This window comes from Atractosteus spatula, chromosome 14, assembly GCF_055471065.1.
Source record: "Atractosteus spatula isolate fAtrSpa1 chromosome 14, fAtrSpa1.hap1, whole genome shotgun sequence".
NCBI classification, from domain to species: Eukaryota; Metazoa; Chordata; class Actinopteri; order Semionotiformes; family Lepisosteidae; genus Atractosteus; species Atractosteus spatula.
The window spans coordinates 21,619,164-21,691,252 of NC_142719.1; positions in this window are offsets into that span (position 1 = coordinate 21,619,164).

Genomic DNA, 72,089 nt, shown 5'->3' on the forward strand with positions numbered 1-72,089 from the left:
GATTCCAAGGGCTGAGAAAACGCGTTTATTTCGGGCTGAAAAACACGTTTTGAAAAGTGGCCTGTTTCTGCCCTATAAGTTACATGGGGGTGACCAAAGTTGCCAAAACGTGTTTATTTCAGCTGAAAAACACGTTTTGACAACTTCTGCACACTGGGGTTAAGGGCTGACAAACTGGGCTCTTCTGAGCCAGGCACTTACACTGCGATTCCAAGGGCTGAGAAAACGCGTTTATTTCGGGCTGAAAAACACGTTTTGAAAAGTGGCTTGTTTCTGCCCTATAAGTTACATGGGAGTGACCAAAGTTGCCAAAACGTGTTTATTTGTGCTGAAAAACACGTTTTGACAACTTCTGCACACTGGGGTTAAGGGCTGACAAACTGGGCTCTTCTGAGCCAGGCAGTTACACTGTGATTCCAAGGGCTGAGAAAACGCGTTTATTTCGGGCTGAAAAACACGTTTTGAAAAGTGGCTTGTTTCTGCCCTATAAGTTACATGGGAGTGACCAAAGTTGCCAAAACGTGTTTATTTGTGCTGAAAAACACGTTTTGACAACTTCTGCACACTGGGGTTAAGGGCTGACAAACTGGGCTCTTCTGAGCCAGGCAGTTACACTGTGATTCCAAGGGCTGAGAAAACGCGTTTATTTCGGGCTGAAAAACACGTTTTGAAAAGTGGCTTGTTTCTGCCCTATAAGTTACATGGGAGTGACCAAAGTTGCCAAAACGTGTTTATTTGTGCTGAAAAACACGTTTTGACAACTTCTGCACACTGGGGTTAAGGGCTGACAAACTGGGCTCTTCTGAGCCAGGCAGTTACACTGTGATTCCAAGGGCTGAGAAAACGCGTTTATTTCGGGCTGAAAAACACGTTTTGAAAAGTGGCTTGTTTCTGCTCTATAACTTACATGGGAGTGACCAAAGTTGCCAAAACGTGTTTATTTGTGCTGAAAAACACGTTTTGACAACTTCTGCACACTGGGGTTAAGGGCTGACAAACTGGGCTCTTCTGAGCCAGGCAGTTACACTGTGATTCCAAGGGCTGAGAAAACGCGTTTATTTCGGGCTGAAAAACACGTTTTGAAAAGTGGCTTGTTTCTGCCCTATACGTTACATGGGGGTGACCAAAGTTGCCAAAACGTGTTTATTTGTGCTGAAAAACACGTTTTGACAACTTCTGCACACTGGGGTTAACGGCTGACAAACTGGGCTCTTCTGAGCCAGGCAGTTACACTGTGATTCCAAGGGCTGAGAAAACGCGTTTATTTCGGGCTGAAAAACACGTTTTGAAAAGTGGCTTGTTTCTGCTCTATAACTTACATGGGAGTGACCAAAGTTGCCAAAACGTGTTTATTTGTGCTGAAAAACACGTTTTGACAACTTCTGCATACTGGGGTTAAGGGCTGACAAACTGGGCTCTTCTGAGCCAGGCAGTTACACTGTGATTCCAAGGGCTGAGAAAACGCGTTTATTTCGGGCTGAAAAACACGTTTTGAAAAGTGGCTTGTTTCTGCCCTATAAGTTACATGGGAGTGACCAAAGTTGCCAAAACGTGTTTATTTGTGCTGAAAAACACGTTTTGACAACTTCTGCACACTGGGGTTAAGGGCTGACAAACTGGGCTCTTCTGAGCCAGGCAGTTACACTGTGATTCCAAGGGCTGAGAAAACGCGTTTATTTCGGGCTGAAAAACACGTTTTGAAAAGTGGCTTGTTTCTGCCCTATAAGTTACATGGGAGTGACCAAAGTTGCCAAAACGTGTTTATTTGTGCTGAAAAACACGTTTTGACAACTTCTGCACACTGGGGTTAAGGGCTGACAAACTGGGCTCTTCTGAGCCAGGCAGTTACACTGTGATTCCAAGGGCTGAGAAAACGCGTTTATTTCGGGCTGAAAAACACGTTTTGAAAAGTGGCTTGTTTCTGCCCTATAAGTTACATGGGAGTGACCAAAGTTGCCAAAACGTGTTTATTTGTGCTGAAAAACACGTTTTGACAACTTCTGCACACTGGGGTTAAGGGCTGACAAACTGGGCTCTTCTGAGCCAGGCAGTTACACTGTGATTCCAAGGGCTGAGAAAACGCGTTTATTTCGGGCTGAAAAACACGTTTTGAAAAGTGGCTTGTTTCTGCCCTATAAGTTACATGGGAGTGACCAAAGTTGCCAAAACGTGTTTATTTGTGCTGAAAAACACGTTTTGACAACTTCTGCACACTGGGGATAAGGGCTGACAAACTGGGCTCTTCTGAGCCAGGCACTTACACTGCGATTCCAAGGTCTGAGAAAACGCGTTTATTTCGGGCTGAAAAACACGTTTTGAAAAGTGGCCTGTTTCTGCCCTATAAGTTACATGGGAGTGACCAAAGTTGCCAAAACGTGTTTATTTGTGCTGAAAAACACGTTTTGACAACTTCTGCACACTGGGGTTAAGGGCTGACAAACTGGGCTCTTCTGAGCCAGGCAGTTACACTGTGATTCCAAGGGCTGAGAAAACGCGTTTATTTCTGGCTGAAAAACACGTTTTGAAAAGTGGCCTGTTTCTGCCCTATAAGTTACATGGGAGTGACCAAAGTTGCCAAAACGTGTTTATTTGTGCTGAAAAACACGTTCTGACAACTTCTGCACACTGGGGTTAAGGGCTGACAAACTGGGCTCTTCTGAGCCAGGCAGTTACACTGTGATTCCAAGGGCTGAGAAAACGCGTTTATTTCGGGCTGAAAAACACGTTTTGAAAAGTGGCCTGTTTCTGCCCTATAAGTTACATGGGAGTGACCAAAGTTGCCAAAACGTGTTTATTTGTGCTGAAAAACACGTTTTGACAACTTCTGCACACTGGGGTTAAGGGCTGACAAACTGGGCTCTTCTGAGCCAGGCAGTTACACTGTGATTCCAAGGGCTGAGAAAACGCGTTTATTTCGGGCTGAAAAACACGTTTTGAAAAGTGGCCTGTTTCTGCCCTATAAGTTACATGGGAGTGACCAAAGTTGCCAAAACGTGTTTATTTGTGCTGAAAAACACGTTTTGACAACTTCTGCACACTGGGGTTAAGGGCTGACAAACAGGGCTCTTCTGAGCCAGGCAGTTACACTCTGATTCCAAGGGCTGAGAAAACGCATTTATTTCGGGCTGAAAAACACGTTTTGAAAAGTGGCTTGTATCTGCCCTATACGTTACATGGGGGTGACCAAAGTTGCCAAAACGTGTTTATTTGTGCTGAAAAACACGTTTTGACAACTTCTGCACACTGGGGTTAAGGGCTGACAAACTGGGCTCTTCTAAGCCAGGCAGTTACACTGTGATTCCAAGGGCTGAGAAAACGCGTTTATTTCGGGCTGAAAAACACGTTTTGAAAAGTGGCTTGTTTCTGCTCTATAACTTACATGGGAGTGACCAAAGTTGCCAAAACGTGTTTATTTGTGCTGAAAAACACGTTTTGACAACTTCTGCACACTGGGGTTAAGGGCTGACAAACTGGGCTCTTCTGAGCCAGGCAGTTACACTGTGATTCCAAGGGCTGAGAAAACGCGTTTATTTCGGGCTGAAAAACACGTTTTGAAAAGTGGCTTGTTTCTGCTCTATAACTTACATGGGAGTGACCAAAGTTGCCAAAACGTGTTTATTTGTGCTGAAAAACACGTTTTGGCAACTTCTGCACACTGGGGTTAAGGGCTGACAAACTGGGCTCTTCTGAGCCAGGCAGTTACACTGTGATTCCAAGGGCTGAGAAAACGCGTTTATTTCGGGCTGAAAAACACGTTTTGAAAAGTGGCTTGTTTCTGCCCTATACGTTACATGGGGGTGACCAAAGTTGCCAAAACGTGTTTATTTGTGCTGAAAAACACGTTTTGACAACTTCTGCACACTGGGGTTAAGGGCTGACAAACTGGGCTCTTCTGAGCCAGGCAGTTACACTGTGATTCCAAGGGCTGAGAAAACGCGTTTATTTCGGGCTGAAAAACACGTTTTGAAAAGTGGCTTGTTTCTGCCCTATAAGTTACATGGGAGTGACCAAAGTTGCCAAAACGTGTTTATTTGTGCTGAAAAACACGTTTTGACAACTTCTGCACACTGGGGTTAAGGGCTGACAAACTGGGCTCTTCTGAGCCAGGCAGTTACACTGTGATTCCAAGGGCTGAGAAAACGCGTTTATTTCGGGTTGAAAAACACGTTTTGAAAAGTGGCTTGTTTCTGCCCTATAAGTTACATGGGAGTGACCAAAGTTGCCAAAACGTGTTTATTTGTGCTGAAAAACACGTTTTGACAACTTCTGCACACTGGGGTTAAGGGCTGACAAACTGGGCTCTTCTGAGCCAGGCAGTTACACTGTGATTCCAAGGGTTGAGAAAACGCGTTTATTTCGGGCTGAAAAACACGTTTTGAAAAGTGGCTTGTTTCTGCCCTATAAGTTACATGGGAGTGACCAAAGTTGCCAAAACGTGTTTATTTGTGCTGAAAAACACGTTTTGACAACTTCTGCACACTAGGGTTAAGGGCTGACAAACTGGGCTCTTCTGAGCCAGGCAGTTACACTGTGATTCCAAGGGCTGAGAAAACGCGTTTATTTCGGGCTGAAAAACACGTTTTGAAAAGTGGCCTGTTTCTGCCCTATAAGTTACATGGGAGTGACCAAAGTTGCCAAAACGTGTTTATTTGTGCTGAAAAACACGTTTTGACAACTTCTGCACACTGGGGTTAAGGGCTGACAAACTGGGCTCTTCTGAGCCAGGCAGTTACACTGTGATTCCAAGGGCTGAGAAAACGCGTTTATTTCGGGCTGAAAAACACGTTTTGAAATGTGGCTTGTTTCTGCTCTATAACTTACATGGGAGTGACCAAAGTTGCCAAAACGTGTTTATTTGTGCTGAAAAACACGTTTTGACAACTTCTGCACACTGGGGTTAAGGGCTGACAAACTGGGCTCTTCTGAGCCAGGCAGTTACACTGTGATTCCAAGGGCTGAGAAATCGCGTTTATTTCGGGCTGAAAAACACGTTTTGAAAAGTGGCTTGTTTCTGCCCTATAAGTTACATGGGAGTGACCAAAGTTGCCAAAACGTCTTTATTTGTGCTGAAAAACACGTTTTGACAACTTCTGCACACTGGGGTTAAGGGCTGACAAACTGGGCTCTTCTGAGCCAGGCAGTTACACTGTGATTCCAAGGGCTGAGAAAACGCGTTTATTTCGGGCTGAAAAACACGTTTTGAAAAGTGGCTTGTTTCTGCCCTATAAGTTACATGGGGGTGACCAAAGTTGCCAAAACGTGTTTATTTGTGCTGAAAAACACGTTTTGACAACTTCTGCACACTGGGGTTAAGGGCTGACAAACTGGGCTCTTCTGAGCCAGGCAGTTACATTGTGATTCCAAGGGCTGAGAAAACGCGTTTATTTCGGGCTGAAAAACACGTTTTGAAAAGAGGCTTGTTTCTGCCCTATAAGTTGCATGGGAGTGACCAAAGTTGCCAAAACGTGTTTATTTCAGCTGAAAAACACGTTTTGACAACTTCTGCACACTGGGGTTAAGGGCTGACAAACTGGGCTCTTCTGAGCCAGGCACTTACACTGCGATTCCAAGGGCTGAGAAAACGCGTTTATTTCGGGCTGAAAAACACGTTTTGAAAAGTGGCTTGTTTCTGCCCTATAAGTTACATGGGAGTGACCAAAGTTGCCAAAACGTGTTTATTTGTGCTGAAAAACACGTTTTGACAACTTCTGCACACTGGGGTTAAGGGCTGACAAACTGGGCTCTTCTGAGCCAGGCAGTTACACTGTGATTCCAAGGGCTGAGAAAACGCGTTTATTTCGGGCTGAAAAACACGTTTTGAAAAGTGGCTTGTTTCTGCTCTATAACTTACATGGGAGTGACCAAAGTTGCCAAAACGTGTTTATTTGTGCTGAAAAACACGTTTTGACAACTTCTGCATACTGGGGTTAAGGGCTGACAAACTGGGCTCTTCTGAGCCAGGCAGTTACACTGTGATTCCAAGGGCTGAGAAAACGCGTTTATTTCGGGCTGAAAAACACGTTTTGAAAAGTGGCTTGTTTCTGCCCTATAAGTTACATGGGAGTGACCAAAGTTGCCAAAACGTGTTTATTTGTGCTGAAAAACACGTTTTGACAACTTCTGCACACTGGGGTTAAGGGCTGACAAACTGGGCTCTTCTGAGCCAGGCAGTTACACTGTGATTCCAAGGGCTGAGAAAACGCGTTTATTTCGGGCTGAAAAACACGTTTTGAAAAGTGGCTTGTTTCTGCCCTATAAGTTACATGGGAGTGACCAAAGTTGCCAAAACGTGTTTATTTGTGCTGAAAAACACGTTTTGACAACTTCTGCACACTGGGGTTAAGGGCTGACAAACTGGGCTCTTCTGAGCCAGGCAGTTACACTGTGATTCCAAGGGCTGAGAAAACGCGTTTATTTCGGGCTGAAAAACACGTTTTGAAAAGTGGCTTGTTTCTGCCCTATAAGTTACATGGGAGTGACCAAAGTTGCCAAAACGTGTTTATTTGTGCTGAAAAACACGTTTTGACAACTTCTGCACACTGGGGTTAAGGGCTGACAAACTGGGCTCTTCTGAGCCAGGCAGTTACACTGTGATTCCAAGGGCTGAGAAAACGCGTTTATTTCGGGCTGAAAAACACGTTTTGAAAAGTGGCTTGTTTCTGCCCTATAAGTTACATGGGAGTGACCAAAGTTGCCAAAACGTGTTTATTTGTGCTGAAAAACACGTTTTGACAACTTCTGCACACTGGGGATAAGGGCTGACAAACTGGGCTCTTCTGAGCCAGGCACTTACACTGCGATTCCAAGGTCTGAGAAAACGCGTTTATTTCGGGCTGAAAAACACGTTTTGAAAAGTGGCCTGTTTCTGCCCTATAAGTTACATGGGAGTGACCAAAGTTGCCAAAACGTGTTTATTTGTGCTGAAAAACACGTTTTGACAACTTCTGCACACTGGGGTTAAGGGCTGACAAACTGGGCTCTTCTGAGCCAGGCAGTTACACTGTGATTCCAAGGGCTGAGAAAACGCGTTTATTTCTGGCTGAAAAACACGTTTTGAAAAGTGGCCTGTTTCTGCCCTATAAGTTACATGGGAGTGACCAAAGTTGCCAAAACGTGTTTATTTGTGCTGAAAAACACGTTCTGACAACTTCTGCACACTGGGGTTAAGGGCTGACAAACTGGGCTCTTCTGAGCCAGGCAGTTACACTGTGATTCCAAGGGCTGAGAAAACGCGTTTATTTCGGGCTGAAAAACACGTTTTGAAAAGTGGCCTGTTTCTGCCCTATAAGTTACATGGGAGTGACCAAAGTTGCCAAAACGTGTTTATTTGTGCTGAAAAACACGTTTTGACAACTTCTGCACACTGGGGTTAAGGGCTGACAAACTGGGCTCTTCTGAGCCAGGCAGTTACACTGTGATTCCAAGGGCTGAGAAAACGCGTTTATTTCGGGCTGAAAAACACGTTTTGAAAAGTGGCCTGTTTCTGCCCTATAAGTTACATGGGAGTGACCAAAGTTGCCAAAACGTGTTTATTTGTGCTGAAAAACACGTTTTGACAACTTCTGCACACTGGGGTTAAGGGCTGACAAACAGGGCTCTTCTGAGCCAGGCAGTTACACTCTGATTCCAAGGGCTGAGAAAACGCATTTATTTCGGGCTGAAAAACACGTTTTGAAAAGTGGCTTGTATCTGCCCTATACGTTACATGGGGGTGACCAAAGTTGCCAAAACGTGTTTATTTGTGCTGAAAAACACGTTTTGACAACTTCTGCACACTGGGGTTAAGGGCTGACAAACTGGGCTCTTCTAAGCCAGGCAGTTACACTGTGATTCCAAGGGCTGAGAAAACGCGTTTATTTCGGGCTGAAAAACACGTTTTGAAAAGTGGCTTGTTTCTGCTCTATAACTTACATGGGAGTGACCAAAGTTGCCAAAACGTGTTTATTTGTGCTGAAAAACACGTTTTGACAACTTCTGCACACTGGGGTTAAGGGCTGACAAACTGGGCTCTTCTGAGCCAGGCAGTTACACTGTGATTCCAAGGGCTGAGAAAACGCGTTTATTTCGGGCTGAAAAACACGTTTTGAAAAGTGGCTTGTTTCTGCTCTATAACTTACATGGGAGTGACCAAAGTTGCCAAAACGTGTTTATTTGTGCTGAAAAACACGTTTTGGCAACTTCTGCACACTGGGGTTAAGGGCTGACAAACTGGGCTCTTCTGAGCCAGGCAGTTACACTGTGATTCCAAGGGCTGAGAAAACGCGTTTATTTCGGGCTGAAAAACACGTTTTGAAAAGTGGCTTGTTTCTGCCCTATACGTTACATGGGGGTGACCAAAGTTGCCAAAACGTGTTTATTTGTGCTGAAAAACACGTTTTGACAACTTCTGCACACTGGGGTTAAGGGCTGACAAACTGGGCTCTTCTGAGCCAGGCAGTTACACTGTGATTCCAAGGGCTGAGAAAACGCGTTTATTTCGGGCTGAAAAACACGTTTTGAAAAGTGGCTTGTTTCTGCCCTATAAGTTACATGGGAGTGACCAAAGTTGCCAAAACGTGTTTATTTGTGCTGAAAAACACGTTTTGACAACTTCTGCACACTGGGGTTAAGGGCTGACAAACTGGGCTCTTCTGAGCCAGGCAGTTACACTGTGATTCCAAGGGCTGAGAAAACGCGTTTATTTCGGGTTGAAAAACACGTTTTGAAAAGTGGCTTGTTTCTGCCCTATAAGTTACATGGGAGTGACCAAAGTTGCCAAAACGTGTTTATTTGTGCTGAAAAACACGTTTTGACAACTTCTGCACACTGGGGTTAAGGGCTGACAAACTGGGCTCTTCTGAGCCAGGCAGTTACACTGTGATTCCAAGGGTTGAGAAAACGCGTTTATTTCGGGCTGAAAAACACGTTTTGAAAAGTGGCTTGTTTCTGCCCTATAAGTTACATGGGAGTGACCAAAGTTGCCAAAACGTGTTTATTTGTGCTGAAAAACACGTTTTGACAACTTCTGCACACTAGGGTTAAGGGCTGACAAACTGGGCTCTTCTGAGCCAGGCAGTTACACTGTGATTCCAAGGGCTGAGAAAACGCGTTTATTTCGGGCTGAAAAACACGTTTTGAAAAGTGGCCTGTTTCTGCCCTATAAGTTACATGGGAGTGACCAAAGTTGCCAAAACGTGTTTATTTGTGCTGAAAAACACGTTTTGACAACTTCTGCACACTGGGGTTAAGGGCTGACAAACTGGGCTCTTCTGAGCCAGGCAGTTACACTGTGATTCCAAGGGCTGAGAAAACGCGTTTATTTCGGGCTGAAAAACACGTTTTGAAATGTGGCTTGTTTCTGCTCTATAACTTACATGGGAGTGACCAAAGTTGCCAAAACGTGTTTATTTGTGCTGAAAAACACGTTTTGACAACTTCTGCACACTGGGGTTAAGGGCTGACAAACTGGGCTCTTCTGAGCCAGGCAGTTACACTGTGATTCCAAGGGCTGAGAAATCGCGTTTATTTCGGGCTGAAAAACACGTTTTGAAAAGTGGCTTGTTTCTGCCCTATAAGTTACATGGGAGTGACCAAAGTTGCCAAAACGTCTTTATTTGTGCTGAAAAACACGTTTTGACAACTTCTGCACACTGGGGTTAAGGGCTGACAAACTGGGCTCTTCTGAGCCAGGCAGTTACACTGTGATTCCAAGGGCTGAGAAAACGCGTTTATTTCGGGCTGAAAAACACGTTTTGAAAAGTGGCTTGTTTCTGCCCTATAAGTTACATGGGGGTGACCAAAGTTGCCAAAACGTGTTTATTTGTGCTGAAAAACACGTTTTGACAACTTCTGCACACTGGGGTTAAGGGCTGACAAACTGGGCTCTTCTGAGCCAGGCAGTTACATTGTGATTCCAAGGGCTGAGAAAACGCGTTTATTTCGGGCTGAAAAACACGTTTTGAAAAGAGGCTTGTTTCTGCCCTATAAGTTGCATGGGAGTGACCAAAGTTGCCAAAACGTGTTTATTTCAGCTGAAAAACACGTTTTGACAACTTCTGCACACTGGGGTTAAGGGCTGACAAACTGGGCTCTTCTGAGCCAGGCACTTACACTGCGATTCCAAGGGCTGAGAAAACGCGTTTATTTCGGGCTGAAAAACACGTTTTGAAAAGTGGCTTGTTTCTGCCCTATAAGTTACATGGGAGTGACCAAAGTTGCCAAAACGTGTTTATTTGTGCTGAAAAACACGTTTTGACAACTTCTGCACACTGGGGTTAAGGGCTGACAAACTGGGCTCTTCTGAGCCAGGCAGTTACACTGTGATTCCAAGGGCTGAGAAAACGCGTTTATTTCGGGCTGAAAAACACGTTTTGAAAAGTGGCTTGTTTCTGCTCTATAACTTACATGGGAGTGACCAAAGTTGCCAAAACGTGTTTATTTGTGCTGAAAAACACGTTTTGACAACTTCTGCACACTGGGGTTAAGGGCTGACAAACTGGGCTCTTCTGAGCCAGGCAGTTACACTGTGATTCCAAGGGCTGAGAAAACGCGTTTATTTCTGGCTGAAAAACACGTTTTGAAAAGTGGCCTGTTTCTGCCCTATAAGTTACATGGGAGTGACCAAAGTTGCCAAAACGTGTTTATTTGTGCTGAAAAACACGTTCTGACAACTTCTGCACACTGGGGTTAAGGGCTGACAAACTGGGCTCTTCTGAGCCAGGCAGTTACACTGTGATTCCAAGGGCTGAGAAAACGCGTTTATTTCGGGCTGAAAAACACGTTTTGAAAAGTGGCCTGTTTCTGCCCTATAAGTTACATGGGAGTGACCAAAGTTGCCAAAACGTGTTTATTTGTGCTGAAAAACACGTTTTGACAACTTCTGCACACTGGGGTTAAGGGCTGACAAACTGGGCTCTTCTGAGCCAGGCAGTTACACTGTGATTCCAAGGGCTGAGAAAACGCGTTTATTTCGGGCTGAAAAACACGTTTTGAAAAGTGGCCTGTTTCTGCCCTATAAGTTACATGGGAGTGACCAAAGTTGCCAAAACGTGTTTATTTGTGCTGAAAAACACGTTTTGACAACTTCTGCACACTGGGGTTAAGGGCTGACAAACAGGGCTCTTCTGAGCCAGGCAGTTACACTCTGATTCCAAGGGCTGAGAAAACGCATTTATTTCGGGCTGAAAAACACGTTTTGAAAAGTGGCTTGTATCTGCCCTATACGTTACATGGGGGTGACCAAAGTTGCCAAAACGTGTTTATTTGTGCTGAAAAACACGTTTTGACAACTTCTGCACACTGGGGTTAAGGGCTGACAAACTGGGCTCTTCTAAGCCAGGCAGTTACACTGTGATTCCAAGGGCTGAGAAAACGCGTTTATTTCGGGCTGAAAAACACGTTTTGAAAAGTGGCTTGTTTCTGCTCTATAACTTACATGGGAGTGACCAAAGTTGCCAAAACGTGTTTATTTGTGCTGAAAAACACGTTTTGACAACTTCTGCACACTGGGGTTAAGGGCTGACAAACTGGGCTCTTCTGAGCCAGGCAGTTACACTGTGATTCCAAGGGCTGAGAAAACGCGTTTATTTCGGGCTGAAAAACACGTTTTGAAAAGTGGCTTGTTTCTGCTCTATAACTTACATGGGAGTGACCAAAGTTGCCAAAACGTGTTTATTTGTGCTGAAAAACACGTTTTGGCAACTTCTGCACACTGGGGTTAAGGGCTGACAAACTGGGCTCTTCTGAGCCAGGCAGTTACACTGTGATTCCAAGGGCTGAGAAAACGCGTTTATTTCGGGCTGAAAAACACGTTTTGAAAAGTGGCTTGTTTCTGCCCTATACGTTACATGGGGGTGACCAAAGTTGCCAAAACGTGTTTATTTGTGCTGAAAAACACGTTTTGACAACTTCTGCACACTGGGGTTAAGGGCTGACAAACTGGGCTCTTCTGAGCCAGGCAGTTACACTGTGATTCCAAGGGCTGAGAAAACGCGTTTATTTCGGGCTGAAAAACACGTTTTGAAAAGTGGCTTGTTTCTGCCCTATAAGTTACATGGGAGTGACCAAAGTTGCCAAAACGTGTTTATTTGTGCTGAAAAACACGTTTTGACAACTTCTGCACACTGGGGTTAAGGGCTGACAAACTGGGCTCTTCTGAGCCAGGCAGTTACACTGTGATTCCAAGGGCTGAGAAAACGCGTTTATTTCGGGTTGAAAAACACGTTTTGAAAAGTGGCTTGTTTCTGCCCTATAAGTTACATGGGAGTGACCAAAGTTGCCAAAACGTGTTTATTTGTGCTGAAAAACACGTTTTGACAACTTCTGCACACTGGGGTTAAGGGCTGACAAACTGGGCTCTTCTGAGCCAGGCAGTTACACTGTGATTCCAAGGGTTGAGAAAACGCGTTTATTTCGGGCTGAAAAACACGTTTTGAAAAGTGGCTTGTTTCTGCCCTATAAGTTACATGGGAGTGACCAAAGTTGCCAAAACGTGTTTATTTGTGCTGAAAAACACGTTTTGACAACTTCTGCACACTAGGGTTAAGGGCTGACAAACTGGGCTCTTCTGAGCCAGGCAGTTACACTGTGATTCCAAGGGCTGAGAAAACGCGTTTATTTCGGGCTGAAAAACACGTTTTGAAAAGTGGCCTGTTTCTGCCCTATAAGTTACATGGGAGTGACCAAAGTTGCCAAAACGTGTTTATTTGTGCTGAAAAACACGTTTTGACAACTTCTGCACACTGGGGTTAAGGGCTGACAAACTGGGCTCTTCTGAGCCAGGCAGTTACACTGTGATTCCAAGGGCTGAGAAAACGCGTTTATTTCGGGCTGAAAAACACGTTTTGAAATGTGGCTTGTTTCTGCTCTATAACTTACATGGGAGTGACCAAAGTTGCCAAAACGTGTTTATTTGTGCTGAAAAACACGTTTTGACAACTTCTGCACACTGGGGTTAAGGGCTGACAAACTGGGCTCTTCTGAGCCAGGCAGTTACACTGTGATTCCAAGGGCTGAGAAATCGCGTTTATTTCGGGCTGAAAAACACGTTTTGAAAAGTGGCTTGTTTCTGCCCTATAAGTTACATGGGAGTGACCAAAGTTGCCAAAACGTCTTTATTTGTGCTGAAAAACACGTTTTGACAACTTCTGCACACTGGGGTTAAGGGCTGACAAACTGGGCTCTTCTGAGCCAGGCAGTTACACTGTGATTCCAAGGGCTGAGAAAACGCGTTTATTTCGGGCTGAAAAACACGTTTTGAAAAGTGGCTTGTTTCTGCCCTATAAGTTACATGGGGGTGACCAAAGTTGCCAAAACGTGTTTATTTGTGCTGAAAAACACGTTTTGACAACTTCTGCACACTGGGGTTAAGGGCTGACAAACTGGGCTCTTCTGAGCCAGGCAGTTACATTGTGATTCCAAGGGCTGAGAAAACGCGTTTATTTCGGGCTGAAAAACACGTTTTGAAAAGAGGCTTGTTTCTGCCCTATAAGTTGCATGGGAGTGACCAAAGTTGCCAAAACGTGTTTATTTCAGCTGAAAAACACGTTTTGACAACTTCTGCACACTGGGGTTAAGGGCTGACAAACTGGGCTCTTCTGAGCCAGGCACTTACACTGCGATTCCAAGGGCTGAGAAAACGCGTTTATTTCGGGCTGAAAAACACGTTTTGAAAAGTGGCTTGTTTCTGCCCTATAAGTTACATGGGAGTGACCAAAGTTGCCAAAACGTGTTTATTTGTGCTGAAAAACACGTTTTGACAACTTCTGCACACTGGGGTTAAGGGCTGACAAACTGGGCTCTTCTGAGCCAGGCAGTTACACTGTGATTCCAAGGGCTGAGAAAACGCGTTTATTTCGGGCTGAAAAACACGTTTTGAAAAGTGGCTTGTTTCTGCTCTATAACTTACATGGGAGTGACCAAAGTTGCCAAAACGTGTTTATTTGTGCTGAAAAACACGTTTTGACAACTTCTGCACACTGGGGTTAAGGGCTGACAAACTGGGCTCTTCTGAGCCAGGCAGTTACACTGTGATTCCAAGGGCTGAGAAAACGCGTTTATTTCGGGCTGAAAAACACGTTTTGAAAAGTGGCTTGTTTCTGCCCTATAAGTTACATGGGAGTGACCAAAGTTGCCAAAACGTGTTTATTTGTGCTGAAAAACACGTTTTGACAACTTCTGCACACTGGGGTTAAGGGCTGACAAACTGGGCTCTTCTGAGCCAGGCAGTTACACTGTGATTCCAAGGGCTGAGAAAACGCGTTTATTTCGGGTTGAAAAACACGTTTTGAAAAGTGGCTTGTTTCTGCCCTATAAGTTACATGGGAGTGACCAAAGTTGCCAAAACGTGTTTATTTGTGCTGAAAAACACGTTTTGACAACTTCTGCACACTGGGGTTAAGGGCTGACAAACTGGGCTCTTCTGAGCCAGGCAGTTACACTGTGATTCCAAGGGTTGAGAAAACGCGTTTATTTCGGGCTGAAAAACACGTTTTGAAAAGTGGCTTGTTTCTGCCCTATAAGTTACATGGGAGTGACCAAAGTTGCCAAAACGTGTTTATTTGTGCTGAAAAACACGTTTTGACAACTTCTGCACACTAGGGTTAAGGGCTGACAAACTGGGCTCTTCTGAGCCAGACAGTTACACTGTGATTCCAAGGGCTGAGAAAACGCGTTTATTTCGGGCTGAAAAACACGTTTTGAAAAGTGGCCTGTTTCTGCCCTATAAGTTACATGGGAGTGACCAAAGTTGCCAAAACGTGTTTATTTGTGCTGAAAAACACGTTTTGACAACTTCTGCACACTGGGGTTAAGGGCTGACAAACTGGGCTCTTCTGAGCCAGGCAGTTACACTGTGATTCCAAGGGCTGAGAAAACGCGTTTATTTCGGGCTGAAAAACACGTTTTGAAAAGTGGCCTGTTTCTGCCCTATAAGTTACATGGGAGTGACCAAAGTTGCCAAAACGTGTTCATTTGTGCTGAAAAACACGTTTTGACAACTTCTGCACACTGGGGTTAAGGGCTGACAAACTGGGCTCTTCTGAGCCAGGCAGTTACACTGTGATTCCAAGGGCTGAGAAAACGCGTTTATTTCGGGCTGAAAAACACGTTTTGAAAAGTGGCTTGTTTCTGCCCTATACGTTACATGGGGGTGACCAAAGTTGCCGAAACGTGTTTATTTGTGCTGAAAAACACGTTTTGACAACTTCTGCACACTGGGGTTAAGGGCTGACAAACTGGGCTCTTCTGAGCCAGGCAGTTACACTGTGATTCCAAGGGCTGAGAAAACGCGTTTATTTCGGGCTGAAAAACACGTTTTGAAATGTGGCTTGTTTCTGCTCTATAACTTACATGGGAGTGACCAAAGTTGCCAAAACGTGTTTATTTGTGCTGAAAAACACGTTTTGACAACTTCTGCACACTGGGGTTAAGGGCTGACAAACTGGGCTCTTCTGAGCCAGGCAGTTACACTGTGATTCCAAGGGCTGAGAAATCGCGTTTATTTCGGGCTGAAAAACACGTTTTGAAAAGTGGCTTGTTTCTGCCCTATAAGTTACATGGGGGTGACCAAAGTTGCCAAAACGTGTTTATTTGTGCTGAAAAACACGTTTTGACAACTTCTGCACACTGGGGTTAAGGGCTGACAAACTGGGCTCTTCTGAGCCAGGCAGTTACACTGTGATTCCAAGGGCTGAGAAAACGCGTTTATTTCGGGCTGAAAAACACGTTTTGAAAAGAGGCTTGTTTCTGCCCTATAAGTTGCATGGGAGTGACCAAAGTTGCCAAAACGTGTTTATTTCAGCTGAAAAACACGTTTTGACAACTTCTGCACACTGGGGTTAAGGGCTGACAAACTGGGCTCTTCTGAGCCAGGCACTTACACTGCGATTCCAAGGGCTGAGAAAACGCGTTTATTTCGGGCTGAAAAACACGTTTTGAAAAGTGGCTTGTTTCTGCCCTATAAGTTACATGGGAGTGACCAAAGTTGCCAAAACGTGTTTATTTGTGCTGAAAAACACGTTTTGACAACTTCTGCACACTGGGGTTAAGGGCTGACAAACTGGGCTCTTCTGAGCCAGGCAGTTACACTGTGATTCCAAGGGCTGAGAAAACGCGTTTATTTCGGGCTGAAAAACACGTTTTGAAAAGTGGCCTGTTTCTGCCCTATAAGTTACATGGGAGTGACCAAAGTTGCCAAAACGTGTTTATTTGTGCTGAAAAACACGTTTTGACAACTTCTGCACACTGGGGTTAAGGGCTGACAAACAGGGCTCTTCTGAGCCAGGCAGTTACACTCTGATTCCAAGGGCTGAGAAAACGCATTTATTTCGGGCTGAAAAACACGTTTTGAAAAGTGGCTTGTATCTGCCCTATACGTTACATGGGGGTGACCAAAGTTGCCAAAACGTGTTTATTTGTGCTGAAAAACACGTTTTGACAACTTCTGCACACTGGGGTTAAGGGCTGACAAACTGGGCTCTTCTGAGCCAGGCAGTTACACTGTGATTCCAAAGGCTGAGAAAACGCGTTTATTTCGGGCTGAAAAACACGTTTTGAAAAGTGGCTTGTTTCTGCTCTATAACTTACATGGGAGTGACCAAAGTTGCCAAAACGTGTTTATTTGTGCTGAAAAACACGTTTTGACAACTTCTGCACACTGGGTTTAAGGGCTGACAAACTGGGCTCTTCTGAGCCAGGCAGTTACACTGTGATTCCAAGGGCTGAGAAAACGCGTTTATTTCGGGCTGAAAAACACGTTTTGAAAAGTGGCTTGTTTCTGCCCTATACGTTACATGGGGGTGACCAAAGTTGCCAAAACGTGTTTATTTGTGCTGAAAAACACGTTTTGACAACTTCTGCACACTGGGGTTAAGGGCTGACAACCTGCGCTCTTCTGAGCCAGGCAGTTACACTGTGATTCCAAGGGCTGAGAAAACGCGTTTATTTCGGGCTGAAAAACACGTTTTGAAAAGTGGCCTGTTTCTGCCCTATAAGTTACATGGGAGTGACCAAAGTTGCCAAAACGTGTTCATTTGTGCTGAAAAACACGTTTTGACAACTTCTGCACACTGGGGTTAAGGGCTGACAAACTGGGCTCTTCTGAGCCAGGCAGTTACACTGTGATTCCAAGGGCTGAGAAAACGCGTTTATTTCGGGCTGAAAAACACGTTTTGAAAAGTGGCTTGTTTCTGCCCTATACGTTACATGGGGGTGACCAAAGATGCCGAAACGTGTTTATTTGTGCTGAAAAACACGTTTTGACAACTTCTGCACACTGGGGTTAAGGGCTGACAAACTGGGCTCTTCTGAGCCAGGCAGTTACACTGTGATTCCAAGGGCTGAGAAAACGCGTTTATTTCGGGCTGAAAAACACGTTTTGAAAAGAGGCTTGTTTCTGCCCTATAAGTTGCATGGGAGTGACCAAAGTTGCCAAAACGTGTTTATTTCAGCTGAAAAACACGTTTTGACAACTTCTGCACACTGGGGTTAAGGGCTGACAAACTGGGCTCTTCTGAGCCAGGCAGTTACACTGCGATTCCAAGGGCTGAGAAAACGCGTTTATTTCGGGCTGAAAAACACGTTTTGAAAAGTGGCCTGTTTCTGCCCTATAAGTTACATGGGGGTGACCAAAGTTGCCAAAACGTGTTTATTTCAGCTGAAAAACACGTTTTGACAACTTCTGCACACTGGGGTTAAGGGCTGACAAACTGGGCTCTTCTGAGCCAGGCACTTACACTGCGATTCCAAGGGCTGAGAAAACGCGTTTATTTCGGGCTGAAAAACACGTTTTGAAAAGTGGCTTGTTTCTGCCCTATAAGTTACATGGGAGTGACCAAAGTTGCCAAAACGTGTTTATTTGTGCTGAAAAACACGTTTTGACAACTTCTGCACACTGGGGTTAAGGGCTGACAAACTGGGCTCTTCTGAGCCAGGCAGTTACACTGTGATTCCAAGGGCTGAGAAAACGCGTTTATTTCGGGCTGAAAAACACGTTTTGAAAAGTGGCTTGTTTCTGCCCTATAAGTTACATGGGAGTGACCAAAGTTGCCAAAACGTGTTTATTTGTGCTGAAAAACACGTTTTGACAACTTCTGCACACTGGGGTTAAGGGCTGACAAACTGGGCTCTTCTGAGCCAGGCAGTTACACTGTGATTCCAAGGGCTGAGAAAACGCGTTTATTTCGGGCTGAAAAACACGTTTTGAAAAGTGGCTTGTTTCTGCCCTATAAGTTACATGGGAGTGACCAAAGTTGCCAAAACGTGTTTATTTGTGCTGAAAAACACGTTTTGACAACTTCTGCACACTGGGGTTAAGGGCTGACAAACTGGGCTCTTCTGAGCCAGGCAGTTACACTGTGATTCCAAGGGCTGAGAAAACGCGTTTATTTCGGGCTGAAAAACACGTTTTGAAAAGTGGCTTGTTTCTGCTCTATAACTTACATGGGAGTGACCAAAGTTGCCAAAACGTGTTTATTTGTGCTGAAAAACACGTTTTGACAACTTCTGCACACTGGGGTTAAGGGCTGACAAACTGGGCTCTTCTGAGCCAGGCAGTTACACTGTGATTCCAAGGGCTGAGAAAACGCGTTTATTTCGGGCTGAAAAACACGTTTTGAAAAGTGGCTTGTTTCTGCCCTATACGTTACATGGGGGTGACCAAAGTTGCCAAAACGTGTTTATTTGTGCTGAAAAACACGTTTTGACAACTTCTGCACACTGGGGTTAACGGCTGACAAACTGGGCTCTTCTGAGCCAGGCAGTTACACTGTGATTCCAAGGGCTGAGAAAACGCGTTTATTTCGGGCTGAAAAACACGTTTTGAAAAGTGGCTTGTTTCTGCTCTATAACTTACATGGGAGTGACCAAAGTTGCCAAAACGTGTTTATTTGTGCTGAAAAACACGTTTTGACAACTTCTGCATACTGGGGTTAAGGGCTGACAAACTGGGCTCTTCTGAGCCAGGCAGTTACACTGTGATTCCAAGGGCTGAGAAAACGCGTTTATTTCGGGCTGAAAAACACGTTTTGAAAAGTGGCTTGTTTCTGCCCTATAAGTTACATGGGAGTGACCAAAGTTGCCAAAACGTGTTTATTTGTGCTGAAAAACACGTTTTGACAACTTCTGCACACTGGGGTTAAGGGCTGACAAACTGGGCTCTTCTGAGCCAGGCAGTTACACTGTGATTCCAAGGGCTGAGAAAACGCGTTTATTTCGGGCTGAAAAACACGTTTTGAAAAGTGGCTTGTTTCTGCCCTATAAGTTACATGGGAGTGACCAAAGTTGCCTAAACGTGTTTATTTGTGCTGAAAAACACGTTTTGACAACTTCTGCACACTGGGGATAAGGGCTGACAAACTGGGCTCTTCTGAGCCAGGCAGTTACACTGTGATTCCAAGGGCTGAGAAAACGCGTTTATTTCGGGCTGAAAAACACGTTTTGAAAAGTGGCCTGTTTCTGCCCTATAAGTTACATGGGAATGACCAAAGTTGCCAAAACGTGTTTATTTGTGCTGAAAAACACGTTTTGACAACTTCTGCACACTGGGGTTAAGGGCTGACAAACTGGGCTCTTCTGAGCCAGGCAGTTACACTGTGATTCCAAGGGCTGAGAAAACGCGTTTATTTCGGGCTGAAAAACACGTTTTGAAAAGTGGCTTGTTTCTGCCCTATAAGTTACATGGGAGTGACCAAAGTTGCCAAAACGTGTTTATTTGTGCTGAAAAACACGTTTTGACAACTTCTGCACACTGGGGTTAAGGGCTGACAAACTGGGCTCTTCTGAGCCAGGCAGTTACACTGTGATTCCAAGGGCTGAGAAAACGCGTTTATTTCGGGCTGAAAAACACGTTTTGAAAAGTGGCTTGTTTCTGCCCTATACGTTACATGGGGGTGACCAAAGTTGCCAAAACGTGTTTATTTGTGCTGAAAAACACGTTTTGACAACTTCTGCACACTGGGGTTAAGGGCTGACAAACTGGGCTCTTCTGAGCCAGGCAGTTACACTGTGATTCCAAGGGCTGAGAAAACGCGTTTATTTCGGGCTGAAAAACACGTTTTGAAAAGTGGCTTGTTTCTGCTCTATAACTTACATGGGAGTGACCAAAGTTGCCAAAACGTGTTTATTTGTGCTGAAAAACACGTTTTGACAACTTCTGCACACTGGGGTTAAGGGCTGACAAACTGGGCTCTTCTGAGCCAGGCAGTTACACTGTGATTCCAAGGGCTGAGAAAACGCGTTTATTTCGGGCTGAAAAACACGTTTTGAAAAGTGGCTTGTTTCTGCCCTATAAGTTACATGGGAGTGACCAAAGTTGCCAAAACGTGTTTATTTGTGCTGAAAAACACGTTTTGACAACTTCTGCACACTGGGGTTAAGGGCTGACAAACAGGGCTCTTCTGAGCCAGGCAGTTACACTGTGATTCCAAGGGCTGAGAAAACGCGTTTATTTCGTGCTGAAAAACACGTTTTGAAAAGTGGCTTGTTTCTGCCCTATAAGTTACATGGGGGTGACCAAAGTTGCCAAAACGTGTTTATTTGTGCTGAAAAACACGTTTTGACAACTTCTGCACACTGGGGATAAGGGCTGACAAACTGGGCTCTTCTGAGCCAGGCACTTACACTGCGATTCCAAGGGCTGAGAAAACGCGTTTATTTCGGGCTGAAAAACACGTTTTGAAAAGTGGCCTGTTTCTGCCCTATAAGTTACATGGGAGTGACCAAAGTTGCCAAAACGTGTTTATTTGTGCTGAAAAACACGTTTTGACAACTTCTGCACACTGGGGTTAAGGGCTGACAAACTGGGCTCTTCTGAGCCAGGCAGTTACACTGTGATTCCAAGGGCTGAGAAAACGCGTTTATTTCGGGCTGAAAAACACGTTTTGAAAAGTGGCTTGTTTCTGCCCTATAAGTTACATGGGAGTGACCAAAGTTGCCAAAACCTGTTTATTTGTGCTGAAAAACACGTTTTGACAACTTCTGCACACTGGGGTTAAGGGCTGACAAACTGGGCTCTTCTGAGCCAGGCAGTTACACTGTGATTCCAAGGGCTGAGAAAACGCGTTTATTTCGGGCTGAAAAACACGTTTTGAAAAGTGGCTTGTTTCTGCCCTATAAGTTACATGGGAGTGACCAAAGTTGCCAAAACGTGTTTATTTGTGCTGAAAAACACGTTTTGACAACTTCTGCACACTGGGGTTAAGGGCTGACAAACTGGGCTCTTCTGAGCCAGGCAGTTACACTGTGATTCCAAGGGCTGAGAAAACGCGTTTATTTCGGGCTGAAAAACACGTTTTGAAAAGTGGCTTGTTTCTGCCCTATAAGTTACATGGGAGTGACCAAAGTTGCCAAAACGTGTTTATTTGTGCTGAAAAACACGTTTTGACAACTTCTGCACACTGGGGATAAGGGCTGACAAACTGGGCTCTTCTGAGCCAGGCACTTTCACTGCGATTCCAAGGTCTGAGAAAACGCGTTTATTTCGGGCTGAAAAACACGTTTTGAAAAGTGGCCTGTTTCTGCCCTATAAGTTACATGGGAGTGACCAAAGTTGCCAAAACGTGTTTATTTGTGCTGAAAAACACGTTTTGACAACTTCTGCACACTGGGGTTAAGGGCTGACAAACTGGGCTCTTCTGAGCCAGGCAGTTACACTGTGATTCCAAGGGCTGAGAAAACGCGTTTATTTCGGGCTGAAAAACACGTTTTGAAAAGTGGCCTGTTTCTGCCCTATAAGTTACATGGGAGTGACCAAAGTTGCCAAAACGTGTTTATTTGTGCTGAAAAACACGTTCTGACAACTTCTGCACACTGGGGTTAAGGGCTGACAAACTGGGCTCTTCTGAGCCAGGCAGTTACACTGTGATTCCAAGGGCTGAGAAAACGCGTTTATTTCGGGCTGAAAAACACGTTTTGAAAAGTGGCCTGTTTCTGCCCTATAAGTTACATGGGAGTGACCAAAGTTGCCAAAACGTGTTTATTTGTGCTGAAAAACACGTTTTGACAACTTCTGCACACTGGGGTTAAGGGCTGACAAACTGGGCTCTTCTGAGCCAGGCAGTTACACTGTGATTCCAAGGGCTGAGAAAACGCGTTTATTTCGGGCTGAAAAACACGTTTTGAAAAGTGGCCTGTTTCTGCCCTATAAGTTACATGGGAGTGACCAAAGTTGCCAAAACGTGTTTATTTGTGCTGAAAAACACGTTTTGACAACTTCTGCACACTGGGGTTAAGGGCTGACAAACAGGGCTCTTCTGAGCCAGGCAGTTACACTCTGATTCCAAGGGCTGAGAAAACGCATTTATTTCGGGCTGAAAAACACGTTTTGAAAAGTGGCTTGTATCTGCCCTATACGTTACATGGGGGTGACCAAAGTTGCCAAAACGTGTTTATTTGTGCTGAAAAACACGTTTTGACAACTTCTGCACACTGGGGTTAAGGGCTGACAAACTGGGCTCTTCTGAGCCAGGCAGTTACACTGTGATTCCAAGGGCTGAGAAAACGCGTTTATTTCGGGCTGAAAAACACGTTTTGAAAAGTGGCTTGTTTCTGCTCTATAACTTACATGGGAGTGACCAAAGTTGCCAAAACGTGTTTATTTGTGCTGAAAAACACGTTTTGACAACTTCTGCACACTGGGGTTAAGGGCTGACAAACTGGGCTCTTCTGAGCCAGGCAGTTACACTGTGATTCCAAGGGCTGAGAAAACGCGTTTATTTCGGGCTGAAAAACACGTTTTGAAAAGTGGCTTGTTTCTGCTCTATAACTTACATGGGAGTGACCAAAGTTGCCAAAACGTGTTTATTTGTGCTGAAAAACACGTTTTGGCAACTTCTGCACACTGGGGTTAAGGGCTGACAAACTGGGCTCTTCTGAGCCAGGCAGTTACACTGTGATTCCAAGGGCTGAGAAAACGCGTTTATTTCGGGCTGAAAAACACGTTTTGAAAAGTGGCTTGTTTCTGCCCTATACGTTACATGGGGGTGACCAAAGTTGCCAAAACGTGTTTATTTGTGCTGAAAAACACGTTTTGACAACTTCTGCACACTGGGGTTAAGGGCTGACAAACTGGGCTCTTCTGAGCCAGGCAGTTACACTGTGATTCCAAGGGCTGAGAAAACGCGTTTATTTTGGGCTGAAAAACACGTTTTGAAAAGTGGCTTGTTTCTGCCCTATAAGTTACATGGGAGTGACCAAAGTTGCCAAAACGTGTTTATTTGTGCTGAAAAACACGTTTTGACAACTTCTGCACACTGGGGTTAAGGGCTGACAAACTGGGCTCTTCTGAGCCAGGCAGTTACACTGTGATTCCAAGGGCTGAGAAAACGCGTTTATTTCGGGTTGAAAAACACGTTTTGAAAAGTGGCTTGTTTCTGCCCTATAAGTTACATGGGAGTGACCAAAGTTGCCAAAACGTGTTTATTTGTGCTGAAAAACACGTTTTGACAACTTCTGCACACTGGGGTTAAGGGCTGACAAACTGGGCTCTTCTGAGCCAGGCAGTTACACTGTGATTCCAAGGGTTGAGAAAACGCGTTTATTTCGGGCTGAAAAACACGTTTTGAAAAGTGGCTTGTTTCTGCCCTATAAGTTACATGGGAGTGACCAAAGTTGCCAAAACGTGTTTATTTGTGCTGAAAAACACGTTTTGACAACTTCTGCACACTGGGGTTAAGGGCTGACAAACTGGGCTCTTCTGAGCCAGGCAGTTACACTGTGATTCCAAGGGCTGAGAAAACGCGTTTATTTCGGGCTGAAAAACACGTTTTGAAAAGTGGCCTGTTTCTGCCCTATAAGTTACATGGGAGTGACCAAAGTTGCCAAAACGTGTTCATTTGTGCTGAAAAACACGTTTTGACAACTTCTGCACACTGGGGTTAAGGGCTGACAAACTGGGCTCTTCTGAGCCAGGCAGTTACACTGTGATTCCAAGGGCTGAGAAAACGCGTTTATTTCGGGCTGAAAAACACGTTTTGAAAAGTGGCTTGTTTCTGCCCTATACGTTACATGGGGGTGACCAAAGTTGCCGAAACGTGTTTATTTGTGCTGAAAAACACGTTTTGACAACTTCTGCACACTGGGGTTAAGGGCTGACAAACTGGGCTCTTCTGAGCCAGGCAGTTACACTGTGATTCCAAGGGCTGAGAAAACGCGTTTATTTCGGGCTGAAAAACACGTTTTGAAATGTGGCTTGTTTCTGCTCTATAACTTACATGGGAGTGACCAAAGTTGCCAAAACGTGTTTATTTGTGCTGAAAAACACGTTTTGACAACTTCTGCACACTGGGGTTAAGGGCTGACAAACTGGGCTCTTCTGAGCCAGGCAGTTACACTGTGATTCCAAGGGCTGAGAAATCGCGTTTATTTCGGGCTGAAAAACACGTTTTGAAAAGTGGCTTGTTTCTGCCCTATAAGTTACATGGGAGTGACCAAAGTTGCCAAAACGTCTTTATTTGTGCTGAAAAACACGTTTTGACAACTTCTGCACACTGGGGTTAAGGGCTGACAAACTGGGCTCTTCTGAGCCAGGCAGTTACACTGTGATTCCAAGGGCTGAGAAAACGCGTTTATTTCGGGCTGAAAAACACGTTTTGAAAAGTGGCTTGTTTCTGCCGTATAAGTTACATGGGGGTGACCAAAGTTGCCAAAACGTGTTTATTTGTGCTGAAAAACACGTTTTGACAACTTCTGCACACTGGGGTTAAGGGCTGACAAACTGGGCTCTTCTGAGCCAGGCAGTTACACTGTGATTCCAAGGGCTGAGAAAACGCGTTTATTTCGGGCTGAAAAACACGTTTTGAAAAGAGGCTTGTTTCTGCCCTATAAGTTGCATGGGAGTGACCAAAGTTGCCAAAACGTGTTTATTTCAGCTGAAAAACACGTTTTGACAACTTCTGCACACTGGGGTTAAGGGCTGACAAACTGGGCTCTTCTGAGCCAGGCACTTACACTGCGATTCCAAGGGCTGAGAAAACGCGTTTATTTCGGGCTGAAAAACACGTTTTGAAAAGTGGCTTGTTTCTGCCCTATAAGTTACATGGGAGTGACCAAAGTTGCCAAAACGTGTTTATTTGTGCTGAAAAACACGTTTCGACAACTTCTGCACACTGGGGTTAAGGGCTGACAAACTGGGCTCTTCTGAGCCAGGCAGTTACACTGTGATTCCAAGGGCTGAGAAAACGCGTTTATTTCGGGCTGAAAAACACGTTTTGAAAAGTGGCTTGTTTCTGCTCTATAACTTACATGGGAGTGACCAAAGTTGCCAAAACGTGTTTATTTGTGCTGAAAAACACGTTTTGACAACTTCTGCACACTGGGGTTAAGGGCTGACAAACTGGGCTCTTCTGAGCCAGGCAGTTACACTGTGATTCCAAGGGCTGAGAAAACGCGTTTATTTCGGGCTGAAAAACACGTTTTGAAAAGTGGCTTGTTTCTGCCCTATAAGTTACATGGGAGTGACCAAAGTTGCCAAAACGTGTTTATTTGTGCTGAAAAACACGTTTTGACAACTTCTGCACACTGGGGTTAAGGGCTGACAAACTGGGCTCTTCTGAGCCAGGCAGTTACACTGTGATTCCAAGGGCTGAGAAAACGCGTTTATTTCGGGTTGAAAAACACGTTTTGAAAAGTGGCTTGTTTCTGCCCTATAAGTTACATGGGAGTGACCAAAGTTGCCAAAACGTGTTTATTTGTGCTGAAAAACACGTTTTGACAACTTCTGCACACTGGGGTTAAGGGCTGACAAACTGGGCTCTTCTGAGCCAGGCAGTTACACTGTGATTCCAAGGGTTGAGAAAACGCGTTTATTTCGGGCTGAAAAACACGTTTTGAAAAGTGGCTTGTTTCTGCCCTATAAGTTACATGGGAGTGACCAAAGTTGCCAAAACGTGTTTATTTGTGCTGAAAAACACGTTTTGACAACTTCTGCACACTAGGGTTAAGGGCTGACAAACTGGGCTCTTCTGAGCCAGACAGTTACACTGTGATTCCAAGGGCTGAGAAAACGCGTTTATTTCGGGCTGAAAAACACGTTTTGAAAAGTGGCCTGTTTCTGCCCTATAAGTTACATGGGAGTGACCAAAGTTGCCAAAACGTGTTTATTTGTGCTGAAAAACACGTTTTGACAACTTCTGCACACTGGGGTTAAGGGCTGACAAACTGGGCTCTTCTGAGCCAGGCAGTTACACTGTGATTCCAAGGGCTGAGAAAACGCGTTTATTTCGGGCTGAAAAACACGTTTTGAAAAGTGGCCTGTTTCTGCCCTATAAGTTACATGGGAGTGACCAAAGTTGCCAAAACATGTTCATTTGTGCTGAAAAACACGTTTTGACAACTTCTGCACACTGGGGTTAAGGGCTGACAAACTGGGCTCTTCTGAGCCAGGCAGTTACACTGTGATTCCAAGGGCTGAGAAAACGCGTTTATTTCGGGCTGAAAAACACGTTTTGAAAAGTGGCTTGTTTCTGCCCTATACGTTACATGGGGGTGACCAAAGTTGCCGAAACGTGTTTATTTGTGCTGAAAAACACGTTTTGACAACTTCTGCACACTGGGGTTAAGGGCTGACAAACTGGGCTCTTCTGAGCCAGGCAGTTACACTGTGATTCCAAGGGCTGAGAAAACGCGTTTATTTCGGGCTGAAAAACACGTTTTGAAATGTGGCTTGTTTCTGCTCTATAACTTACATGGGAGTGACCAAAGTTGCCAAAACGTGTTTATTTGTGCTGAAAAACACGTTTTGACAACTTCTGCACACTGGGGTTAAGGGCTGACAAACTGGGCTCTTCTGAGCCAGGCAGTTACACTGTGATTCCAAGGGCTGAGAAATCGCGTTTATTTCGGGCTGAAAAACACGTTTTGAAAAGTGGCTTGTTTCTGCCCTATAAGTTACATGGGAGTGACCAAAGTTGCCAAAACGTCTTTATTTGTGCTGAAAAACACGTTTTGACAACTTCTGCACACTGGGGTTAAGGGCTGACAAACTGGGCTCTTCTGAGCCAGGCAGTTACACTGTGATTCCAAGGGCTGAGAAAACGCGTTTATTTCGGGCTGAAAAACACGTTTTGAAAAGTGGCTTGTTTCTGCCCTATAAGTTACATGGGGGTGACCAAAGTTGCCAAAACGTGTTTATTTGTGCTGAAAAACACGTTTTGACAACTTCTGCACACTGGGGTTAAGGGCTGACAAACTGGGCTCTTCTGAGCCAGGCAGTTACACTGTGATTCCAAGGGCTGAGAAAACGCGTTTATTTCGGGCTGAAAAACACGTTTTGAAAAGAGGCTTGTTTCTGCCCTATAAGTTGCATGGGAGTGACCAAAGTTGCCAAAACGTGTTTATTTCAGCTGAAAAACACGTTTTGACAACTTCTGCACACTGGGGTTAAGGGCTGACAAACTGGGCTCTTCTGAGCCAGGCACTTACACTGCGATTCCAAGGGCTGAGAAAACGCGTTTATTTCGGGCTGAAAAACACGTTTTGAAAAGTGGCTTGTTTCTGCCCTATAAGTTACATGGGAGTGACCAAAGTTGCCAAAACGTGTTTATTTGTGCTGAAAAACACGTTTTGACAACTTCTGCACACTGGGGTTAAGGGCTGACAAACTGGGCTCTTCTGAGCCAGGCAGTTACACTGTGATTCCAAGGGCTGAGAAAACGCGTTTATTTCGGGCTGAAAAACACGTTTTGAAAAGTGGCCTGTTTCTGCCCTATAAGTTACATGGGAGTGACCAAAGTTGCCAAAACGTGTTTATTTGTGCTGAAAAACACGTTTTGACAACTTCTGCACACTGGGGTTAAGGGCTGACAAACAGGGCTCTTCTGAGCCAGGCAGTTACACTCTGATTCCAAGGGCTGAGAAAACGCGTTTATTTCGGGCTGAAAAACACGTTTTGAAAAGTGGCTTGTTTCTGCCCTATACGTTACATGGGGGTGACCAAAGTTGCCAAAACGTGTTTATTTGTGCTGAAAAACACGTTTTGACAACTTCTGCACACTGGGGTTAAGGGCTGACAAACTGGGCTCTTCTGAGCCAGGCAGTTACACTGTGATTCCAAGGGCTGAGAAAACGCGTTTATTTCGGGCTGAAAAACACGTTTTGAAAAGTGGCTTGTTTCTGCTCTATAACTTACATGGGAGTGACCAAAGTTGCCAAAACGTGTTTATTTGTGCTGAAAAACACGTTTTGGCAACTTCTGCACACTGGGGTTAAGGGCTGACAAACTGGGCTCTTCTGAGCCAGGCAGTTACACTGTGATTCCAAGGGCTGAGAAAACGCGTTTATTTCGGGCTGAAAAACACGTTTTGAAAAGTGGCTTGTTTCTGCCCTATACGTTACATGGGGGTGACCAAAGTTGCCAAAACGTGTTTATTTGTGCTGAAAAACACGTTTTGACAACTTCTGCACACTGGGGTTAAGGGCTGACAAACTGGGCTCTTCTGAGCCAGGCAGTTACACTGTGATTCCAAGGGCTGAGAAAACGCGTTTATTTCGGGCTGAAAAACACGTTTTGAAAAGTGGCTTGTTTCTGCTCTATAACTTACATGGGAGTGACCAAAGTTGCCAAAACGTGTTTATTTGTGCTGAAAAACACGTTTTGACAACTTCTGCACACTGGGGTTAAGGGCTGACAAACTGGGCTCTTCTGAGCCAGGCAGTTACACTGTGATTCCAAGGGCTGAGAAAACGCGTTTATTTCGGGCTGAAAAACACGTTTTGAAAAGTGGCTTGTTTCTGCCCTATACGTTACATGGGGGTGACCAAAGTTGCCAAAACGTGTTTATTTGTGCTGAAAAACACGTTTTGACAACTTCTGCACACTGGGGTTAAGGGCTGACAAACTGGGCTCTTCTGAGCCAGGCAGTTACACTGTGATTCAAAGGGCTGAGAAAACGCGTTTATTTCGGGCTGAAAAACATGTTTTGAAAAGTGGCTTGTTTCTGCTCTATAACTTACATGGGAGTGACCAAAGTTGCCAAAACGTGTTTATTTGTGCTGAAAAACACGTTTTGGCAACTTCTGCACACTGGGGTTAAGGGCTGACAAACTGGGCTCTTCTGAGCCAGGCAGTTACACTGTGATTCCAAGGGCTGAGAAAACGCGTTTATTTCGGGCTGAAAAACACGTTTTGAAAAGTGGCTTGTTTCTGCCCTATACGTTACATGGGGGTGACCAAAGTTGCCAAAACGTGTTTATTTGTGCTGAAAAACACGTTTTGACAACTTCTGCACACTGGGGTTAAGGGCTGACAAACTGGGCTCTTCTGAGCCAGGCAGTTACACTGTGATTCCAAGGGCTGAGAAAACGCGTTTATTTCGGGCTGAAAAACACGTTTTGAAAAGTGGCTTGTTTCTGCTCTATAACTTACATGGGAGTGACCAAAGTTGCCAAAACGTGTTTATTTGTGCTGAAAAACACGTTTTGACAACTTCTGCACACTGGGGTTAAGGGCTGACAAACTGGGCTCTTCTGAGCCAGGCAGTTACACTGTGATTCCAAGGGCTGAGAAAACGCGTTTATTTCGGGCTGAAAAACACGTTTTGAAAAGTGGCTTGTTTCTGCCCTATAAGTTACATGGGAGTGACCAAAGTTGCCAAAACGTGTTTATTTGTGCTGAAAAACACGTTTTGACAACTTCTGCACACTGGGGTTAAGGGCTGACAAACTGGGCTCTTCTGAGCCAGGCAGTTACACTGTGATTCCAAGGGCTGAGAAAACGCGTTTATTTCGGGCTGAAAAACACGTTTTGAAAAGTGGCTTGTTTCTGCCCTATAAGTTACATGGGAGTGACCAAAGTTGCCAAAACGTGTTTATTTGTGCTGAAAAACACGTTTTGACAACTTCTGCAGACTGGGGTTAAGGGCTGACAAACTGGGCTCTTCTGAGCCAGGCAGTTACACTGTGATTCCAAGGGCTGAGAAAACGCGTTTATTTCGGGCTGAAAAACACGTTTTGAAAAGTGGCTTGTTTCTGCCCTATAAGTTACATGGGAGTGACCAAAGTTGCCAAAACGTGTTTATTTGTGCTGAAAAACACGTTTTGACAACTTCTGCACACTGGGGTTAAGGGCTGACAAACTGGGCTCTTCTGAGCCAGGCAGTTACACTGTGATTCCAAGGGCTGAGAAAACGCGTTTATTTCGGGCTGAAAAACACGTTTTGAAAAGTGGCCTGTTTCTGCCCTATAAGTTACATGGGAGTGACCAAAGTTGCCAAAACGTGTTTATTTGTGCTGAAAAACACGTTTTGACAACTTCTGCACACTGGGGTTAAGGGCTGACAAACTGGGCTCTTCTGAGCCAGGCAGTTACACTGTGATTCCAAGGGCTGAGAAAACGCGTTTATTTCGGGCTGAAAAACACGTTTTGAAAAGTGGCCTGTTTCTGCCCTATAAGTTACATGGGAGTGACCAAAGTTGCCAAAACGTGTTCATTTGTGCTGAAAAACACGTTTTGACAACTTCTGCACACTGGGGTTAAGGGCTGACAAACTGGGCTCTTCTGAGCCAGGCAGTTACACTGTGATTCCAAGGGCTGAGAAAACGCGTTTATTTCGGGCTGAAAAACACGTTTTGAAAAGTGGCTTGTTTCTGCCCTATACGTTACATGGGGGTGACCAAAGTTGCCAAAACGTGTTTATTTGTGCTGAAAAACACGTTTTGACAACTTCTGCACACTGGGGTTAAGGGCTGACAAACTGGGCTCTTCTGAGCCAGGCAGTTACACTGTGATTCCAAGGGCTGAGAAAACGCGTTTATTTCGGGCTGAAAAACACGTTTTGAAAAGTGGCTTGTTTCTGCTCTATAACTTACATGGGAGTGACCAAAGTTGCCAAAACGTGTTTATTTCTGCTGAAAAACACGTTTTGGCAACTTCTGCACACTGGGGTTAAGGGCTGACAAACTGGGCTCTTCTGAGCCAGGCAGTTACACTGTGATTCCAAGGGCTGAGAAAACGCGTTTATTTCGGGCTGAAAAACACGTTTTGAAAAGTGGCTTGTTTCTGCCCTATACGTTACATGGGGGTGACCAAAGTTGCCAAAACGTGTTTATTTGTGCTGAAAAACACGTTTTGACAACTTCTGCACACTGGGGTTAAGGGCTGACAAACTGGGCTCTTCTGAGCCAGGCAGTTACACTGTGATTCCAAGGGCTGAGAAAACGCGTTTATTTCGGGCTGAAAAACACGTTTTGAAAAGTGGCTTGTTTCTGCTCTATAACTTACATGGGAGTGACCAAAGTTGCCAAAACGTGTTTATTTGTGCTGAAAAACACGTTTTGACAACTTCTGCACACTGGGGTTAAGGGCTGACAAACTGGGCTCTTCTGAGCCAGGCAGTTACACTGTGATTCCAAGGGCTGAGAAAACGCGTTTATTTCGGGCTGAAAAACACGTTTTGAAAAGTGGCTTGTTTCTGCCCTATAAGTTACATGGGAGTGACCAAAGTTGCCAAAACGTGTTTATTTGTGCTGAAAAACACGTTTTGACAACTTCTGCACACTGGGGTTAAGGGCTGACAAACTGGGCTCTTCTGAGCCAGGCAGTTACACTGTGATTCCAAGGGCTGAGAAAACGCGTTTATTTCGGGTTGAAAAACACGTTTTGAAAAGTGGCTTGTTTCTGCCCTATAAGTTACATGGGAGTGACCAAAGTTGCCAAAACGTGTTTATTTGTGCTGAAAAACACGTTTTGACAACTTCTGCACACTGGGGATAAGGGCTGACAAACTGGGCTCTTCTGAGCCAGGCACTTACACTGCGATTCCAAGGGCTGAGAAAACGCGTTTATTTCGGGCTGAAAAACACGTTTTGAAAAGTGGCCTGTTTCTGCCCTATAAGTTACATGGGAGTGACCAAAGTTGCCAAAACGTGTTTATTTGTGCTGAAAAACACGTTTTGACAACTTCTGCACACTGGGGTTAAGGGCTGACAAACTGGGCTCTTCTGAGCCAGGCAGTTACACTGTGATTCCAAGGGCTGAGAAAACGCGTTTATTTCGGGCTGAAAAACACGTTTTGAAAAGTGGCTTGTTTCTGCCCTATAATTTACATGGGAGTGCCCAAAGTTGCCAAAACGTGTTTATTTGTGCTGAAAAACACGTTTTGACAACTTCTGCAGACTGGGGTTAAGGGCTGACAAACTGGGCTCTTCTGAGCCAGGCAGTTACACTGTGATTCCAAGGGCTGAGAAAACGCGTTTATTTCGGGCTGAAAAACACGTTTTGAAAAGTGGCCTGTTTCTGCCCTATAAGTTACATGGGAGTGACCAAAGTTGCCAAAACGTGTTTATTTGTGCTGAAAAACACGTTTTGACAACTTCTGCACACTGGGGTTAAGGGCTGACAAACTGGGCTCTTCTGAGCCAGGCAGTTACACTGTGATTCCAAGGGCTGAGAAAACGCGTTTATTTCGGGCTGAAAAACACGTTTTGAAAAGTGGCCTGTTTCTGCCCTATAAGTTACATGGGAGTGACCAAAGTTGCCAAAACGTGTTTATTTGTGCTGAAAAACACGTTTTGACAACTTCTGCACACTGGGGTTAAGGGCTGACAAACTGGGCTCTTCTGAGCCAGGCAGTTACACTGTGATTCCAAGGGCTGAGAAAACGCGTTTATTTCGGGCTGAAAAACACGTTTTGAAAAGAGGCTTGTTTCTGCCCTATAAGTTGCATGGGAGTGACCAAAGTTGCCAAAACGTGTTTATTTCAGCTGAAAAACACGTTTTGACAACTTCTGCACACTGGGGTTAAGGGCTGACAAACTGGGCTCTTCTGAGCCAGGCACTTACACTGCGATTCCAAGGGCTGAGAAAACGCGTTTATTTCGGGCTGAAAAACACGTTTTGAAAAGTGGCTTGTTTCTGCCCTATAAGTTACATGGGAGTGACCAAAGTTGCCAAAACGTGTTTATTTGTGCTGAAAAACACGTTTTGACAACTTCTGCACACTGGGGTTAAGGGCTGACAAACTGGGCTCTTCTGAGCCAGGCAGTTACACTGTGATTCCAAGGGCTGAGAAAACGCGTTTATTTCGGGCTGAAAAACACGTTTTGAAAAGTGGCTTGTTTCTGCTCTATAACTTACATGGGAGTGACCAAAGTTGCCAAAACGTGTTTATTTGTGCTGAAAAACACGTTTTGACAACTTCTGCACACTGGGGTTAAGGGCTGACAAACTGGGCTCTTCTGAGCCAGGCAGTTACACTGTGATTCCAAGGGCTGAGAAAACGCGTTTATTTCGGGCTGAAAAACACGTTTTGAAAAGTGGCTTGTTTCTGCCCTATAAGTTACATGGGAGTGACCAAAGTTGCCAAAACGTGTTTATTTGTGCTGAAAAACACGTTCTGACAACTTCTGCACACTGGGGTTAAGGGCTGACAAACTGGGCTCTTCTGAGCCAGGCAGTTACACTGTGATTCCAAGGGCTGAGAAAACGCGTTTATTTCGGGCTGAAAAACACGTTTTGAAAAGTGGCCTGTTTCTGCCCAATAAGTTACATGGTAGTGACCAAAGTTGCCAAAACGTGTTTATTTGTGCTGAAAAACACGTTTTGACAACTTCTGCACACTGGGGTTAAGGGCTGACAAACTGGGCTCTTCTGAGCCAGGCAGTTACACTGTGATTCCAAGGGCTGAGAAAACGCGTTTATTTCGGGCTGAAAAACACGTTTTGAAAAGTGGCCTGTTTCTGCCCTATAAGTTACATGGGAGTGACCAAAGTTGCCAAAACGTGTTTATTTGTGCTGAAAAACACGTTTTGACAACTTCTGCACACTGGGGTTAAGGGCTGACAAACAGGGCTCTTCTGAGCCAGGCAGTTACACTCTGATTCCAAGGGCTGAGAAAACGCATTTATTTCGGGCTGAAAAACACGTTTTGAAAAGTGGCTTGTATCTGCCCTATACGTTACATGGGGGTGACCAAAGTTGCCAAAACGTGTTTATTTGTGCTGAAAAACACGTTTTGACAACTTCTGCACACTGGGGTTAAGGGCTGACAAACTGGGCTCTTCTGAGCCAGGCAGTTACACTGTGATTCCAAAGGCTGAGAAAACGCGTTTATTTCGGGCTGAAAAACACGTTTTGAAAAGTGGCTTGTTTCTGCTCTATAACTTACATGGGAGTGACCAAAGTTGCCAAAACGTGTTTATTTGTGCTGAAAAACACGTTTTGACAACTTCTGCACACTGGGTTTAAGGGCTGACAAACTGGGCTCTTCTGAGCCAGGCAGTTACACTGTGATTCCAAGGGCTGAGAAAACGCGTTTATTTCGGGCTGAAAAACACGTTTTGAAAAGTGGCTTGTTTCTGCCCTATACGTTACATGGGGGTGACCAAAGTTGCCAAAACGTGTTTATTTGTGCTGAAAAACACGTTTTGACAACTTCTGCACACTGGGGTTAAGGGCTGACAAACTGGGCTCTTCTGAGCCAGGCAGTTACACTGTGATTCCAAGGGCTGAGAAAACGCGTTTATTTCGGGCTGAAAAACACGTTTTGAAAAGTGGCTTGTTTCTGCCCTATAAGTTACATGGGAGTGACCAAAGTTGCCAAAACGTGTTTATTTGTGCTGAAAAACACGTTTTGACAACTTCTGCACACTGGGGATAAGGGCTGACAAACTGGGCTCTTCTGAGCCAGGCACTAACACTGCGATTCCAAGGGCTGAGAAAACGCGTTTATTTCGGGCTGAAAAACACGTTTTGAAAAGTGGCCTGTTTCTGCCCTATAAGTTACATGGGAGTGACCAAAGTTGCCAAAACGTGTTTATTTGTGCTGAAAAACACGTTTTGACAACTTCTGCACACTGGGGTTAAGGGCTGACAAACAGGGCTCTTCTGAGCCAGGCAGTTACACTCTGATTCCAAGGGCTGAGAAAACGCGTTTATTTCGGGCTGAAAAACACGTTTTGAAAAGTGGCTTGTTTCTGCCCTATACGTTACATGGGGGTGACCAAAGTTGCCAAAACGTGTTTATTTGTGCTGAAAAACACGTTTTGACAACTTCTGCACACTGGGGTTAAGGGCTGACAAACTGGGCTCTTCTGAGCCAGGCAGTTACACTGTGATTCCAAGGGCTGAGAAAACGCGTTTATTTCGGGCTGAAAAACACGTTTTGAAAAGTGGCTTGTTTCTGCTCTATAACTTACATGGGAGTGACCAAAGTTGCCAAAACGTGTTTATTTGTGCTGAAAAACACGTTTTGGCAACTTCTGCACACTGGGGTTAAGGGCTGACAAACTGGGCTCTTCTGAGCCAGGCAGTTACACTGTGATTCCAAGGGCTGAGAAAACGCGTTTATTTCGGGCTGAAAAACACGTTTTGAAAAGTGGCTTGTTTCTGCCCTATACGTTACATGGGGGTGACCAAAGTTGCCAAAACGTGTTTATTTGTGCTGAAAAACACGTTTTGACAACTTCTGCACACTGGGGTTAAGGGCTGACAAACTGGGCTCTTCTGAGCCAGGCAGTTACACTGTGATTCAAAGGGCTGAGAAAACGCGTTTATTTCGGGCTGAAAAACATGTTTTGAAAAGTGGCTTGTTTCTGCTCTATAACTTACATGGGAGTGACCAAAGTTGCCAAAACGTGTTTATTTGTGCTGAAAAACACGTTTTGGCAACTTCTGCACACTGGGGTTAAGGGCTGACAAACTGGGCTCTTCTGAGCCAGGCAGTTACACTGTGATTCCAAGGGCTGAGAAAACGCGTTTATTTCGGGTTGAAAAACACGTTTTGAAAAGTGGCTTGTTTCTGCCCTATACGTTACATGGGGGTGACCAAAGTTGCCAAAACGTGTTTATTTGTGCTGAAAAACACGTTTTGACAACTTCTGCACACTGGGGTTAAGGGCTGACAAACTGGGCTCTTCTGAGCCAGGCAGTTACACTGTGATTCCAAGGGCTGAGAAAACGCGTTTATTTCGGGCTGAAAAACACGTTTTGAAAAGTGGCTTGTTTCTGCTCTATAACTTACATGGGAGTGACCAAAGTTGCCAAAACGTGTTTATTTGTGCTGAAAAACACGTTTTGACAACTTCTGCACACTGGGGTTAAGGGCTGACAAACTGGGCTCTTCTGAGCCAGGCAGTTACACTGTGATTCCAAGGGCTGAGAAAACGCGTTTATTTCGGGCTGAAAAACACGTTTTGAAAAGTGGCTTGTTTCTGCCCTATAAGTTACATGGGAGTGACCAAAGTTGCCAAAACGTGTTTATTTGTGCTGAAAAACACGTTTTGACAACTTCTGCACACTGGGGTTAAGGGCTGACAAACTGGGCTCTTCTGAGCCAGGCAGTTACACTGTGATTCCAAGGGCTGAGAAAACGCGTTTATTTCGGGCTGAAAAACACGTTTTGAAAAGTGGCTTGTTTCTGCCCTATAAGTTACATGGGAGTGACCAAAGTTGCCAAAACGTGTTTATTTGTGCTGAAAAACACGTTTTGACAACTTCTGCAGACTGGGGTTAAGGGCTGACAAACTGGGCTCTTCTGAGCCAGGCAGTTACACTGTGATTCCAAGGGCTGAGAAAACGCGTTTATTTCGGGCTGAAAAACACGTTTTGAAAAGTGGCTTGTTTCTGCCCTATAAGTTACATGGGAGTGACCAAAGTTGCCAAAACGTGTTTATTTGTGCTGAAAAACACGTTTTGACAACTTCTGCACACTGGGGTTAAGGGCTGACAAACTGGGCTCTTCTGAGCCAGGCAGTTACACTGTGATTCCAAGGGCTGAGAAAACGCGTTTATTTCGGGCTGAAAAACACGTTTTGAAAAGTGGCCTGTTTCTGCCCTATAAGTTACATGGGAGTGACCAAAGTTGCCAAAACGTGTTTATTTGTGCTGAAAAACACGTTTTGACAACTTCTGCACACTGGGGTTAAGGGCTGACAAACTGGGCTCTTCTGAGCCAGGCAGTTACACTGTGATTCCAAGGGCTGAGAAAACGCGTTTATTTCGGGCTGAAAAACACGTTTTGAAAAGTGGCCTGTTTCTGCCCTATAAGTTACATGGGAGTGACCAAAGTTGCCAAAACGTGTTCATTTGTGCTGAAAAACACGTTTTGACAACTTCTGCACACTGGGGTTAAGGGCTGACAAACTGGGCTCTTCTGAGCCAGGCAGTTACACTGTGATTCCAAGGGCTGAGAAAACGCGTTTATTTCGGGCTGAAAAACACGTTTTGAAAAGTGGCTTGTTTCTGCTCTATAACTTACATGGGAGTGACCAAAGTTGCCAAAACGTGTTTATTTGTGCTGAAAAACACGTTTTGACAACTTCTGCACACTGGGGTTAAGGGCTGACAAACTGGGCTCTTCTGAGCCAGGCAGTTACATTGTGATTCCAAGGGCTGAGAAAACGCGTTTATTTCGGGCTGAAAAACACGTTTTGAAAAGTGGCTTGTTTCTGCCCTATAAGTTACATGGGAGTGACCAAAGTTGCCAAAACGTGTTTATTTGTGCTGAAAAACACGTTTTGACAACTTCTGCACACTGGGGATAAGGGCTGACAAACTGGGCTCTTCTGAGCCAGGCACTTACACTGCGATTCCAAGGGCTGAGAAAACGCGTTTATTTCGGGCTGAAAAACACGTTTTGAAAAGTGGCCTGTTTCTGCCCTATAAGTTACATGGGAGTGACCAAAGTTGCCAAAACGTGTTTATTTGTGCTGAAAAACACGTTTTGACAACTTCTGCACACTGGGGTTAAGGGCTGACAAACAGGGCTCTTCTGAGCCAGGCAGTTACACTCTGATTCCAAGGGCTGAGAAAACGCGTTTATTTCGGGCTGAAAAACACGTTTTGAAAAGTGGCTTGTTTCTGCCCTATACGTTACATGGGGGTGACCAAAGTTGCCAAAACGTGTTTATTTGTGCTGAAAAACACGTTTTGACAACTTCTGCACACTGGGGTTAAGGGCTGACAAACTGGGCTCTTCTGAGCCAGGCAGTTACACTGTGATTCCAAGGGCTGAGAAAACGCGTTTATTTCGGGCTGAAAAACACGTTTTGAAAAGTGGCTTGTTTCTGCTCTATAACTTACATGGGAGTGACCAAAGTTGCCAAAACGTGTTTATTTGTGCTGAAAAACACGTTTTGGCAACTTCTGCACACTGGGGTTAAGGGCTGACAAACTGGGCTCTTCTGAGCCAGGCAGTTACACTGTGATTCCAAGGGCTGAGAAAACGCGTTTATTTCGGGCTGAAAAACACGTTTTGAAAAGTGGCTTGTTTCTGCCCTATACGTTACATGGGGGTGACCAAAGTTGCCAAAACGTGTTTATTTGTGCTGAAAAACACGTTTTGACAACTTCTGCACACTGGGGTTAAGGGCTGACAAACTGGGCTCTTCTGAGCCAGGCAGTTACACTGTGATTCCAAGGGCTGAGAAAACGCGTTTATTTCGGGCTGAAAAACACGTTTTGAAAAGTGGCTTGTTTCTGCTCTATAACTTACATGGGAGTGACCAAAGTTGCCAAAACGTGTTTATTTGTGCTGAAAAACACGTTTTGACAACTTCTGCACACTGGGGTTAAGGGCTGACAAACTGGGCTCTTCTGAGCCAGGCAGTTACACTGTGATTCCAAGGGCTGAGAAAACGCGTTTATTTCGGGCTGAAAAACACGTTTTGAAAAGTGGCTTGTTTCTGCCCTATAAGTTACATGGGAGTGACCAAAGTTGCCAAAACGTGTTTATTTGTGCTGAAAAACACGTTTTGACAACTTCTGCACACTGGGGTTAAGGGCTGACAAACTGGGCTCTTCTGAGCCAGGCAGTTACACTGTGATTCCAAGGGCTGAGAAAACGCGTTTATTTCGGGTTGAAAAACACGTTTTGAAAAGTGGCTTGTTTCTGCCCTATAAGTTACATGGGAGTGACCAAAGTTGCCAAAACGTGTTTATTTGTGCTGAAAAACACGTTTTGACAACTTCTGCACACTGGGGATAAGGGCTGACAAACTGGGCTCTTCTGAGCCAGGCACTTACACTGCGATTCCAAGGGCTGAGAAAACGCGTTTATTTCGGGCTGAAAAACACGTTTTGAAAAGTGGCCTGTTTCTGCCCTATAAGTTACATGGGAGTGACCAAAGTTGCCAAAACGTGTTTATTTGTGCTGAAAAACACGTTTTGACAACTTCTGCACACTGGGGTTAAGGGCTGACAAACTGGGCTCTTCTGAGCCAGGCAGTTACACTGTGATTCCAAGGGCTGAGAAAACGCGTTTATTTCGGGCTGAAAAACACGTTTTGAAAAGTGGCTTGTTTCTGCCCTATAAGTTACATGGGAGTGCCCAAAGTTGCCAAAACGTGTTTATTTGTGCTGAAAAACACGTTTTGACAACTTCTGCAGACTGGGGTTAAGGGCTGACAAACTGGGCTCTTCTGAGCCAGGCAGTTACACTGTGATTCCAAGGGCTGAGAAAACGCGTTTATTTCGGGCTGAAAAACACGTTTTGAAAAGTGGCCTGTTTCTGCCCTATAAGTTACATGGGAGTGACCAAAGTTGCCAAAACGTGTTTATTTGTGCTGAAAAACACGTTTTGACAACTTCTGCACACTGGGGTTAAGGGCTGACAAACTGGGCTCTTCTGAGCCAGGCAGTTACACTGTGATTCCAAGGGCTGAGAAAACGCGTTTATTTCGGGCTGAAAAACACGTTTTGAAAAGTGGCCTGTTTCTGCCCTATAAGTTACATGGGAGTGACCAAAGTTGCCAAAACGTGTTTATTTGTGCTGAAAAACACGTTTTGACAACTTCTGCACACTGGGGTTAAGGGCTGACAAACTGGGCTCTTCTGAGCCAGGCAGTTACACTGTGATTCCAAGGGCTGAGAAAACGCGTTTATTTCGGGCTGAAAAACACGTTTTGAAAAGAGGCTTGTTTCTGCCCTATAAGTTGCATGGGAGTGACCAAAGTTGCCAAAACGTGTTTATTTCAGCTGAAAAACACGTTTTGACAACTTCTGCACACTGGGGTTAAGGGCTGACAAACTGGGCTCTTCTGAGCCAGGCACTTACACTGCGATTCCAAGGGCTGAGAAAACGCGTTTATTTCGGGCTGAAAAACACGTTTTGAAAAGTGGCTTGTTTCTGCCCTATAAGTTACATGGGAGTGACCAAAGTTGCCAAAACGTGTTTATTTGTGCTGAAAAACACGTTTTGACAACTTCTGCACACTGGGGTTAAGGGCTGACAAACTGGGCTCTTCTGAGCCAGGCAGTTACACTGTGATTCCAAGGGCTGAGAAAACGCGTTTATTTCGGGCTGAAAAACACGTTTTGAAAAGTGGCTTGTTTCTGCTCTATAACTTACATGGGAGTGACCAAAGTTGCCAAAACGTGTTTATTTGTGCTGAAAAACACGTTTTGACAACTTCTGCACACTGGGGTTAAGGGCTGACAAACTGGGCTCTTCTGAGCCAGGCAGTTACACTGTGATTCCAAGGGCTGAGAAAACGCGTTTATTTCGGGCTGAAAAACACGTTTTGAAAAGTGGCTTGTTTCTGCCCTATAAGTTACATGGGAGTGACCAAAGTTGCCAAAACGTGTTTATTTGTGCTGAAAAACACGTTCTGACAACTTCTGCACACTGGGGTTAAGGGCTGACAAACTGGGCTCTTCTGAGCCAGGCAGTTACACTGTGATTCCAAGGGCTGAGAAAACGCGTTTATTTCGGGCTGAAAAACACGTTTTGAAAAGTGGCCTGTTTCTGCCCAATAAGTTACATGGTAGTGACCAAAGTTGCCAAAACGTGTTTATTTGTGCTGAAAAACACGTTTTGACAACTTCTGCACACTGGGGTTAAGGGCTGACAAACTGGGCTCTTCTGAGCCAGGCAGTTACACTGTGATTCCAAGGGCTGAGAAAACGCGTTTATTTCGGGCTGAAAAACACGTTTTGAAAAGTGGCCTGTTTCTGCCCTATAAGTTACATGGGAGTGACCAAAGTTGCCAAAACGTGTTTATTTGTGCTGAAAAACACGTTTTGACAACTTCTGCACACTGGGGTTAAGGGCTGACAAACAGGGCTCTTCTGAGCCAGGCAGTTACACTCTGATTCCAAGGGCTGAGAAAACGCATTTATTTCGGGCTGAAAAACACGTTTTGAAAAGTGGCTTGTATCTGCCCTATACGTTACATGGGGGTGACCAAAGTTGCCAAAACGTGTTTATTTGTGCTGAAAAACACGTTTTGACAACTTCTGCACACTGGGGTTAAGGGCTGACAAACTGGGCTCTTCTGAGCCAGGCAGTTACACTGTGATTCCAAAGGCTGAGAAAACGCGTTTATTTCGGGCTGAAAAACACGTTTTGAAAAGTGGCTTGTTTCTGCTCTATAACTTACATGGGAGTGACCAAAGTTGCCAAAACGTGTTTATTTGTGCTGAAAAACACGTTTTGACAACTTCTGCACACTGGGTTTAAGGGCTGACAAACTGGGCTCTTCTGAGCCAGGCAGTTACACTGTGATTCCAAGGGCTGAGAAAACGCGTTTATTTCGGGCTGAAAAACACGTTTTGAAAAGTGGCTTGTTTCTGCCCTATACGTTACATGGGGGTGACCAAAGTTGCCAAAACGTGTTTATTTGTGCTGAAAAACACGTTTTGACAACTTCTGCACACTGGGGTTAAGGGCTGACAAACTGGGCTCTTCTGAGCCAGGCAGTTACACTGTGATTCCAAGGGCTGAGAAAACGCGTTTATTTCGGGCTGAAAAACACGTTTTGAAAAGTGGCTTGTTTCTGCCCTATAAGTTACATGGGAGTGACCAAAGTTGCCAAAACGTGTTTATTTGTGCTGAAAAACACGTTTTGACAACTTCTGCACACTGGGGATAAGGGCTGACAAACTGGGCTCTTCTGAGCCAGGCACTAACACTGCGATTCCAAGGGCTGAGAAAACGCGTTTATTTCGGGCTGAAAAACACGTTTTGAAAAGTGGCCTGTTTCTGCCCTATAAGTTACATGGGAGTGACCAAAGTTGCCAAAACGTGTTTATTTGTGCTGAAAAACACGTTTTGACAACTTCTGCACACTGGGGTTAAGGGCTGACAAACAGGGCTCTTCTGAGCCAGGCAGTTACACTCTGATTCCAAGGGCTGAGAAAACGCGTTTATTTCGGGCTGAAAAACACGTTTTGAAAAGTGGCTTGTTTCTGCCCTATACGTTACATGGGGGTGACCAAAGTTGCCAAAACGTGTTTATTTGTGCTGAAAAACACGTTTTGACAACTTCTGCACACTGGGGTTAAGGGCTGACAAACTGGGCTCTTCTGAGCCAGGCAGTTACACTGTGATTCCAAGGGCTGAGAAAACGCGTTTATTTCGGGCTGAAAAACACGTTTTGAAAAGTGGCTTGTTTCTGCTCTATAACTTACATGGGAGTGACCAAAGTTGCCAAAACGTGTTTATTTGTGCTGAAAAACACGTTTTGGCAACTTCTGCACACTGGGGTTAAGGGCTGACAAACTGGGCTCTTCTGAGCCAGGCAGTTACACTGTGATTCCAAGGGCTGAGAAAACGCGTTTATTTCGGGCTGAAAAACACGTTTTGAAAAGTGGCTTGTTTCTGCCCTATACGTTACATGGGGGTGACCAAAGTTGCCAAAACGTGTTTATTTGTGCTGAAAAACACGTTTTGACAACTTCTGCACACTGGGGTTAAGGGCTGACAAACTGGGCTCTTCTGAGCCAGGCAGTTACACTGTGATTCCAAGGGCTGAGAAAACGCGTTTATTTCGGGCTGAAAAACACGTTTTGAAAAGTGGCTTGTTTCTGCTCTATAACTTACATGGGAGTGACCAAAGTTGCCAAAACGTGTTTATTTGTGCTGAAAAACACGTTTTGACAACTTCTGCACACTGGGGTTAAGGGCTGACAAACTGGGCTCTTCTGAGCCAGGCAGTTACACTGTGATTCCAAGGGCTGAGAAAACGCGTTTATTTCGGGCTGAAAAACACGTTTTGAAAAGTGGCTTGTTTCTGCCCTATACGTTACATGGGGGTGACCAAAGTTGCCAAAACGTGTTTATTTGTGCTGAAAAACACGTTTTGACAACTTCTGCACACTGGGGTTAAGGGCTGACAAACTGGGCTCTTCTGAGCCAGGCAGTTACACTGTGATTCAAAGGGCTGAGAAAACGCGTTTATTTCGGGCTGAAAAACATGTTTTGAAAAGTGGCTTGTTTCTGCTCTATAACTTACATGGGAGTGACCAAAGTTGCCAAAACGTGTTTATTTGTGCTGAAAAACACGTTTTGGCAACTTCTGCACACTGGGGTTAAGGGCTGACAAACTGGGCTCTTCTGAGCCAGGCAGTTACACTGTGATTCCAAGGGCTGAGAAAACGCGTTTATTTCGGGTTGAAAAACACGTTTTGAAAAGTGGCTTGTTTCTGCCCTATACGTTACATGGGGGTGACCAAAGTTGCCAAAACGTGTTTATTTGTGCTGAAAAACACGTTTTGACAACTTCTGCACACTGGGGTTAAGGGCTGACAAACTGGGCTCTTCTGAGCCAGGCAGTTACACTGTGATTCCAAGGGCTGAGAAAACGCGTTTATTTCGGGCTGAAAAACACGTTTTGAAAAGTGGCTTGTTTCTGCTCTATAACTTACATGGGAGTGACCAAAGTTGCCAAAACGTGTTTATTTGTGCTGAAAAACACGTTTTGACAACTTCTGCACACTGGGGTTAAGGGCTGACAAACTGGGCTCTTCTGAGCCAGGCAGTTACACTGTGATTCCAAGGGCTGAGAAAACGCGTTTATTTCGGGCTGAAAAACACGTTTTGAAAAGTGGCTTGTTTCTGCCCTATAAGTTACATGGGAGTGACCAAAGTTGCCAAAACGTGTTTATTTGTGCTGAAAAACACGTTTTGACAACTTCTGCACACTGGGGTTAAGGGCTGACAAACTGGGCTCTTCTGAGCCAGGCAGTTACACTGTGATTCCAAGGGCTGAGAAAACGCGTTTATTTCGGGCTGAAAAACACGTTTTGAAAAGTGGCTTGTTTCTGCCCTATAAGTTACATGGGAGTGACCAAAGTTGCCAAAACGTGTTTATTTGTGCTGAAAAACACGTTTTGACAACTTCTGCAGACTGGGGTTAAGGGCTGACAAACTGGGCTCTTCTGAGCCAGGCAGTTACACTGTGATTCCAAGGGCTGAGAAAACGTGTTTATTTCGGGCTGAAAAACACGTTTTGAAAAGTGGCTTGTTTCTGCCCTATAAGTTACATGGGAGTGACCAAAGTTGCCAAAACGTGTTTATTTGTGCTGAAAAACACGTTTTGACAACTTCTGCACACTGGGGTTAAGGGCTGACAAACTGGGCTCTTCTGAGCCAGGCAGTTACACTGTGATTCCAAGGGCTGAGAAAACGCGTTTATTTCGGGCTGAAAAACACGTTTTGAAAAGTGGCCTGTTTCTGCCCTATAAGTTACATGGGAGTGACCAAAGTTGCCAAAACGTGTTTATTTGTGCTGAAAAACACGTTTTGACAACTTCTGCACACTGGGGTTAAGGGCTGACAAACTGGGCTCTTCTGAGCCAGGCAGTTACACTGTGATTCCAAGGGCTGAGAAAACGCGTTTATTTCGGGCTGAAAAACACGTTTTGAAAAGTGGCCTGTTTCTGCCCTATAAGTTACATGGGAGTGACCAAAGTTGCCAAAACGTGTTCATTTGTGCTGAAAAACACGTTTTGACAACTTCTGCACACTGGGGTTAAGGGCTGACAAACTGGGCTCTTCTGAGCCAGGCAGTTACACTGTGATTCCAAGGGCTGAGAAAACGCGTTTATTTCGGGCTGAAAAACACGTTTTGAAAAGTGGCTTGTTTCTGCTCTATAACTTACATGGGAGTGACCAAAGTTGCCAAAACGTGTTTATTTGTGCTGAAAAACACGTTTTGACAACTTCTGCACACTGGGGTTAAGGGCTGACAAACTGGGCTCTTCTGAGCCAGGCAGTTACATTGTGATTCCAAGGGCTGAGAAAACGCGTTTATTTCGGGCTGAAAAACACGTTTTGAAAAGTGGCTTGTTTCTGCCCTATAAGTTACATGGGAGTGACCAAAGTTGCCAAAACGTGTTTATTTGTGCTGAAAAACACGTTTTGACAACTTCTGCACACTGGGGATAAGGGCTGACAAACTGGGCTCTTCTGAGCCAGGCACTTACACTGCGATTCCAAGGGCTGAGAAAACGCGTTTATTTCGGGCTGAAAAACAAGTTTTGAAAAGTGGCCTGTTTCTGCCCTATAAGTTACATGGGAGTGACCAAAGTTGCCAAAACGTGTTTATTTGTGCTGAAAAACACGTTTTGACAACTTCTGCACACTGGGGTTAAGGGCTGACAAACAGGGCTCTTCTGAGCCAGGCAGTTACACTCTGATTCCAAGGGCTGAGAAAACGCGTTTATTTCGGGCTGAAAAACACGTTTTGAAAAGTGGCTTGTTTCTGCCCTATACGTTACATGGGGGTGACCAAAGTTGCCAAAACGTGTTTATTTGTGCTGAAAAACACGTTTTGACAACTTCTGCACACTGGGGTTAAGGGCTGACAAACTGGGCTCTTCTGAGCCAGGCAGTTACACTGTGATTCCAAGGGCTGAGAAAACGCGTTTATTTCGGGCTGAAAAACACGTTTTGAAAAGTTGCTTGTTTCTGCTCTATAACTTACATGGGAGTGACCAAAGTTGCCAAAACGTGTTTATTTGTGCTGAAAAACACGTTTTGGCAACTTCTGCACACTGGGGTTAAGGGCTGACAAACTGGGCTCTTCTGAGCCAGGCAGTTACACTGTGATTCCAAGGGCTGAGAAAACGCGTTTATTTCGGGCTGAAAAACACGTTTTGAAAAGTGGCTTGTTTCTGCCCTATACGTTACATGGGGGTGACCAAAGTTGCCAAAACGTGTTTATTTGTGCTGAAAAACACGTTTTGACAACTTCTGCACACTGGGGTTAAGGGCTGACAAACTGGGCTCTTCTGAGCCAGGCAGTTACACTGTGATTCCAAGGGCTGAGAAAACGCGTTTATTTCGGGCTGAAAAACACGTTTTGAAAAGTGGCTTGTTTCTGCTCTATAACTTACATGGGAGTGACCAAAGTTGCCAAAACGTGTTTATTTGTGCTGAAAAACACGTTTTGACAACTTCTGCACACTGGGGTTAAGGGCTGACAAACTGGGCTCTTCTGAGCCAGGCAGTTACACTGTGATTCCAAGGGCTGAGAAAACGCGTTTATTTCGGGCTGAAAAACACGTTTTGAAAAGTGGCTTGTTTCTGCCCTATAAGTTACATGGGAGTGACCAAAGTTGCCAAAACGTGTTTATTTGTGCTGAAAAACACGTTTTGACAACTTCTGCACACTGGGGTTAAGGGCTGACAAACTGGGCTCTTCTGAGCCAGGCAGTTACACTGTGATTCCAAGGGCTGAGAAAACGCGTTTATTTCGGGTTGAAAAACACGTTTTGAAAAGTGGCTTGTTTCTGCCCTATAAGTTACATGGGAGTGACCAAAGTTGCCAAAACGTGTTTATTTGTGCTGAAAAACACGTTTTGACAACTTCTGCACACTGGGGATAAGGGCTGACAAACTGGGCTCTTCTGAGCCAGGCACTTACACTGCGATTCCAAGGGCTGAGAAAACGCGTTTATTTCGGGCTGAAAAACACGTTTTGAAAAGTGGCCTGTTTCTGCCCTATAAGTTACATGGGAGTGACCAAAGTTGCCAAAACGTGTTTATTTGTGCTGAAAAACACGTTTTGACAACTTCTGCACACTGGGGTTAAGGGCTGACAAACTGGGCTCTTCTGAGCCAGGCAGTTACACTGTGATTCCAAGGGCTGAGAAAACGCGTTTATTTCGGGCTGAAAAACACGTTTTGAAAAGTGGCTTGTTTCTGCCCTATAAGTTACATGGGAGTGCCCAAAGTTGCCAAAACGTGTTTATTTGTGCTGAAAAACACGTTTTGACAACTTCTGCAGACTGGGGTTAAGGGCTGACAAACTGGGCTCTTCTGAGCCAGGCAGTTACACTGTGATTCCAAGGGCTGAGAAAACGCGTTCATTTCGGGCTGAAAAACACGTTTTGAAAAGTGGCTTGTTTCTGCCCTATACGTTACATGGGGGTGACCAAAGTTGCCAAAACGTGTTTATTTGTGCTGAAAAACACGTTTTGACAACTTCAGCACACTGGGGTTAAGGGCTGACAAACTGGGCTCTTCTGAGCCAGGCAGTTACACTGTGATTCCAAGGGCTGAGAAAACGCGTTTATTTCGGGCTGAAAAACACGTTTTGAAAAGTGGCTTGTTTCTGCCCTATAAGTTACATGGGAGTGACCAAAGTTGCCAAAACGTGTTTATTTGTGCTGAAAAACACGTTTTGACAACTTCTGCACACTGGGGTTAAGGGCTGACAAACTGGGCTCTTCTGAGCCAGGCAGTTACACTGTGATTCCAAGGGCTGAGAAAACGCGTTTATTTCGGGTTGAAAAACACGTTTTGAAAAGTGGCTTGTTTCTGCCCTATAAGTTACATGGGAGTGACCAAAGTTGCCAAAACGTGTTTATTTGTGCTGAAAAACACGTTTTGACAACTTCTGCACACTGGGGTTAAGGGCTGACAAACTGGGCTCTTCTGAGCCAGGCAGTTACACTGTGATTCCAAGGGTTGAGAAAACGCGTTTATTTCGGGCTGAAAAACACGTTTTGAAAAGTGGCTTGTTTCTGCCCTATAAGTTACATGGGAGTGACCAAAGTTGCCAAAACGTGTTTATTTGTGCTGAAAAACACGTTTTGACAACTTCTGCACACTAGGGTTAAGGGCTGACAAACTGGGCTCTTCTGAGCCAGGCAGTTACACTGTGATTCCAAGGGCTGAGAAAACGCGTTTATTTCGGGCTGAAAAACACGTTTTGAAAAGTGGCCTGTTTCTGCCCTATAAGTTACATGGGAGTGACCAAAGTTGCCAAAACGTGTTTATTTGTGCTGAAAAACACGTTTTGACAACTTCTGCACACTGGGGTTAAGGGCTGACAAACTGGGCTCTTCTGAGCCAGGCAGTTACACTGTGATTCCAAGGGCTGAGAAAACGCGTTTATTTCGGGCTGAAAAACACGTTTTGAAAAGTGGCCTGTTTCTGCCCTATAAGTTACATGGGAGTGACCAAAGTTGCCAAAACGTGTTCATTTGTGCTGAAAAACACGTTTTGACAACTTCTGCACACTGGGGTTAAGGGCTGACAAACTGGGCTCTTCTGAGCCAGGCAGTTACACTGTGATTCCAAGGGCTGAGAAAACGCGTTTATTTCGGGCTGAAAAACACGTTTTGAAAAGTGGCTTGTTTCTGCCCTATACGTTACATGGGGGTGACCAAAGTTGCCGAAACGTGTTTATTTGTGCTGAAAAACACGTTTTGACAACTTCTGCACACTGGGGTTAAGGGCTGACAAACTGGGCTCTTCTGAGCCAGGCAGTTACACTGTGATTCCAAGGGCTGAGAAAACGCGTTTATTTCGGGCTGAAAAACACGTTTTGAAATGTGGCTTGTTTCTGCTCTATAACTTACATGGGAGTGACCAAAGTTGCCAAAACGTGTTTATTTGTGCTGAAAAACACGTTTTGACAACTTCTGCACACTGGGGTTAAGGGCTGACAAACTGGGCTCTTCTGAGCCAGGCAGTTACACTGTGATTCCAAGGGCTGAGAAATCGCGTTTATTTCGGGCTGAAAAACACGTTTTGAAAAGTGGCTTGTTTCTGCCCTATAAGTTACATGGGAGTGACCAAAGTTGCCAAAACGTCTTTATTTGTGCTGAAAAACACGTTTTGACAACTTCTGCACACTGGGGTTAAGGGCTGACAAACTGGGCTCTTCTGAGCCAGGCAGTTACACTGTGATTCCAAGGGCTGAGAAAACGCGTTTATTTAGGGCTGAAAAACACGTTTTGAAAAGAGGCTTGTTTCTGCCCTATAAGTTGCATGGGAGTGACCAAAGTTGCCAAAACGTGTTTATTTCAGCTGAAAAACACGTTTTGACAACTTCTGCACACTGGGGTTAAGGGCTGACAAACTGGGCTCTTCTGAGCCAGGCACTTACACTGCGATTCCAAGGGCTGAGAAAACGCGTTTATTTCGGGCTGAAAAACACGTTTTGAAAAGTGGCTTGTTTCTGCCCTATAAGTTACATGGGAGTGACCAAAGTTGCCAAAACGTGTTTATTTGTGCTGAAAAACACGTTTTGACAACTTCTGCACACTGGGGTTAAGGGCTGACAAACTGGGCTCTTCTGAGCCAGGCAGTTACACTGTGATTCCAAGGGCTGAGAAAACGCGTTTATTTCGGGCTGAAAAACACGTTTTGAAAAGTGGCTTGTTTCTGCTCTATAACTTACATGGGAGTGACCAAAGTTGCCAAAACGTGTTTATTTGTGCTGAAAAACACGTTTTGACAACTTCTGCACACTGGGGTTAAGGGCTGACAAACTGGGCTCTTCTGAGCCAGGCAGTTACACTGTGATTCCAAGGGCTGAGAAAACGCGTTTATTTCGGGCTGAAAAACACGTTTTGAAAAGTGGCTTGTTTCTGCCCTATAAGTTACATGGGAGTGACCAAAGTTGCCAAAACGTGTTTATTTGTGCTGAAAAACACGTTTTGACAACTTCTGCACACTGGGGTTAAGGGCTGACAAACTGGGCTCTTCTGAGCCAGGCAGTTACACTGTGATTCCAAGGGCTGAGAAAACGCGTTTATTTCGGGTTGAAAAACACGTTTTGAAAAGTGGCTTGTTTCTGCCCTATAAGTTACATGGGAGTGACCAAAGTTGCCAAAACGTGTTTATTTGTGCTGAAAAACACGTTTTGACAACTTCTGCACACTGGGGTTAAGGGCTGACTAACTGGGCTCTTCTGAGCCAGGCAGTTACACTGTGATTCCAAGGGTTGAGAAAACGCGTTTATTTCGGGCTGAAAAACACGTTTTGAAAAGTGGCTTGTTTCTGCCCTATAAGTTACATGGGAGTGACCAAAGTTGCCAAAACGTGTTTATTTGTGCTGAAAAACACGTTTTGACAACTTCTGCACACTAGGGTTAAGGGCTGACAAACTGGGCTCTTCTGAGCCAGGCAGTTACACTGTGATTCCAAGGGCTGAGAAAACGCGTTTATTTCGGGCTGAAAAACACGTTTTGAAAAGTGGCCTGTTTCTGCCCTATAAGTTACATGGGAGTGACCAAAGTTGCCAAAACGTGTTTATTTGTGCTGAAAAACACGTTTTGACAACTTCTGCACACTGGGGTTAAGGGCTGACAAACTGGGCTCTTCTGAGCCAGGCAGTTACACTGTGATTCCAAGGGCTGAGAAAACGCGTTTATTTCGGGCTGAAAAACACGTTTTGAAAAGTGGCCTGTTTCTGCCCTATAAGTTACATGGGAGTGACCAAAGTTGCCAAAACGTGTTCATTTGTGCTGAAAAACACGTTTTGACAACTTCTGCACACTGGGGTTAAGGGCTGACAAACTGGGCTCTTCTGAGCCAGGCAGTTACACTGTGATTCCAAGGGCTGAGAAAACGCGTTTATTTCGGGCTGAAAAACACGTTTTGAAAAGTGGCTTGTTTCTGCCCTATACGTTACATGGGGGTGACCAAAGTTGCCGAAACGTGTTTATTTGTGCTGAAAAACACGTTTTGACAACTTCTGCACACTGGGGTTAAGGGCTGACAAACTGGGCTCTTCTGAGCCAGGCAGTTACACTGTGATTCCAAGGGCTGAGAAAACGCGTTTATTTCGGGCTGAAAAACACGTTTTGAAATGTGGCTTGTTTCTGCTCTATAACTTACATGGGAGTGACCAAAGTTGCCAAAACGTGTTTATTTGTGCTGAAAAACACGTTTTGACAACTTCTGCACACTGGGGTTAAGGGCTGACAAACTGGGCTCTTCTGAGCCAGGCAGTTACACTGTGATTCCAAGGGCTGAGAAATCGCGTTTATTTCGGGCTGAAAAACACGTTTTGAAAAGTGGCTTGTTTCTGCCCTATAAGTTACATGGGAGTGACCAAAGTTGCCAAAACGTGTTTATTTGTGCTGAAAAACACGTTTTGACAACTTCTGCACACTGGGGTTAAGGGCTGACAAACTGGGCTCTTCTGAGCCAGGCAGTTACACTGTGATTCCAAGGGCTGAGAAAACGCGTTTATTTCGGGCTGAAAAACACGTTTTGAAAAGTGGCTTGTTTCTGCTCTATAACTTACATGGGAGTGACCAAAGTTGCCAAAACGTGTTTATTTGTGCTGAAAAACACGTTTTGGCAACTTCTGCACACTGGGGTTAAGGGCTGACAAACTGGGCTCTTCTGAGCCAGGCAGTTACACTGTGATTCCAAGGGCTGAGAAAACGCGTTTATTTCGGGCTGAAAAACACGTTTTGAAAAGTGGCTTGTTTCTGCCCTATACGTTACATGGGGGTGACCAAAGTTGCCAAAACGTGTTTATTTGTGCTGAAAAACACGTTTTGACAACTTCTGCACACTGGGGTTAAGGGCTGACAAACTGGGCTCTTCTGAGCCAGGCAGTTACACTGTGATTCCAAGGGCTGAGAAAACGCGTTTATTTCGGGCTGAAAAACACGTTTTGAAAAGTGGCTTGTTTCTGCTCTATAACTTACATGGGAGTGACCAAAGTTGCCAAAACGTGTTTATTTGTGCTGAAAAACACGTTTTGACAACTTCTGCACACTGGGGTTAAGGGCTGACAAACTGGGCTCTTCTGAGCCAGGCAGTTACACTGTGATTCCAAGGGCTGAGAAAACGCGTTTATTTCGGGCTGAAAAACACGTTTTGAAAAGTGGCTTGTTTCTGCCCTATACGTTACATGGGGGTGACCAAAGTTGCCAAAACGTGTTTATTTGTGCTGAAAAACACGTTTTGACAACTTCTGCACACTGGGGTTAAGGGCTGACAAACTGGGCTCTTCTGAGCCAGGCAGTTACACTGTGATTCAAAGGGCTGAGAAAACGCGTTTATTTCGGGCTGAAAAACATGTTTTGAAAAGTGGCTTGTTTCTGCTCTATAACTTACATGGGAGTGACCAAAGTTGCCAAAACGTGTTTATTTGTGCTGAAAAACACGTTTTGGCAACTTCTGCACACTGGGGTTAAGGGCTGACAAACTGGGCTCTTCTGAGCCAGGCAGTTACACTGTGATTCCAAGGGCTGAGAAAACGCGTTTATTTCGGGCTGAAAAACACGTTTTGAAAAGTGGCTTGTTTCTGCCCTATACGTTACATGGGGGTGACCAAAGTTGCCAAAACGTGTTTATTTGTGCTGAAAAACACGTTTTGACAACTTCTGCACACTGGGGTTAAGGGCTGACAAACTGGGCTCTTCTGAGCCAGGCAGTTACACTGTGATTCCAAGGGCTGAGAAAACGCGTTTATTTCGGGCTGAAAAACACGTTTTGAAAAGTGGCTTGTTTCTGCTCTATAACTTACATGGGAGTGACCAAAGTTGCCAAAACGTGTTTATTTGTGCTGAAAAACACGTTTTGACAACTTCTGCACACTGGGGTTAAGGGCTGACAAACTGGGCTCTTCTGAGCCAGGCAGTTACACTGTGATTCCAAGGGCTGAGAAAACGCGTTTATTTCGGGCTGAAAAACACGTTTTGAAAAGTGGCTTGTTTCTGCCCTATAAGTTACATGGGAGTGACCAAAGTTGCCAAAACGTGTTTATTTGTGCTGAAAAACACGTTTTGACAACTTCTGCACACTGGGGTTAAGGGCTGACAAACTGGGCTCTTCTGAGCCAGGCAGTTACACTGTGATTCCAAGGGCTGAGAAAACGCGTTCATTTCGGGCTGAAAAACACGTTTTGAAAAGTGGCTTGTTTCTGCCCTATAAGTTACATGGGAGTGACCAAAGTTGCCAAAACGTGTTTATTTGTGCTGAAAAACACGTTTTGACAACTTCTGCAGACTGGGGTTAAGGGCTGACAAACTGGGCTCTTCTGAGCCAGGCAGTTACACTGTGATTCCAAGGGCTGAGAAAACGCGTTTATTTCGGGCTGAAAAACACGTTTTGAAAAGTGGCTTGTTTCTGCCCTATAAGTTACATGGGAGTGACCAAAGTTGCCAAAACGTGTTTATTTGTGCTGAAAAACACGTTTTGACAACTTCTGCACACTGGGGTTAAGGGCTGACAAACTGGGCTCTTCTGAGCCAGGCAGTTACACTGTGATTCCAAGGGCTGAGAAAACGCGTTTATTTCGGGCTGAAAAACACGTTTTGAAAAGTGGCCTGTTTCTGCCCTATAAGTTACATGGGAGTGACCAAAGTTGCCAAAACGTGTTTATTTGTGCTGAAAAACACGTTTTGACAACTTCTGCACACTGGGGTTAAGGGCTGACAAACTGGGCTCTTCTGAGCCAGGCAGTTACACTATGATTCCAAGGGCTGAGAAAACGCGTTTATTTCGGGCTGAAAAACACGTTTTGAAAAGTGGCCTGTTTCTGCCCTATAAGTTACATGGGAGTGACCAAAGTTGCCAAAACGTGTTCATTTGTGCTGAAAAACACGTTTTGACAACTTCTGCACACTGGGGTTAAGGGCTGACAAACTGGGCTCTTCTGAGCCAGGCAGTTACACTGTGATTCCAAGGGCTGAGAAAACGCGTTTATTTCGGGCTGAAAAACACGTTTTGAAAAGTGGCTTGTTTCTGCTCTATAACTTACATGGGAGTGACCAAAGTTGCCAAAACGTGTTTATTTGTGCTGAAAAACACGTTTTGACAACTTCTGCACACTGGGGTTAAGGGCTGACAAACTGGGCTCTTCTGAGCCAGGCAGTTACATTGTGATTCCAAGGGCTGAGAAAACGCGTTTATTTCGGGCTGAAAAACACGTTTTGAAAAGTGGCTTGTTTCTGCCCTATAAGTTACATGGGAGTGACCAAAGTTGCCAAAACGTGTTTATTTGTGCTGAAAAACACGTTTTGACAACTTCTGCACACTGGGGATAAGGGCTGACAAACTGGGCTCTTCTGAGCCAGGCACTTACACTGCGATTCCAAGGGCTGAGAAAACGCGTTTATTTCGGGCTGAAAAACACGTTTTGAAAAGTGGCCTGTTTCTGCCCTATAAGTTACATGGGAGTGACCAAAGTTGCCAAAACGTGTTTATTTGTGCTGAAAAACACGTTTTGACAACTTCTGCACACTGGGGTTAAGGGCTGACAAACAGGGCTCTTCTGAGCCAGGCAGTTACACTCTGATTCCAAGGGCTGAGAAAACGCGTTTATTTCGGGCTGAAAAACACGTTTTGAAAAGTGGCTTGTTTCTGCCCTATACGTTACATGGGGGTGACCAAAGTTGCCAAAACGTGTTTATTTGTGCTGAAAAACACGTTTTGACAACTTCTGCACACTGGGGTTAAGGGCTGACAAACTGGGCTCTTCTGAGCCAGGCAGTTACACTGTGATTCCAAGGGCTGAGAAAACGCGTTTATTTCGGGCTGAAAAACACGTTTTGAAAAGTGGCTTGTTTCTGCTCTATAAATTACATGGGAGTGACCAAAGTTGCCAAAACGTGTTTATTTGTGCTGAAAAACACGTTTTGGCAACTTCTGCACACTGGGGTTAAGGGCTGACAAACTGGGCTCTTCTGAGCCAGGCAGTTACACTGTGATTCCAAGGGCTGAGAAAACGCGTTTATTTCGGGCTGAAAAACACGTTTTGAAAAGTGGCTTGTTTCTGCCCTATACGTTACATGGGGGTGACCAAAGTTGCCAAAACGTGTTTATTTGTGCTGAAAAACACGTTTTGACAACTTCTGCACACTGGGGTTAAGGGCTGACAAACTGGGCTCTTCTGAGCCAGGCAGTTACACTGTGATTCCAAGGGCTGAGAAAACGCGTTTATTTCGGGCTGAAAAACACGTTTTGAAAAGTGGCTTGTTTCTGCTCTATAACTTACATGGGAGTGACCAAAGTTGCCAAAACGTGTTTATTTGTGCTGAAAAACACGTTTTGACAACTTCTGCACACTGGGGTTAAGGGCTGACAAACTGGGCTCTTCTGAGCCAGGCAGTTACACTGTGATTCCAAGGGCTGAGAAAACGCGTTTATTTCGGGCTGAAAAACACGTTTTGAAAAGTGGCTTGTTTCTGCCCTATAAGTTACATGGGAGTGACCAAAGTTGCCAAAACGTGTTTATTTGTGCTGAAAAACACGTTTTGACAACTTCTGCACACTGGGGTTAAGGGCTGACAAACTGGGCTCTTCTGAGCCAGGCAGTTACACTGTGATTCCAAGGGCTGAGAAAACGCGTTTATTTCGGGTTGAAAAACACGTTTTGAAAAGTGGCTTGTTTCTGCCCTATAAGTTACATGGGAGTGACCAAAGTTGCCAAAACGTGTTAATTTGTGCTGAAAAACACGTTTTGACAACTTCTGCACACTGGGGATAAGGGCTGACAAACTGGGCTCTTCTGAGCCAGGCACTTACACTGCGATTCCAAGGGCTGAGAAAACGCGTTTATTTCGGGCTGAAAAACACGTTTTGAAAAGTGGCCTGTTTCTGCCCTATAAGTTACATGGGAGTGACCAAAGTTGCCAAAACGTGTTTATTTGTGCTGAAAAACACGTTTTGACAACTTCTGCACACTGGGGTTAAGGGCTGACAAACTGGGCTCTTCTGAGCCAGGCAGTTACACTGTGATTCCAAGGGCTGAGAAAACGCGTTTATTTCGGGCTGAAAAACACGTTTTGAAAAGTGGCTTGTTTCTGCCCTATAAGTTACATGGGAGTGCCCAAAGTTGCCAAAACGTGTTTATTTGTGCTGAAAAACACGTTTTGACAACTTCTGCAGACTGGGGTTAAGGGCTGACAAACTGGGCTCTTCTGAGCCAGGCAGTTACACTGTGATTCCAAGGGCTGAGAAAACGCGTTTATTTCGGGCTGAAAAACACGTTTTGAAAAGTGGCTTGTTTCTGCCCTATAAGTTACATGGGAGTGACCAAAGTTGCCAAAACGTGTTTATTTGTGCTGAAAAACACGTTTTGACAACTTCTGCACACTGGGGTTAAGGGCTGACAAACTGGGCTCTTCTGAGCCAGGCAGTTACACTGTGATTCCAAGGGCTGAGAAAACGCGTTTATTTCGGGCTGAAAAACACGTTTTGAAAAGTGGCCTGTTTCTGCCCTATAAGTTACATGGGAGTGACCAAAGTTGCCAAAACGTGTTTATTTGTGCTGAAAAACACGTTTTGACAACTTCTGCACACTGGGGTTAAGGGCTGACAAACTGGGCTCTTCTGAGCCAGGCAGTTACACTGTGATTCCAAGGGCTGAGAAAACGCGTTTATTTCGGGCTGAAAAACACGTTTTGAAAAGTGGCCTGTTTCTGCCCTATAAGTTACATGGGAGTGACCAAAGTTGCCAAAACGTGTTCATTTGTGCTGAAAAACACGTTTTGACAACTTCTGCACACTGGGGTTAAGGGCTGACAAACTGGGCTCTTCTGAGCCAGGCAGTTACACTGTGATTCCAAGGGCTGAGAAAACGCGTTTATTTCGGGCTGAAAAACACGTTTTGAAAAGTGGCTTGTTTCTGCTCTATAACTTACATGGGAGTGACCAAAGTTGCCAAAACGTGTTTATTTGTGCTGAAAAACACGTTTTGACAACTTCTGCACACTGGGGTTAAGGGCTGACAAACTGGGCTCTTCTGAGCCAGGCAGTTACATTGTGATTCCAAGGGCTGAGAAAACGCGTTTATTTCGGGCTGAAAAACACGTTTTGAAAAGTGGCTTGTTTCTGCCCTATAAGTTACATGGGAGTGACCAAAGTTGCCAAAACGTGTTTATTTGTGCTGAAAAACACGTTTTGACAACTTCTGCACACTGGGGATAAGGGCTGACAAACTGGGCTCTTCTGAGCCAGGCAGTTACACTGTGATTCCAAGGGCTGAGAAAACGCGTTTATTTCGGGCTGAAAAACACGTTTTGAAAAGTGGCTTGTTTCTGCTCTATAACTTACATGGGAGTGACCAAAGTTGCCAAAACGTGTTTATTTGTGCTGAAAAACACGTTTTGGCAACTTCTGCACACTGGGGTTAAGGGCTGACAAACTGGGCTCTTCTGAGCCAGGCAGTTACACTGTGATTCCAAGGGCTGAGAAAACGCGTTTATTTCGGGCTGAAAAACACGTTTTGAAAAGTGGCTTGTTTCTGCCCTATACGTTACATGGGGGTGACCAAAGTTGCCAAAACGTGTTTATTTGTGCTGAAAAACACGTTTTGACAACTTCTGCACACTGGGGTTAAGGGCTGACAAACTGGGCTCTTCTGAGCCAGGCAGTTACACTGTGATTCCAAGGGCTGAGAAAACGCGTTTATTTCGGGCTGAAAAACACGTTTTGAAAAGTGGCTTGTTTCTGCTCTATAACTTACATGGGAGTGACCAAAGTTGCCAAAACGTGTTTATTTGTGCTGAAAAACACGTTTTGACAACTTCTGCACACTGGGGTTAAGGGCTGACAAACTGGGCTCTTCTGAGCCAGGCAGTTACACTGTGATTCCAAGGGCTGAGAAAACGCGTTTATTTCGGGCTGAAAAACACGTTTTGAAAAGTGGCTTGTTTCTGCCCTATAAGTTACATGGGAGTGACCAAAGTTGCCAAAACGTGTTTATTTGTGCTGAAAAACACGTTTTGACAACTTCTGCACACTGGGGTTAAGGGCTGACAAACTGGGCTCTTCTGAGCCAGGCAGTTACACTGTGATTCCAAGGGCTGAGAAAACGCGTTTATTTCGGGTTGAAAAACACGTTTTGAAAAGTGGCTTGTTTCTGCCCTATAAGTTACATGGGAGTGACCAAAGTTGCCAAAACGTGTTTATTTGTGCTGAAAAACACGTTTTGACAACTTCTGCACACTGGGGATAAGGGCTGACAAACTGGGCTCTTCTGAGCCAGGCACTTACACTGCGATTCCAAGGGCTGAGAAAACGCGTTTATTTCGGGCTGAAAAACACGTTTTGAAAAGTGGCCTGTTTCTGCCCTATAAGTTACATGGGAGTGACCAAAGTTGCCAAAACGTGTTTATTTGTGCTGAAAAACACGTTTTGACAACTTCTGCACACTGGGGTTAAGGGCTGACAAACTGGGCTCTTCTGAGCCAGGCAGTTACACTGTGATTCCAAGGGCTGAGAAAACGCGTTTATTTCGGGCTGAAAAACACGTTTTGAAAAGTGGCTTGTTTCTGCCCTATAAGTTACATGGGAGTGCCCAAAGTTGCCAAAACGTGTTTATTTGTGCTGAAAAACACGTTTTGACAACTTCTGCAGACTGGGGTTAAGGGCTGACAAACTGGGCTCTTCTGAGCCAGGCAGTTACACTGTGATTCCAAGGGCTGAGAAAACGCGTTTATTTCGGGCTGAAAAACACGTTTTGAAAAGTGGCTTGTTTCTGCCCTATAAGTTACATGGGAGTGACCAAAGTTGCCAAAACGTGTTTATTTGTGCTGAAAAACACGTTTTGACAACTTCTGCACACTGGGGTTAAGGGCTGACAAACTGGGCTCTTCTGAGCCAGGCAGTTACACTGTGATTCCAAGGGCTGAGAAAACGCGTTTATTTCGGGCTGAAAAACACGTTTTGAAAAGTGGCCTGTTTCTGCCCTATAAGTTACATGGGAGTGACCAAAGTTGCCAAAACGTGTTTATTTGTGCTGAAAAACACGTTTTGACAACTTCTGCACACTGGGGTTAAGGGCTGACAAACTGGGCTCTTCTGAGCCAGGCAGTTACACTGTGATTCCAAGGGCTGAGAAAACGCGTTTATTTCGGGCTGAAAAACACGTTTTGAAAAGTGGCCTGTTTCTGCCCTATAAGTTACATGGGAGTGACCAAAGTTGCCAAAACGTGTTCATTTGTGCTGAAAAACACGTTTTGACAACTTCTGCACACTGGGGTTAAGGGCTGACAAACTGGGCTCTTCTGAGCCAGGCAGTTACACTGTGATTCCAAGGGCTGAGAAAACGCGTTTATTTCGGGCTGAAAAACACGTTTTGAAAAGTGGCTTGTTTCTGCCCTATACGTTACATGGGGGTGACCAAAGTTGCCGAAACGTGTTTATTTGTGCTGAAAAACACGTTTTGACAACTTCTGCACACTGGGGTTAAGGGCTGACAAACTGGGCTCTTCTGAGCCAGGCAGTTACACTGTGATTCCAAGGGCTGAGAAAACGCGTTTATTTCGGGCTGAAAAACACGTTTTGAAATGTGGCTTGTTTCTGCTCTATAACTTACATGGGAGTGACCAAAGTTGCCAAAACGTGTTTATTTGTGCTGAAAAACACGTTTTGACAACTTCTGCACACTGGGGTTAAGGGCTGACAAACTGGGCTCTTCTGAGCCAGACAGTTACACTGTGATTCCAAGGGCTGAGAAATCGCGTTTATTTCGGGCTGAAAAACACGTTTTGAAAAGTGGCTTGTTTCTGCCCTATAAGTTACATGGGAGTGACCAAAGTTGCCAAAACGTCTTTATTTGTGCTGAAAAACACGTTTTGACAACTTCTGCACACTGGGGTTAAGGGCTGACAAACTGGGCTCTTCTGAGCCAGGCAGTTACACTGTGATTCCAAGGGCTGAGAAAACGCGTTTATTTCGGGCTGAAAAACACGTTTTGAAAAGTGGCTTGTTTCTGCCCTATAAGTTACATGGGGGTGACCAAAGTTGCCAAAACGTGTTTATTTGTGCTGAAAAACACGTTTTGACAACTTCTGCACACTGGGGATAAGGGCTGACAAACTGGGCTCTTCTGAGCCAGGCACTTACACTGCGATTCCAAGGGCTGAGAAAACGCGTTTATTTCGGGCTGAAAAACACGTTTTGAAAAGTGGCCTGTTTCTGCCCTATAAGTTTCATGGGAGTGACCAAAGTTGCCAAAACGTGTTTATTTGTGCTGAAAAACACGTTTTGACAACTTCTGCACACTGGGGTTAAGGGCTGACAAACTGGGCTCTTCTGAGCCAGGCAGTTACACTGTGATTCCAAGGGCTGAGAAAACGCGTTTATTTCGGGCTGAAAAACACGTTTTGAAAAGTGGCTTGTTTCTGCCCTATAAGTTACATGGGAGTGACCAAAGTTGCCAAAACGTGTTTATTTGTGCTGAAAAACACGTTTTGACAACTTCTGCACACTGGGGTTAAGGGCTGACAAACTGGGCTCTTCTGAGCCAGGCAGTTACACTGTGATTCCAAGGGCTGAGAAAACGCGTTTATTTCGGGCTGAAAAACACGTTTTGAAAAGTGGCTTGTTTCTGCCCTATAAGTTACATGGGAGTGACCAAAGTTGCCAAAACGTGTTTATTTGTGCTGAAAAACACGTTTTGACAACTTCTGCACACTGGGGTTAAGGGCTGACAAACTGGGCTCTTCTGAGCCAGGCAGTTACACTGTGATTCCAAGGGCTGAGAAAACGCGTTTATTTCGGGCTGAAAAACACGTTTTGAAAAGAGGCTTGTTTCTGCCCTATAAGTTGCATGGGAGTGACCAAAGTTGCCAAAACGTGTTTATTTCAGCTGAAAAACACGTTTTGACAACTTCTGCACACTGGGGTTAAGGGCTGACAAACTGGGCTCTTCTGAGCCAGGCACTTACACTGCGATTCCAAGGGCTGAGAAAACGCGTTTATTTCGGGCTGAAAAACACGTTTTGAAAAGTGGCTTGTTTCTGCCCTATAAGTTACATGGGAGTGACCAAAGTTGCCAAAACGTGTTTATTTGTGCTGAAAAACACGTTTTGACAACTTCTGCAGACTGGGGTTAAGGGCTGACAAACTGGGCTCTTCTGAGCCAGGCAGTTACACTGTGATTCCAAGGGCTGAGAAAACGCGTTTATTTCGGGCTGAAAAACACGTTTTGAAAAGTGGCTTGTTTCTGCCCTATAAGTTACATGGGAGTGACCAAAGTTGCCAAAACGTGTTTATTTGTGCTGAAAAACACGTTTTGACAACTTCTGCACACTGGGGTTAAGGGCTGACAAACTGGGCTCTTCTGAGCCAGGCAGTTACACTGTGATTCCAAGGGCTGAGAAAACGCGTTTATTTCGGGCTGAAAAACACGTTTTGAAAAGTGGCTTGTTTCTGCCCTATAAGTTACATGGGAGTGACCAAAGTTGCCAAAACGTGTTTATTTGTGCTGAAAAACACGTTCTGACAACTTCTGCACACTGGGGTTAAGGGCTGACAAACTGGGCTCTTCTGAGCCAGGCAGTTACACTGTGATTCCAAGGGCTGAGAAAACGCGTTTATTTCGGGCTGAAAAACACGTTTTGAAAAGTGGCCTGTTTCTGCCCAATAAGTTACATGGGAGTGACCAAAGTTGCCAAAACGTGTTTATTTGTGCTGAAAAACACGTTTTGACAACTTCTGCACACTGGGGTTAAGGGCTGACAAACTGGGCTCTTCTGAGCCAGGCAGTTACACTGTGATTCCAAGGGCTGAGAAAACGCGTTTATTTCGGGCTGAAAAACACGTTTTGAAAAGTGGCCTGTTTCTGCCCTATAAGTTACATGGGAGTGACCAAAGTTGCCAAAACGTGTTTATTTGTGCTGAAAAACACGTTTTGACAACTTCTGCACACTGGGGTTAAGGGCTGACAAACAGGGCTCTTCTGAGCCAGGCAGTTACACTCTGATTCCAAGGGCTGAGAAAACGCATTTATTTCGGGCTGAAAAACACGTTTTGAAAAGTGGCTTGTATCTGCCCTATACGTTACATGGGGGTGACCAAAGTTGCCAAAACGTGTTTATTTGTGCTGAAAAACACGTTTTGACAACTTCTGCACACTGGGGTTAAGGGCTGACAAACTGGGCTCTTCTGAGCCAGGCAGTTACACTGTGATTCCAAAGGCTGAGAAAACGCGTTTATTTCGGGCTGAAAAACACGTTTTGAAAAGTGGCTTGTTTCTGCTCTATAACTTACATGGGAGTGACCAAAGTTGCCAAAACGTGTTTATTTGTGCTGAAAAACACGTTTTGACAACTTCTGCACACTGGGTTTAAGGGCTGACAAACTGGGCTCTTCTGAGCCAGGCAGTTACACTGTGATTCCAAGGGCTGAGAAAACGCGTTTATTTCGGGCTGAAAAACACGTTTTGAAAAGTGGCTTGTTTCTGCCCTATACGTTACATGGGGGTGACCAAAGTTGCCAAAACGTGTTTATTTGTGCTGAAAAACACGTTTTGACAACTTCTGCACACTGGGGTTAAGGGCTGACAAACTGGGCTCTTCTGAGCCAGGCAGTTACACTGTGATTCCAAGGGCTGAGAAAACGCGTTTATTTCGGGCTGAAAAACACGTTTTGAAAAGTGGCTTGTTTCTGCTCTATAACTTACATGGGAGTGACCAAAGTTGCCAAAACGTGTTTATTTGTGCTGAAAAACACGTTTTGACAACTTCTGCACACTGGGGTTAAGGGCTGACAAACTGGGCTCTTCTGAGCCAGGCAGTTACACTGTGATTCCAAGGGCTGAGAAAACGCGTTTATTTCGGGCTGAAAAACACGTTTTGAAAAGTGGCTTGTTTCTGCCCTATAAGTTACATGGGAGTGACCAAAGTTGCCAAAACGTGTTTATTTGTGCTGAAAAACACGTTTTGACAACTTCTGCACACTGGGGATAAGGGCTGACAAACTGGGCTCTTCTGAGCCAGGCACTAACACTGCGATTCCAAGGGCTGAGAAAACGCGTTTATTTCGGGCTGAAAAACACGTTTTGAAAAGTGGCCTGTTTCTGCCCTATAAGTTACATGGGAGTGACCAAAGTTGCCAAAACGTGTTTATTTGTGCTGAAAAACACGTTTTGACAACTTCTGCACACTGGGGTTAAGGGCTGACAAACAGGGCTCTTCTGAGCCAGGCAGTTACACTCTGATTCCAAGGGCTGAGAAAACGCGTTTATTTCGGGCTGAAAAACACGTTTTGAAAAGTGGCTTGTTTCTGCCCTATACGTTACATGGGGGTGACCAAAGTTGCCAAAACGTGTTTATTTGTGCTGAAAAACACGTTTTGACAACTTCTGCACACTGGGGTTAAGGGCTGACAAACTGGGCTCTTCTGAGCCAGGCAGTTACACTGTGATTCCAAGGGCTGAGAAAACGCGTTTATTTCGGGCTGAAAAACACGTTTTGAAAAGTGGCTTGTTTCTGCTCTATAACTTACATGGGAGTGACCAAAGTTGCCAAAACGTGTTTATTTGTGCTGAAAAACACGTTTTGGCAACTTCTGCACACTGGGGTTAAGGGCTGACAAACTGGGCTCTTCTGAGCCAGGCAGTTACACTGTGATTCCAAGGGCTGAGAAAACGCGTTTATTTCGGGCTGAAAAACACGTTTTGAAAAGTGGCTTGTTTCTGCCCTATACGTTACATGGGGGTGACCAAAGTTGCCAAAACGTGTTTATTTGTGCTGAAAAACACGTTTTGACAACTTCTGCACACTGGGGTTAAGGGCTGACAAACTGGGCTCTTCTGAGCCAGGCAGTTACACTGTGATTCCAAGGGCTGAGAAAACGCGTTTATTTCGGGCTGAAAAACACGTTTTGAAAAGTGGCTTGTTTCTGCTCTATAACTTACATGGGAGTGACCAAAGTTGCCAAAACGTGTTTATTTGTGCTGAAAAACACGTTTTGACAACTTCTGCACACTGGGGTTAAGGGCTGACAAACTGGGCTCTTCTGAGCCAGGCAGTTACACTGTGATTCCAAGGGCTGAGAAAACGCGTTTATTTCGGGCTGAAAAACACGTTTTGAAAAGTGGCTTGTTTCTGCCCTATACGTTACATGGGGGTGACCAAAGTTGCCAAAACGTGTTTATTTGTGCTGAAAAACACGTTTTGACAACTTCTGCACACTGGGGTTAAGGGCTGACAAACTGGGCTCTTCTGAGCCAGGCAGTTACACTGTGATTCAAAGGGCTGAGAAAACGCGTTTATTTCGGGCTGAAAAACATGTTTTGAAAAGTGGCTTGTTTCTGCTCTATAACTTACATGGGAGTGACCAAAGTTGCCAAAACGTGTTTATTTGTGCTGAAAAACACGTTTTGGCAACTTCTGCACACTGGGGTTAAGGGCTGACAAACTGGGCTCTTCTGAGCCAGGCAGTTACACTGTGATTCCAAGGGCTGAGAAAACGCGTTTATTTCGGGTTGAAAAACACGTTTTGAAAAGTGGCTTGTTTCTGCCCTATACGTTACATGGGGGTGACCAAAGTTGCCAAAACGTGTTTATTTGTGCTGAAAAACACGTTTTGACAACTTCTGCACACTGGGGTTAAGGGCTGACAAACTGGGCTCTTCTGAGCCAGGCAGTTACACTGTGATTCCAAGGGCTGAGAAAACGCGTTTATTTCGGGCTGAAAAACACGTTTTGAAAAGTGGCTTGTTTCTGCTCTATAACTTACATGGGAGTGACCAAAGTTGCCAAAACGTGTTTATTTGTGCTGAAAAACACGTTTTGACAACTTCTGCACACTGGGGTTAAGGGCTGACAAACTGGGCTCTTCTGAGCCAGGCAGTTACACTGTGATTCCAAGGGCTGAGAAAACGCGTTTATTTCGGGCTGAAAAACACGTTTTGAAAAGTGGCTTGTTTCTGCCCTATAAGTTACATGGGAGTGACCAAAGTTGCCAAAACGTGTTTATTTGTGCTGAAAAACACGTTTTGACAACTTCTGCACACTGGGGTTAAGGGCTGACAAACTGGGCTCTTCTGAGCCAGGCAGTTACACTGTGATTCCAAGGGCTGAGAAAACGCGTTTATTTCGGGCTGAAAAACACGTTTTGAAAAGTGGCTTGTTTCTGCCCTATAAGTTACATGGGAGTGACCAAAGTTGCCAAAACGTGTTTATTTGTGCTGAAAAACACGTTTTGACAACTTCTGCAGACTGGGGTTAAGGGCTGACAAACTGGGCTCTTCTGAGCCAGGCAGTTACACTGTGATTCCAAGGGCTGAGAAAACGCGTTTATTTCGGGCTGAAAAACACGTTTTGAAAAGTGGCTTGTTTCTGCCCTATAAGTTACATGGGAGTGACCAAAGTTGCCAAAACGTGTTTATTTGTGCTGAAAAACACGTTTTGACAACTTCTGCACACTGGGGTTAAGGGCTGACAAACTGGGCTCTTCTGAGCCAGGCAGTTACACTGTGATTCCAAGGGCTGAGAAAACGCGTTTATTTCGGGCTGAAAAACACGTTTTGAAAAGTGGCCTGTTTCTGCCCTATAAGTTACATGGGAGTGACCAAAGTTGCCAAAACGTGTTTATTTGTGCTGAAAAACACGTTTTGACAACTTCTGCACACTGGGGTTAAGGGCTGACAAACTGGGCTCTTCTGAGCCAGGCAGTTACACTGTGATTCCAAGGGCTGAGAAAACGCGTTTATTTCGGGCTGAAAAACACGTTTTGAAAAGTGGCCTGTTTCTGCCCTATAAGTTACATGGGAGTGACCAAAGTTGCCAAAACGTGTTCATTTGTGCTGAAAAACACGTTTTGACAACTTCTGCACACTGGGGTTAAGGGCTGACAAACTGGGCTCTTCTGAGCCAGGCAGTTACACTGTGATTCCAAGGGCTGAGAAAACGCGTTTATTTCGGGCTGAAAAACACGTTTTGAAAAGTGGCTTGTTTCTGCTCTATAACTTACATGGGAGTGACCAAAGTTGCCAAAACGTGTTTATTTGTGCTGAAAAACACGTTTTGACAACTTCTGCACACTGGGGTTAAGGGCTGACAAACTGGGCTCTTCTGAGCCAGGCAGTTACATTGTGATTCCAAGGGCTGAGAAAACGCGTTTATTTCGGGCTGAAAAACACGTTTTGAAAAGTGGCTTGTTTCTGCCCTATAAGTTACATGGGAGTGACCAAAGTTGCCAAAACGTGTTTATTTGTGCTGAAAAACACGTTTTGACAACTTCTGCACACTGGGGATAAGGGCTGACAAACTGGGCTCTTCTGAGCCAGGCACTTACACTGCGATTCCAAGGGCTGAGAAAACGCGTTTATTTCGGGCTGAAAAACACGTTTTGAAAAGTGGCCTGTTTCTGCCCTATAAGTTACATGGGAGTGACCAAAGTTGCCAAAACGTGTTTATTTGTGCTGAAAAACACGTTTTGACAACTTCTGCACACTGGGGTTAAGGGCTGACAAACAGGGCTCTTCTGAGCCAGGCAGTTACACTCTGATTCCAAGGGCTGAGAAAACGCGTTTATTTCGGGCTGAAAAACACGTTTTGAAAAGTGGCTTGTTTCTGCCCTATACGTTACATGGGGGTGACCAAAGTTGCCAAAACGTGTTTATTTGTGCTGAAAAACACGTTTTGACAACTTCTGCACACTGGGGTTAAGGGCTGACAAACTGGGCTCTTCTGAGCCAGGCAGTTACACTGTGATTCCAAGGGCTGAGAAAACGCGTTTATTTCGGGCTGAAAAACACGTTTTGAAAAGTGGCTTGTTTCTGCTCTATAACTTACATGGGAGTGACCAAAGTTGCCAAAACGTGTTTATTTGTGCTGAAAAACACGTTTTGGCAACTTCTGCACACTGGGGTTAAGGGCTGACAAACTGGGCTCTTCTGAGCCAGGCAGTTACACTGTGATTCCAAGGGCTGAGAAAACGCGTTTATTTCGGGCTGAAAAACACGTTTTGAAAAGTGGCTTGTTTCTGCCCTATACGTTACATGGGGGTGACCAAAGTTGCCAAAACGTGTTTATTTGTGCTGAAAAACACGTTTTGACAACTTCTGCACACTGGGGTTAAGGGCTGACAAACTGGGCTCTTCTGAGCCAGGCAGTTACACTGTGATTCCAAGGGCTGAGAAAACGCGTTTATTTCGGGCTGAAAAACACGTTTTGAAAAGTGGCTTGTTTCTGCTCTATAACTTACATGGGAGTGACCAAAGTTGCCAAAACGTGTTTATTTGTGCTGAAAAACACGTTTTGACAACTTCTGCACACTGGGGTTAAGGGCTGACAAACTGGGCTCTTTTGAGCCAGGCAGTTACACTGTGATTCCAAGGGCTGAGAAAACGCGTTTATTTCGGGCTGAAAAACACGTTTTGAAAAGTGGCTTGTTTCTGCCCTATAAGTTACATGGGAGTGACCAAAGTTGCCAAAACGTGTTTATTTGTGCTGAAAAACACGTTTTGACAACTTCTGCACACTGGGGTTAAGGGCTGACAAACTGGGCTCTTCTGAGCCAGGCAGTTACACTGTGATTCCAAGGGCTGAGAAAACGCGTTTATTTCGGGTTGAAAAACACGTTTTGAAAAGTGGCTTGTTTCTGCCCTATAAGTTACATGGGAGTGACCAAAGTTGCCAAAACGTGTTTATTTGTGCTGAAAAACACGTTTTGACAACTTCTGCACACTGGGGATAAGGGCTGACAAACTGGGCTCTTCTGAGCCAGGCACTTACACTGCGATTCCAAGGGCTGAGAAAACGCGTTTATTTCGGGCTGAAAAACACGTTTTGAAAAGTGGCCTGTTTCTGCCCTATAAGTTACATGGGAGTGACCAAAGTTGCCAAAACGTGTTTATTTGTGCTGAAAAACACGTTTTGACAACTTCTGCACACTGGGGTTAAGGGCTGACAAACTGGGCTCTTCTGAGCCAGGCAGTTACACTGTGATTCCAAGGGCTGAGAAAACGCGTTTATTTCGGGCTGAAAAACACGTTTTGAAAAGTGGCTTGTTTCTGCCCTATAAGTTACATGGGAGTGCCCAAAGTTGCCAAAACGTGTTTATTTGTGCTGAAAAACACGTTTTGACAACTTCTGCACACTGGGGTTAAGGGCTGACAAACTGGGCTCTTCTGAGCCAGGCAGTTACACTGTGATTCCAAGGGCTGAGAAAACGCGTTTATTTCGGGCTGAAAAACACGTTTTGAAAAGTGGCTTGTTTCTGCCCTATAAGTTACATGGGAGTGACCAAAGTTGCCAAAACGTGTTTATTTGTGCTGAAAAACACGTTTTGACAACTTCTGCACACTGGGGTTAAGGGCTGACAAACTGGGCTCTTCTGAGCCAGGCAGTTACACTGTGATTCCAAGGGCTGAGAAAACGCGTTTATTTCGGGCTGAAAAACACGTTTTGAAAAGTGGCCTGTTTCTGCCCTATAAGTTACATGGGAGTGACCAAAGTTGCCAAAACGTGTTTATTTGTGCTGAAAAACACGTTTTGACAACTTCTGCACACTGGGGTTAAGGGCTGACAAACTGGGCTCTTCTGAGCCAGGCAGTTACACTGTGATTCCAAGGGCTGAGAAAACGCGTTTATTTCGGGCTGAAAAACACGTTTTGAAAAGTGGCCTGTTTCTGCCCTATAAGTTACATGGGAGTGACCAAAGTTGCCAAAACGTGTTCATTTGTGCTGAAAAACACGTTTTGACAACTTCTGCACACTGGGGTTAAGGGCTGACAAACTGGGCTCTTCTGAGCCAGGCAGTTACACTGTGATTCCAAGGGCTGAGAAAACGCGTTTATTTCGGGCTGAAAAACACGTTTTGAAAAGTGGCTTGTTTCTGCCCTATACGTTACATGGGGGTGACCAAAGTTGCCGAAAGGTGTTTATTTGTGCTGAAAAACACGTTTTGACAACTTCTGCACACTGGGGTTAAGGGCTGACAAACTGGGCTCTTCTGAGCCAGGCAGTTACACTGTGATTCCAAGGGCTGAGAAAACGCGTTTATTTCGGGCTGAAAAACACGTTTTGAAATGTGGCTTGTTTCTGCTCTATAACTTACATGGGAGTGACCAAAGTTGCCAAAACGTGTTTATTTGTGCTGAAAAACACGTTTTGACAACTTCTGCACACTGGGGTTAAGGGCTGACAAACTGGGCTCTTCTGAGCCAGGCAGTTACACTGTGATTCCAAGGGCTGAGAAATCGCGTTTATTTCGGGCTGAAAAACACGTTTTGAAAAGTGGCTTGTTTCTGCCCTATAAGTTACATGGGAGTGACCAAAGTTGCCAAAACGTCTTTATTTGTGCTGAAAAACACGTTTTGACAACTTCTGCACACTGGGGATAAGGGCTGACAAACTGGGCTCTTCTGAGCCAGGCACTTACACTGCGATTCCAAGGGCTGAGAAAACGCGTTTATTTCGGGCTGAAAAACACGTTTTGAAAAGTGGCCTGTTTCTGCCCTATAAGTTACATGGGAGTGACCAAAGTTGCCAAAACGTGTTTATTTGTGCTGAAAAACACGTTTTGACAACTTCTGCACACTGGGGTTAAGGGCTGACAAACAGGGCTCTTCTGAGCCAGGCAGTTACACTCTGATTCCAAGGGCTGAGAAAACGCGTTTATTTCGGGCTGAAAAACACGTTTTGAAAAGTGGCTTGTTTCTGCCCTATACGTTACATGGGGGTGACCAAAGTTGCCAAAACGTGTTTATTTGTGCTGAAAAACACGTTTTGACAACTTCTGCACACTGGGGTTAAGGGCTGACAAACTGGGCTCTTCTGAGCCAGGCAGTTACACTGTGATTCCAAGGGCTGAGAAAACGCGTTTATTTCGGGCTGAAAAACACGTTTTGAAAAGTGGCTTGTTTCTGCTCTATAACTTACATGGGAGTGACCAAAGTTGCCAAAACGTGTTTATTTGTGCTGAAAAACACGTTTTGGCAACTTCTGCACACTGGGGTTAAGGGCTGACAAACTGGGCTCTTCTGAGCCAGGCAGTTACACTGTGATTCCAAGGGCTGAGAAAACGCGTTTATTTCGGGCTGAAAAACACGTTTTGAAAAGTGGCTTGTTTCTGCCCTATACGTTACATGGGGGTGACCAAAGTTGCCAAAACGTGTTTATTTGTGCTGAAAAACACGTTTTGACAACTTCTGCACACTGGGGTTAAGGGCTGACAAACTGGGCTCTTCTGAGCCAGGCAGTTACACTGTGATTCCAAGGGCTGAGAAAACGCGTTTATTTCGGGCTGAAAAACACGTTTTGAAAAGTGGCTTGTTTCTGCTCTATAACTTACATGGGAGTGACCAAAGTTGCCAAAACGTGTTTATTTGTGCTGAAAAACACGTTTTGACAACTTCTGCACACTGGGGTTAAGGGCTGACAAACTGGGCTCTTCTGAGCCAGGCAGTTACACTGTGATTCCAAGGGCTGAGAAAACGCGTTTATTTCGGGCTGAAAAACACGTTTTGAAAAGTGGCTTGTTTCTGCCCTATAAGTTACATGGGAGTGACCAAAGTTGCCAAAACGTGTTTATTTGTGCTGAAAAACACGTTTTGACAACTTCTGCACACTGGGGTTAAGGGCTGACAAACTGGGCTCTTCTGAGCCAGGCAGTTACACTGTGATTCCAAGGGCTGAGAAAACGCGTTTATTTCGGGTTGAAAAACACGTTTTGAAAAGTGGCTTGTTTCTGCCCTATAAGTTACATGGGAGTGACCAAAGTTGCCAAAACGTGTTTATTTGTGCTGAAAAACACGTTTTGACAACTTCTGCACACTGGGGATAAGGGCTGACAAACTGGGCTCTTCTGAGCCAGGCACTTACACTGCGATTCCAAGGGCTGAGAAAACGCGTTTATTTCGGGCTGAAAAACACGTTTTGAAAAGTGGCCTGTTTCTGCCCTATAAGTTACATGGGAGTGACCAAAGTTGCCAAAACGTGTTTATTTGTGCTGAAAAACACGTTTTGACAACTTCTGCACACTGGGGTTAAGGGCTGACAAACTGGGCTCTTCTGAGCCAGGCAGTTACACTGTGATTCCAAGGGCTGAGAAAACGCGTTTATTTCGGGCTGAAAAACACGTTTTGAAAAGTGGCTTGTTTCTGCCCTATAAGTTACATGGGAGTGCCCAAAGTTGCCAAAACGTGTTTATTTGTGCTGAAAAACACGTTTTGACAACTTCTGCACACTGGGGTTAAGGGCTGACAAACTGGGCTCTTCTGAGCCAGGCAGTTACACTGTGATTCCAAGGGCTGAGAAAACGCGTTTATTTCGGGCTGAAAAACACGTTTTGAAAAGTGGCTTGTTTCTGCCCTATAAGTTACATGGGAGTGACCAAAGTTGCCAAAACGTGTTTATTTGTGCTGAAAAACACGTTTTGACAACTTCTGCACACTGGGGTTAAGGGCTGACAAACTGGGCTCTTCTGAGCCAGGCAGTTACACTGTGATTCCAAGGGCTGAGAAAACGCGTTTATTTCGGGCTGAAAAACACGTTTTGAAAAGTGGCCTGTTTCTGCCCTATAAGTTACATGGGAGTGACCAAAGTTGCCAAAACGTGTTTATTTGTGCTGAAAAACACGTTTTGACAACTTCTGCACACTGGGGTTAAGGGCTGACAAACTGGGCTCTTCTGAGCCAGGCAGTTACACTGTGATTCCAAGGGCTGAGAAAACGCGTTTATTTCGGGCTGAAAAACACGTTTTGAAAAGTGGCCTGTTTCTGCCCTATAAGTTACATGGGAGTGACCAAAGTTGCCAAAACGTGTTCATTTGTGCTGAAAAACACGTTTTGACAACTTCTGCACACTGGGGTTAAGGGCTGACAAACTGGGCTCTTCTGAGCCAGGCAGTTACACTGTGATTCCAAGGGCTGAGAAAACGCGTTTATTTCGGGCTGAAAAACACGTTTTGAAAAGTGGCTTGTTTCTGCCCTATACGTTACATGGGGGTGACCAAAGTTGCCGAAAGGTGTTTATTTGTGCTGAAAAACACGTTTTGACAACTTCTGCACACTGGGGTTAAGGGCTGACAAACTGGGCTCTTCTGAGCCAGGCAGTTACACTGTGATTCCAAGGGCTGAGAAAACGCGTTTATTTCGGGCTGAAAAACACGTTTTGAAATGTGGCTTGTTTCTGCTCTATAACTTACATGGGAGTGACCAAAGTTGCCAAAACGTGTTTATTTGTGCTGAAAAACACGTTTTGACAACTTCTGCACACTGGGGTTAAGGGCTGACAAACTGGGCTCTTCTGAGCCAGGCAGTTACACTGTGATTCCAAGGGCTGAGAAATCGCGTTTATTTCGGGCTGAAAAACACGTTTTGAAAAGTGGCTTGTTTCTGCCCTATAAGTTACATGGGAGTGACCAAAGTTGCCAAAACGTCTTTATTTGTGCTGAAAAACACGTTTTGACAACTTCTGCACACTGGGGTTAAGGGCTGACAAACTGGGCTCTTCTGAGCCAGGC